Consider the following 62,762-nt stretch of genomic DNA (forward strand, 5'->3'; position numbering starts at 1 on the left):
GTTGACTTCTTTTGCTTCACCAGTAATGGATGTTCCTCCAACCATCATTATCTCTCACTTTCCCCTACCTTTTCCATCTCCTGTTTGGTGGTGAACACCACAGACCACCTTCCCCACCACGAGCCTCCTTCCTCCAGGCTCTCCTTACCCTTGCTGGTGACACCACAAGCAAACATTTCCCTCTGCTTTTCCTTTCCTTGCCTTAAGTGTAATCCAGCTGAAAGCACCTGAAGACAGAGCTGAGAGGCTCTTCCCACCTCTCCATGGAAAGAGCATCCTCCAGACCTCAGCAGCTCTCCAGGGAAGGAGAAAAGGTTGCAGTGGTTGTGAGCATTTAACAGCAAACAAAAGAAATACAGAGCAGGAACTTAGGCAGGAGTAGCAAAGCAAACCAGAAAATTCTAAATATTCAGGATTTTTATGAAAGAAGTGTCCAGACCCTCCTCCAGAGTGAAAACCTGTCTATCATTCCTGGGGCAGGGGTGTAAAAACATTCCTCAAAATGATCCCTTTTGCTGTTTTCTAGCTGTGATCACAACCTGCCTTTTGTGCCCTGCAGACTCGTCCATGAGCCAGATTTATCTTGAGGAGAAGTGGTAACTTCTCAAGAGAAATACAGAACAGAAAGATACAGACAAGGGAATCACTTGTTTCGAACCACCGTGCTGCTTCCACATACCTCAGTCCTCCCCTGAAGCCCATCAGAAGAAGAACCAGGAACCAGAGAATGCTGGAAATTGATGTTATTGAAACCCACAGTTTACTTGTTTCAAAATTAAAAATCATTTTATTATTTTGGGGCTTTGGGCAACCTGGTCTAGTGGAAGGTGTCCCTGCCCATGGCAGGGAGTTTGGAATGAGATCATCTTTAAGGTCCCTTCCAAACCAAACCATTTTAGGATTCTCTGCTTTGTGGTTCCCTGTAATACACTCAGCACAAGAAATCTTTACGTAACCCATCTGAATCATACCCTCAGCAAGAGCTGAAGTAACTCTTCTGAACACCAGTTACTCTCACATATTATGGGCAAAAAAGAAAGAAAAAGGAATGTTTCTCCAGGTTGGAGTATTTTTTTAATTGTCACATTGCAAAGATCTATTTCTGCAGCGGCCTGAAGTGCCCTTTTGCTTCTTCCCATTTTCACGACCATTTTAAGACTAAGTCAAAGTTCTTCAATGAAGAGCAGGAAAGGCCCAGATTACCTGGTGGCTGGTTAAGTTGTGACTCCATAAAAAGCTCTGACTGATTTTTATGGCTCCAAGCACCTCAATGCATCAGGTGTTTGTGTTATTGCAAGTAAATCACATGCAATAGAGATATGCTCAGAGTAGGACAAAGCTCTTAAGCACATGCAAACTCAGAGGGAAGGGAGGGGGTTTCAGCTTGGACTTGGTTTCACAGACTTGGTCTCATAATAAACCCAAAGTTCTGAACAAATATTGCTGTGTTTCTTCTCGTCCCTGTGTTATTTTTGCAGATGTGGCTTGGGTGGAGCCTGTTGGTGTTATGGCAAAGAATTGCAGGAGGAAAAGGTCATCTGTCAAAATGGGTTCAGAAATGGAAGTGTCTGTCACACTTGCTGGAGTTTTGGACATCCTTTCCTCTGCATGAGACCTTTCTACAGCCAAGTCCAGTTTGAGGAAATCCTGTAACTTCAGCCTCCTCACTCTCAGGTCTTCCCACTGCCTTCTCTTCCTTCTTCTCAGTCAACTCTGAAGGAGCTGAGATGGCCAGAGCTGATGAGGTGCCTTTGGAACATCCCTCCCATTGCCTGCACAGCTCTGACTTCGGGAGACCTTGGTTTGAAATATGAATCATGATCCAGCAGATATATAGGGCAACCACCTAAAGCAACTGTGAGTAGAAAGTGCCACATAACAGCAGTTTGAGACCTGAGCAGTCACTCAATGGTGCAAGTCCCTCGAGATCCACCAAAGTCAACTCTAGGTGGGTTTTCCTGCCAGGCTTGCATCATAAAGCATCATCCTTGCTGATAAAGTATCCAATGGGAGTATAAACCTTTTGGAGAGGGAAGTATGAGCCCCCATGCAGCTCTCCTGCCTTTCCAAGGGCAGGAAGGAGATGTCCTGCCACCAGTGACCATGTGAAGGAGGCTGCTTCCCATATTACAACATCCTGGCAGGAAGAGCCCAGAGATGCTCGTCGTGGACAGGCGGCTGTGCTGAAATGGGGCATTGAGCAATCAAACCAGTTGGAAACCCTGGTGTCTAGAAATAAAAAGTGACTGTTTGTTTTCTAACGCCTCGGTAGGGGCTGGTGGGGGCCCAGGCCAGGCAGCAGCAGGTTGGAGGAAGCAGCTGTAGCTGGTTGGTGTTGTATTCCTGAGCAGTTCAACTGTGAGCTGGGACCTGAGGCTGAGCTGTGGTTGTCTCTCTATGCAGAGCACTTGGTCTTTGGGCTGGGTGGAGATGCCTGAAGAGCTTTTTCTCTTTCTCCAGGTTGAATTGGGTTAAATATCAGGAGTTTCATCTGCACCAAAACTCGCCTTCCTTCTCCCCAGTCCAGCAAAGCTGTTCTCTGTGCAGATATTTCACCAGGAAACTCCTCACACTGTCTCAAGTGTGTACAGGGACACTAGTTGTCCTCATGGACACTGACTTCTCCTGAAGCCAAGCGCAGAGGTGCTTTTGGCATTTGGTGAGGGGCATGTCCTGGGAAACTACTGAAGCCTGTTCTGAACAAGACTGAGAATGCTGCAGAATATACTGAGGCTCATTTCTTCCAAGGAAAATGTTTCCCAATGGCACAACCACCTTCCAGTCATGACAAATCTCAGGAGTAAGGTTGACTTTGAACCCAAACAGCATTCCCAAGTCAGTGAGCAAAACATCAAGGTGGCTACAACATTTATAACATCCTTTGCCAAACCCAAAAATCAAAGTGTTCATCGTGGAGTAGATGCCTTTATGTTAGAAGACTTTAGAGAAGGGTCTTCCCAGATTATCTGCCCTTGATTCAACCATTCTCTGCTGGCTGAGAGGTGAACTGGATACACACATTGCTCCTTCCCAGAAACACTTGAGGAGAACAGAGTATCTCCTGCAAGTTAAGGTCAGTCTTCCTTCATGGAATTCAAGTTTCTCCCTCTTTCCCATGAGAAACATTCTGCTCCTGAAAGCAGGAGTTCAGTCTGGGCATCTCCCAGAAAATACCTTCCTATCCTGCTACACCCCTGAGGATCATTCAGTGGAGGGGATGCAGCCTGTGCCACAGATGTTGTGTGCATGGGGTACATCATTCCCAACATTTGGGAATGGGACCCTCAGCCAAAGGCTTGGAGCATTGTTGGGACTTGCCAGCAGATGAGCCATTGATAAAGAAAGGCCAACTCCAGGCACTGAGGTTTCACTTCAGGGAGGTGACAGAGAAGAGCCCAAATGAACAGAAACCAACGAAAGTATTTGAGTCACCGATCACCCAAAACCACTAAGACAGGGCACAGCTGCACCAGGAGCTCACCGGAGCTGCCCAGGCTGGGCACAGGGCAGGGATTGGTGCTGGGATGCAGCTGCTGCCTCTGGGTTAGGGCATTTCCAGACCCCACCAGCTTCCCAGAGGGATGATGGAGATGGCAGTGCCCTTCCTGCCCGGCCAAGGGGCTTGCAGGGAAAGTGAGAGATGTGCAGAAATTCCTGCTGGAATTTTACAAAGGCCACTGTGAGTCTGGGTCAGGGCACCCCTGTATGCAAGGAATGCTATTACCTCAAAACTTGGTCCAGTCTGCTGGAGTATCAGCCTCAGAGGCTTCCCTCATGGTGGATTTCAGGATGGGGAGATCCAGCTTGGGCGAGGCATTAAGCCCAAGCCCAACACTGCTGCAAGTCCTACCTGAGAACTGAGAAAAAGAGACTCCTGCCCACAGTCGTGTGCATTATCCTTCTTTCATCCCACACAATGCTATCCACTATTTCTTTCCCAGTCCTTCCATACCCACCAGGTATCTCCTCATGGAAGCTGTTTGGGATGAGAGCCCTGCTGCTGGTTTAAGGCCCCAAGCTGAGCTCTGGGCTCTGAGACATGATGACAATACTAAAATAACCAGTGCACCAAAAGGTACCTCCACTCCCCGCGGCTCTTCCGTGGTCTTGGGGTGGAAATTGAAAGAGCCCTGAATATGAAGCAGGTGGCTCCAGGCAAGCACAAGATGGTGGTTTCTGAGGAAGGACTTGGCCCAGCACATCTGGGGAAACCACGAGTGGTGTTTATGGTGTCCCAGCCTCCAGCCCATCATGTGTTTCACAAGTGGGCACGTGTTGTTCCAGCGCAGACCGCAGTGGGTGCCCTGCTCCCACCTCCCCCTGCCAGGCACCTCAACCACAGGGAGGTGAGTGTTTCTCATGTTCCACCAAGAGCTGGATCAGGATTAAACCCCACAGAGGACACCGTGATGGCTCTCAGGAGGAGCAGAGAAAGGCTGGAATGAGTGTTGATGTTGCACCCACAGGGTGCCATCCCCACCTCTGTAACCAAGCATCCCATTAAGAGCTTACCAGGGTTGGGGGTTCCATCACATTTAACATCCTGGCACATCCTCAAAAATCTTGGTCTTCAGCTATCTCTGCTCACAAGCATCAAATCCAGGTTCTGTAATGCCTGCAAGAAATGTGCACCAGTGCATAGGCAGGACCATAAGCATTCCAGAAACATGGTCAGCCCACAGATGCAGGAACTCCCTTAATATTTGGTCACAAAGTTCAAGCTGGTTCTCCCATCTCGGGGCACTTTTTGGATGCTGTAATTTATGTGTTCTTTGCTGTGCCCCTACAGCTCTTTGGAACAGAGGCTGTAACTGCTCACCCTGGAGGGATGCAGAAGGGTCAGCTTCAAGTCCTACAAGAAGCTGAACACCTGATTTTTTTTAGGGAGGCTTTCCTGGGAAGGCTGAGTTGCTCACCCCAAAACGACTGCAGACTGAAGGGTCTCCTGGTTGATGTGAGTTGTGGTCAACTCGCTCCAGGTCAGGGTCCTCACACCCTGACTGTGCCCTGACCACACACTCATACTTGGGAAGGGCTCTGTCATTTACAGAGAAAAGCAGAACTGTAGAAAAGGGCTGATCTGCTGTGATACCCAAGTAGAGAGGCCAGTTTTGCATCCACCTCCTAAGGCATTCCCTCTACAACTGCCTGCACCCTGGTACCTTGGGTACCAGCATCACCCCATAAAGACCATTTCATCTCTACCTGCATCCCTTGGCAGAGCCATCCCAGACCACACAGAACAGTCTGCTGTGGGGGAGGAGCTGGAGTTCACCTTTGTCCTTCAGAGGCAAGGGGACAGTTCAAATATGATCCTCACCCTTCCAGAGCCTCTTGAGATGTTGCCCCAAACACAGGCTTGAAGTCCAGGCAGGTGAGGTGCCGATGCTCAGCTGCCCCTGCTGCAACACTGACCTTATTTGACAAAGGCAGAGCTCCCTTTCACCACTGATGGTTCCCAAACAGCACCCACACCCCCTAGATCAGGCCCCATGAGAAATCTGGATGGAGAAGTGTTCTAGTTTCCACTGAGGTAATTTTCTTCTTCGTAGCAATGAGCAATTGTATTGTGCATCACTTGTTTCTCTTGTCTTTTATTCCTCTTTCCTTTTTATTACTATTTTAAGTATGTGTACCCTTTTTTTTTTAAAATTAGAATCACAGAATGGTTTGGGTTGGAAGGAACCTTAAAGCTCATCTCATTCCACACCCTGCAATGGGCAGAGATATCTTCCACCAGACCAGGTTGCTCCAAGCCCCATCCAACCTGGCCTTGGACATCTGCAGGGATGGGGCAGCCACAGCTTCTCTGGGCAACCTGTGTCAGGGCCTCACCACCCTCACAGGGAAGAATTCCCTTATGAATTAAAGAATTTCTTCCTAAAATTGTTACCATGTTCTTATCTCAAGGCACCAGGTTTACCTTTTCTTTCCAGTCTTCCTCCCTCCTGAAGGGGTAAGAGCAGGGGCTGCCCACAAGATGGCAGAGGGGAAACACCCCCATCTGCCACAGAAGGAAAAGAACCTTTGAGCAGAACCATAAATAACTGCCCCCATCCCATCATCTGGGAGCATCACAGTCCAGGGCTAAGAACACCCCAGGTCAGTGAACAGGGACATACCTTCACCCACCCTGGAATGAAGGATCTACAAGTGATATTTCTTTCCTTCCCTCTATTGCATTACAGCATTTTGACTCATTTCTTTCCTGTCTGGAGATGAATCCAGGAAATTATGGAGCAGAAGGAAGCTGACAGAAGCTTAACACAGACCACACCACAGCTAAGACCAAATTAGGAGCAAATCAGAACTACCAGACTCTCCCCACCAGCTTTGAGACCCCACTCATTGTACCCAAAAACCACTTTGCAAGAGAAATACAAAATATAGCACTTTAATTGCAGGAAGATAAAAAAAAAATTACAAAACAATTAACAAACCTCAGGCATAAAATAAATAGGCAGCTTGGTGGCATGCACACATGTGCAGGCCTGGCTTGCAAGGCACCAGCCCCATGGCCCAGCAGGTCCCCCACAGAGCAAGTTAAGAAGGATTTACACATGGATGACGCTGCCTGGTCATGCTTGGGAGAGCCCAACACGTGTGTTTGGGAGGGTGAAGCCAAACTATTCACACTACGCTGTGATCTTTAAAATTAAAGACTTTATATATATATATATTTATATAAACTCTGTCTCTGGTTAGGAAAAAATTAAGATTCCTAAGTTCTTATATTAAACATTTACATATAGAATCTCTGCATCAGTTTCCAAATTTCAATACGCTTTGGTATCAAAGATAAACCTCATAGCAAAAATAAACTTCATAGCAAAAATAAAGAGGAATTTTAGAAGTTCTCAGAGATCACAGACAGATCACAGACTATTCTGAGCTGGAAGGGACCCACAAGGATCATCCAGTTCAACTCTTAAGTCAGTGGCCCACACAGGGGATTGAACCCATGACCTTGGCATTATTACAACCAAGTTCTAACCACCTGAGCTCATCTCAGGTTCTCCTTTTAAGGCACACCCTGTCTTCCATCAGCAGGACACTTTGGGGGAGGAAAGCTGATTTCTGGATAGAATTTCCTAAATTTGGGCATTTTAAGGCTTTTCCAAGAGTCATTTCCTATCAAACTGCTAGTCCCAGCAAGGGCTGAGTTGCAGATTGTGGGGGCAGGTCATTATAGCTGTTGATATTTGGTTCTGCTTGACTGGCCATCAACAAAGGCAACACAAACAAAGCTAGCACTGACCTTCCTGCACAGCTTGGTTGCTCCTTCCTCACCCAACCATGAGTGAGTGAGGACTACAAAAGTCCTGGGACTAAAAGAGTCATTTTTATCATAAGTTGTTTGCAGGATGGACACTGAGCATCCCACCTACTTGCTTGTGGCAATTTTTACTACCAGATTTACACAGACTCTTGGACTGGAAACAGCAAAGAACAAAACCCATCTTTTCCAAAAAGGGATTTTAGGCACTCATGGGATGAGTTTGGGTCTAGATCAACCCAAACCACCATGCTCTGACTGCAGGGGAGGAGGCTCAGACAGCAATCTGTTGGTTTTCTCGGAAGAGCGGCCGCTGGTGCGTCGTGCAGATGTCCTGGAACATCCTGTACACCTGGTCATGCTGGGACTCATCAGCTATGGGCAGCATGGGGCTGCTGCTGCAGGTCTTCCCTGCCTCCTCCACCATCTGCTTGACACACAACTGCTCCACCTGTGCAAGAAGAAAAGTCATGGAATAAGCTGAGAAATAAAGGAGCAGTTCCAGGAGCTCATTCCAGCAGATATTGAGGTGCAAGGACAGGCTGGGGGGTGTCCCAGCACTTGCAGTGATCCTCTGGTGCAGACACCCAAGACAAGAGGTGACCAGGTCAGAAAGTTGTGCAGAAAGGCACAGGACCAGACTCTGAACATGTAAAGCCCCACACTCCAGGACCTCAGACTTGGTGGGATACAACAACACCCTCCCTGTGCCCTCTGTGTCATGTCCCTGCTGCTGCAGCCTGGTTGACCCAAGAGGTTCCAGAAAACCCCTGCCCCAAGGCTTTGGGATCCCAGAATTGCTATAGCTTCTCCAGGGAGAAGTTTCTGACCAGAGCCACGAGGAGTGAACCCCTCATCCCATCCCCTCCCTCACCCTCCTGAAGATTTCCCAACTCCACTGCTGCCAACCACAGTCATTCACCACATCTGTTGTTGGTCTAAATCAACCAGTCTAGGGATTTACTTCCCTATTCCCACAGGAAAGGGCAGAGGTCCCAGTGCTGAGGCTGGAACAGGAGAGAGCAAACAGATTTCCTAGTGGTTTACAAAAGCTTTTGCCACTTGGGAGCTTGATCTGCAAACAAGATCTACCCAGATCAAGGAATCTGACAAGGAATCTGACAAGGAATCTGACAAGGAATCTGACAAGGAATCTGACAAGGAATCTGACAAGGAATCTGACAAGGAATCTGACAAGGAATCTGACAAGGAATCTGACAAGGAATCTGACAAGGAATCTGACAAGGAATCTGACAAGGAATCTGACAAGGAATCTGACAAGGAATCTGACAAGGAACAGCCCAGTTGGATAAGAAGCTGACACTCACACCACACCTGCCACGCCACCAATTCAGGCACCCAAATTCCCTGTGACTCTGGGATTGGAAGATAGAGCCAAAATTCCCCCCTTGGTCTGGACCATGTTACCCCAGTTTTGCCCAACCCTTCATACCTGGACAAGGATGAGCTTACACCTCAGTGGCACAGCATCTGGGAACTCCTCTCCAAAGCACAAGATGACTCTGCTGTCTGGGAAGCGGCCCTGGTTGTTGTAGTATTGCTGCAGCTCTGCAAGGAGAGGGGAACACTTGGAAGCTGCCAGCCTGTGTCACACAGCTCTGGGATCCAGCACCCTGTGCCTTGAAAGGAAGCTGTGGGCTCAATGCCTCCAACTGGGAGGACCCAAACACCAGGTTATTCCTTCCTCAAGCTGGTAGCATCACCTGCTCATCCAGAGCACTTGGGAATCCATCAGTGATGGACAGTGATGACTTCAAAGTGCTCCAAGATAAAAAGGCCCTACCCTTTCAACCCTACCATATAATCCCAAGGGGGTCCAACACTGGGTACAGGCTCCAGAAATTCCTTATGCACTGCCCCAAGGCTTTGGAATCCCAGAGTTGCTTCATCTCCTCCAGGGAGAAGCTTCTGGCCAGAGCCATTGGGACCACCCCTGCCTATCCCATCCCCTCCTTCACCCTCCCTGAATGTTTCCCAGCCTCCCTACTGTCCACCACATCTACTGGCTGATCAGCCTAAATCAACCAGTCCAGGGATTTATTTCCCATAGGAAAGGGCAGAGGTCCTAATGCCAAGAAGCAAGAAGAGAAGGCTCCTACAAACCTCTGAAGAACAAGTTGGTGTCAAATATCTTCACCACCTCATCCCGCTCCAGTTTGTTGGGCCTGTCCTTGTAGACCATCATGTTCCCGCTCCAGAAGACCCTGCCCTGGCACAGCCTCTTGATGAAGATGCCCTGCTTGTTGCTGTGCAGCAGGACACCCCTCTCCAGGTGCCCAAAGAGCTTCCTGGTGATCTGCTTCTGGCGGTCATTCTGGATGGCATCAGCCGAGGGGAACCGGACGTGCTCCAGGGCATCTGGGGCATAGAGCTTCTCCCCATGGCCAGAGGGCTGGCCCAGAGAGATCCTGCAGCCCTCAGAGCACGAGGTGGTAACGTGGCCCACCAGCCTCCCACTGTAGTAGAAGCTGATCACCATCTGGGAGTAACCTGGAAGGTGACGACATGGACATCTCAGCAGGAGAAGACAAATCATGCCTGCTCTTCACTGCAATGCCCAAACCCTGCAAGGGCAGCAAAGCCTCCTGGGAGTGTCTCCCTCGATGGAGGGACATCTCCCCCAGCATTTTAGACTGGTAGAGTGATGGTCAGTAAGTGAGAGCTCCCAGTATTACAGAATCATTGGGGTTGGAAGGGACCTCTGGAGATCCTCCAAGTCCACCTCCCTGTGCCAAAGGTCACCTGGAGCAGGTGACCTGGAACACGTCCAGGTGGTTTTGGAATGTCTCCAGAAAGGGAGATTCCACACCCTCCTAGGGCAGCTGTTCCAGTGCTCTGCCACCCTCAATGGACAGAAGTTCTTCCTCATGTTGAGGAGGAACTTGTTTAGCTTATGGCCATAAAATATATGGAACCCCTTCCTCCTGCCTTTGCTCCACACTCCCTGGGCTGTGGGCAGATCTCCCCATGCCAAAGGCATGGCTGATGCCACCATCCCAGCACAGCACCCATGCCAGGGCCACAGAACACCAGGCAGGATGTGATCCCTGCTCAGCATCAAAAGCTCATGGATAATCAGGAGGGTGCAACACCTCCTAACTCTGGAGTAAAGCCTCCCTCAAGGCAAGGAGCAGAGTCAGAGCCACCTTCTGCCACCACACACAGAGGATGAACCCCAGAGAGGTCTCCAGTGCCCAGGTGAGGTGCCTTACCTGAATGATACTGTTCATAGCTAGAGTATCCATTCATCAGGGGCAACGCTGTGGGCAGAGAAAGCCAAGCTGAGCCTACACACATATCTCCCAAACCCCAACCCCCTTGTTCCCCTCCACCAGCCCCCTGGTTTTCTGCCCCAGGCTCTCCAGCTCCCACACAGGAGATGCCAGCAAAAACTCCCAGGTGGATTTCATAATCAGTACTTTAAATATTCTTACTAAGAAAGACAAATTACAGCTGCATCACTGCACAGGGAGATTTTTCCTGCCCAGGAGGAATCTCAGTCCCAAACACTCGGACACACTGTCACCTACTTACCAGGGTTGGGCTGCTGCACCCACCAGTCGGGTATTGGGGGGTTTCTGCAGGTCTCCTGAGGGGGTGAGGGGCTCCTCTTGATGATCCCCAGGTATTCATCCACACAGGAGGGCTGTGGGGGACCAGACACTGAGATCAGAGCAGGTTTGATGCCTTGGGTAGAGCTGCCCTCCAGAGAGGGACTTGCAGCACTCAGAAAGGGTCCAAATGGCAATGCCAACAGGATGCCAAGGAATTCTTTGGGTTGGAAAGATGAAGTTTGACATTCCTCAAGTTGTACACTTGAGTAACACCCTTAAGAGCTACTGAGCAGAAGCAGCTGGATGTGACATGGCCAAGAAAGGGAACAGAGCTATGGCATGGACTCCATCCCTCCGTGAAGGTCTCACCCACCCAGATGCACATGAAAAGCAGGAGCATCATCACAGCCATGTCCTGGTGCTGTCTCACATGGATGAGCTGCAAAATCCAGTACTGCTGATCCCCAAAGCTTCGCAGATGGAATTTTTGGAAGGCCCATGAGTCCCCTCCAGCCAAGGTGACCTGCAGCCACGGTGAGGACTTACCTCTTTGATGAGGTCATCAATTGCAGAGGAGCTGCAGTCCATCTCTGAGACATCATTCAGGCTGCTCCCATTGGCAACACCTGCTTTGCCTGGAAGGAGAGGCCAGGATGTAGTGAGGACACACACACCTCACCTCAACAATGGGTTTTAAAAACCTTTCACCCCCAGGAAAGTTATGAAACCAAGAACCACAGCACGGCAAAGCCACACAACACCACACTGGAGAGGGTCACAGCCCATTCAAGAGCTGCTTTTTGAGACCAAAAGGGAAAAAAAAAATCAATTTACAACCCATTGTCCCACTGCAGAACAAGCAGCAACAAAGCAAAGCAAAATTCTGGCCAGTCAGAGACAGAGCTGGAGCAGAGGAGAGGTTTGGGGTTTTGCTTTGTTTTGTTTTTTTTTCTGAGCACCCCAGAGACTGGGGCTGCTGCTGCTGCTTCTCCTTTTCTCCACCAGCCACCCCAGTGCAGTCATGCTGGTGGTGGGAACCTGCAGTGCCATTTGCATAGAAGCAGCACAGCCCTCTGTGTGAACAGGCTGGAGGAGACAGAGATGCTAAAGGCAGATTTCCTGACAGCTAGAAATTACTTCTTGAAGGTTTTCAACTTAAATAAAAAAGGAAAAGGCAAACACACACACCTAACCACAAATAGAGATATACTTAGTGTGACCTGGGCCACACCAGACATTGCAGCAGCTTTGCAAAATTACTGCTCCTCCATCACTGCTGGCAAGAGAAGGGATTTATTGCAGCTCTCCACCATCCACTGAGGGCAGGCAGTGGGAGGACAAGGAGTTCATGCACCTCCCTCAAGCAGGGAAGGATGTGGAATTCACCCCTACAACACCCTGAGGGGATGGAAGTTTACATGATGCTGTAGTTGTCCCCTATTTCCTAAGCAGCTGTTTAGGGGGTTAGAAAAACAACCCTGTCCTTCCTCCTCCCCTTCTGGCCACCAGAGTGACATGGGGACATCTGCAAAGCAGGACAAGCAGAGACACAGCACAAGAGCAGGGCCTGGACAGGGAGCTCTGCTCAGACGCAGGTCAGTGCACAAGTCCATGGTTACAGATGGACCCACAACAGGGATCAGTCCTTCACTGGGGCACTCACACTTCTGTTCCTCCTCTGGCACGATCCTGTAGACCTTGTAGGGCTCGGAGATGTCCAACTGGGACCTGTCTGTCACCTCCTCAAAGTCAGGGCTCTTGTTCAAAGCGCAGCGGAGCCGCGTCTTCCACGTGGCAGGCTCTGCTTTGTCACCTTCCTTGAACTTGCCCTTGAAAACAGCCCAGGCCTGAAGCAAAGGACAAAATCAGATGAGAAAATCCTCCACATGAGCTCTACAAACCCCCTCAACCCCAGGGAGGAAGGAGCTGGGGCTGAAGAGAACACTTTGCATCTTGCTCTGCCCCTTGCACCCTCTCAACCATCCCACGGGGATTTGCTGTTTCACTCCTAGACTGCAGACAGATGCACAGCCACCACACCTGGGAGGGTTATTTGGGTGCAAAGCAGCACCACCTGCCCCAGGGAGGCAGAAAAGTCTTTTAAAACTCAGATTTAAAAAAAAAAGCAGAGGTCAAGATCATAATATGTGGCTTCATCTCTGCCCCAACAGGTGCTGGGGATGCAAAGAATCACTGCTGAGACAGTTGTTCCTGATGTCCCAGTAATACCTCAAATAAAAATCAAAATAAACCTCATTTTTCATCTGACTAATAAGTGAAAACTAGTTTATGTAAAATCAGAACATAATCTGTGGTTTTGGTAGGAGAATATATTTTACCCTTGAAGGGAGATTGCAAAATAGGTATTCTTTAAAATATACCTATTTATTCCTTTTATAGCTATTTCTGCATTTTCAGATGATTAATTCAATGCCATCCTCATAACTCAGTGCTCCCAAACCAGCTGCTAACCAGCTGTCACTGCCCTGAAAATAAACTCCCTCATCAGTACAGATATTTGGAAGTGAGGGTACAGGGAAGGGAATTCCTGGGGAAGACCTGACCTTTTTGTTTCAGTATGGAATTTTCCTTTTTTTCCCCCTAAACTGGAAATCCCCCCTTCCCTCTTGCAAAGTCTTTTTAGGGTTGTTTTTCTCTATAAATCCAGTCTTCTATCAAGAGAACTTGACAAGATGTTTATAGCAGGTCAAAAGGAACTCATTGAGCTCCTTCTCATGTCAAACCTGGATTCAAATATGATGAAAACAAACCTAGTGAACCTCTATGAACTGATTTGTGGTCTAAAAAAGCAGCTCTGGATGAGGTTGTGAGCCTCTCCAAGGTGCTGTTATACAACTGTGCTTCTTGGTACTAAAACTGGTACCAACATTTGACAGAAAAGAATAAACACTCCCAAAGGAGCCTGGGAGACCAATTGCAGGTGAAGCATCTCCTGCAAGGGTTAGAGATGCAAAACTCAGACTCATCGTGGACATGTCCCACCAGCAGGACTCACTGAGGGGACGAAAGAGCATCACAGACACCAAGATCCATCAAGAAAAGGCATCAAATATCTGCCCCTACCTTGAAAATTGAAGCATCCACCTCCTGGTTGTAGTCCTGCTTCCCGGCGTGCTTCCATGGGATGCGGAACATGGTCTTGTCCTCGTTCTCCCAGATGAGCCCGGGGTACATCTCGCTGTCGATCTGCTCGATCAGCCACTGCCGGAGCCGCCGGCCACCGTTCCGGTCACACATCCTGCACGGGGAGAGAGGGCCAAGCCCCATTAGGACCAGCTGGGCACAGGGACTGGGTTGGTTTGCCCCATACACAGCTGGCAGTGGCACTGCCTGCAGAGACAAGAAGCTTCTGGTGTCTCCAAAAGTCCCATATGCCAAAGTCTTCCCACGGCAGAGGGTTGGGATGAGATAATCTTTAAGGGCCCTTCCAACTCAAACCATTCTGGGATTCCATCATTCTACAATTCTATGACTAAAATACCACCCCCTCCTTTTTTCACAATGACAAAAATCAAGGTCATTTCCTCTGAACTACTACAAATCCTTCCTCCAGCTCTATCAAATTCTGCTCACAGAACCAGCTGACTCAGTGCTCTGCTTACTCCTGGTTTGCCCTGGCAGCAGATGGATGGGGTTAAAGCACCTGAGCAAGGGACACCAGACAGGCCATGCCAGGGCAGACACCCATTAATGATGTGAGTGCTGGAGGTGACCCTGGTCTTGGTCTTGGCACAAGGATTTGCCCTAGAGGAGAAGCAGCCCCTCTCATCAGGCACTGCCTATCTGGGGAGCAGGTGCTGGTTCCAGGCAGCACCCCAAGTCACCAGAGGGATGGGGAACACACAACCAACCCCTGGAACAGAGGATCAGTGCCAGGATGGAGCAGGGTGAGGTCAAACCACCTTTGCTGGAGGCCGCAAGTCATTTTTAGCCAAAATTGCTAAGTGCTTTCACAGAGGACACATGAGAAAGTTCTTCCACCCAGCTGGAAGCAAAGTTCCAAGCTCAACCCTCCCAGCATCCTTTGTCACTTCCATGGCATGGTCTGCAGGACCTGGTGGACGGGCAGAAGTGACCACCAGCCCCAGGATCAGCTCTCAGGGCATTTTGGGCTCACAGTGCTCCTACAAATTTTACAGGGCTGCCTCTCCCTCATTTGTTTGTTATTTACTGCCCCACTGGAAGATTCTGGGGAGAGAATAAGGCTGTTCCCTGCATAGCCCAAGACTCAGTGGTCCCTACTTTGCCACAAGCTCCCACCAGCTCAGTGCCACCAACTTCCGTCCCTTCTCCACTGCCCCACTGCTGCCCAGAGGGACACAGCGACGTCCTTGGCCATTCACGGCACAGATTCTGTTTAAGGATAGCGAGAACCAACACCACCAGCCAAAACACCATCGAGAGCACAACCCTGGATCTCCCAAAGGACATGCCACAACAGCTCCTGCACAAAACCTGTCATTCTAAGAGCCTCAAGTCTTGCTGAAATGGAACTCTTCTAAGTTACCACATTTCTAGAAAAGCTTCTTCCCACTGCCACATGCCGGAGCTCCATCTCCGCTCCCCTAAAGGCTCAACAAGCCCTCCACGCTGCCACCAGCCGACATAGGACACGGTCTAAGAGCTTCGCCCACCTCCCCATGCCGGGAGGGACCGGCCGCCAGCAAACCGTGCGGGCAGAGGCAGCCCCATAGCTCCAACCCGCCCATCCCTGGGACAGCGCGGGGGCAGCAACTCCCGCGATCCGCAGGGCACCGGGAGCACCGGGCTGCGATCGAGCCACATCCCCACGGTCCCGCAGAGCCCCTGCCCTTCCCCGGAACCCGGAGGCAGTCGGGGTAAGGGGCCGGAGTCGGTGTCTGTGTCGGGGTCGGTACCTGCGCGTTCCCGGTCCCGTCCCGCGCTCCCGGTGCCGCACCCGCGGCGCGCGCCGCTCCCGCGCTATATCCCTGCCGGGGGGGCGGACCCCGGCACTGACCACGCCCCCTCCCCGCTCCCGCCAATAGGCGAGCGCTCCCGGGTCCCGCCCGATCCAATGGGGAGCCGCCCCGAGGGGCGCGCGCGTCCCGCGCCGGTTTCGCCGAAGCGCGCGCCTTTCCGCGAAACCGGCTGACCGCGGGGGGGCGGGGCTTGTTAGGAAGTGGGCGGAGCTTGGGTGACCTGTCCAGGTGCCGGGTCCGTCCCGGGTCCGTGCCGGATGCCCCCCGGTCCGGTCCGTCCCCGCCGCTGACTCGTGTCCCGTCCGCCCGCAGCACCCGGCTGAGCTCAGCCTCGCCGGGGTCGGTCCCTCGCCGCTCCCAGACCAGCCTTACCTGTCCCGGATTAATCCACCCCCAATTTCAAATCAGTTTCCCCAGTCCCAGATCAGTATCCCCAGTACCAGACCGGTCCGTGCCCAGTCGCAAATCAGTCCGTCCCCAGTCTCAGACCAATATCCCCATTCTCATATCAGTCCATCCTCCCCCAGATCAGAACATCTCCAGATCAGCCCTCTCCCCTATTCCAGGCCAGTCTCTCCCATCCCAGATCAATCCAGTTCCATGCCAGTCTTCCCAGTCCCAGACCAGCCTCTCCACTCACAAATCAGTTTCTCCAGTCCCAGATTTGTCCCTCCCCAGCTGAAGACCAATCTCTCCCATCCCAGATCGGTCCACCCCCACTTTTAGCTCAGTCCAGTCCCAAATCGTTCAATTCCCAGTCCCAAATCGTTCCATTCCCAGTCCTAGATCATTCCATCCCCAGTACTTGATCAGTCTCCCCAGTCCCTGACTGGTCATATCCCGGATTCCAACCAGTATTCCCAGTCCCAGACCAGTCCATTCCCAGTCCTAGATAAATTCATTCTCAGCCCCAGATCTGTCCCTCTCCAGTCTCAGCCCAGTCTCCCCAGTCCCAGATTGGTCCCTCCTCAGCCCCAGACTAAACTCCCCATTCCCAGATTGGTCCATCTCCCCATCCCAGGTCAGTCATTTGATTCCAGTTCAGTCCATCCCCAGGCAGATCTCCGTTCCCTCCTGGATCAGCCCATGGTCCTGGATCAGTCCCTCTCTCCCTGTCCTGGCTGTTCCCACTGTTCCCACACCAGACTCAGTGCCCCAGCCATGCCCAGCACGCCCAGCCCCGTTTGACCATGTCCAGCTGGAACCACTGGCCAGAGCAGGACTTAAAGGACCATCTGTGGCCTGACTTCAGAAGGGAGTTTTTTGGGATTACCAGATTACACACAAATTTCTTGGAAGAAAACCACAATTAGTCCCATGTGGGTAATACAGAGAAATGGGAAATGTATGGAGCTGCACAGATGGTTTAATAAAAATAAAGACCTAAGGTGCACAACCTTTCCTGTAATTTCTAATAAAGAATGGCTGTAATAGCCCTTATTTTTAAAGACCTGACTGATCCTCATCAGATCCCTCCCCATGAGATTTGGGGAGAGCCAAAAACATCTTTTGCAATCAGATGTGGTTAGGAGGATTAATTCTCTTTTTTAACCAAAAAACAAGGTTTGCAGGGCATTTGTATCACTGTCCCCCACAACACTGATCCGGCCTCCAACATGCCAGATGGAGATACCCCTTCAAAAAACTGCTTATTTTGTAGAAGTTCTGGCAAATTCAGGATATTTTAAGAAGTCAGAATACAATCAAACCTCTCCATTCCCTCTGAAGACCTGGAGACTCACTGCAGTGGTGACCCCATCACTTCCAGCTTCATTTTGGCTCTGCCACTTCATAGGCAGCCTGGAAAGGCAAAGTCTAAATTCCTTGGGGTGAGGATAAAATATTAACCCCCTCAGGATGGGCTTTCAGGCACTTAGATTGGGCTGGAAGGGACAAAGATGCCCCACAGCCCTGCCCACAGCTGGCAAGGGAAGCTGTGGATGCCCAGGGTGGGCAGCAGGGCTGGGAATTTCTGGTGAGTTATTTCCCTCTGTGTGAACAGTACCCTGGAAAGCTCATTCACACTTCAGTGGAGTGATTTTCCCCATGCCAGAGGCTGCTGGGAAAGCTGATGTGGCACAGGAGAGCTGAGCAGTCAAGTGTGAAGTGCTCTTTGCAACGCTGAAAGGAATGGAAAATCAGCCTGGTTTTTACCTGCTCCAGGGCTTGCATTCCAGCTCCCAGAAATCCTAAAGCCATCACAGGTCCCACTGATGTAGGGCAGAGTGGACAAATATTTGTATTCACCTGGGTCACTCCACAGATTTTGGAGAAATTTGGTTTAGGAGATGCTGTTTAGGGATGGTTGTTGCTGTGACGCCAAGTAGGGGGAATCTGCAGTTTGCAGGGGGCATCCCTTGGGATTCCCCAAATTGGGGAGGTTTTTCCAGGTTTTGCTTTGGTGCTGCAGTTCCTTGGGGAATGTTTGAATCCAGGAATGAGCAGCTGTGGGTCAGGAAGGACACGACCACCCAGGCTGGAGCAGGGACAGGACAGGCAGCACTCCATGGAGCTTATCACACCTACTGCAAACCTAATTGCTGTTATCACCCATCTCCAATGACTTCCTATTAATACCAGAAACCCACTTTCTTCTCTTTTTTCTTCCTATGTGCAAGTTCCATTTTTCTGCTTCCTGAAATGATGACAGAGGCTTTAAATCCAGTATCGATCCAGTTTCCTCAACCTCCCTTCAGTCCATTACATCAACAGCATTGATCTCATTAATTGCCTTCCCATACAGGGAGAGCTGCAGGAACAAACCATGGCATTACTTCCATGTGAAATAACAGCCACAGGGACCTTTTTCTCCACTGAAAAAGATGGGGAAAGCCTCCATATTTTCTTTTCCCAAAATTCTACACATAATGACTAAACACTGATCTCTAAAACTTTTAATTTTGCTGGTGGTTCTCATCAAGAAAATAGAAAACAGGCAGAGTCATGTCAGTCCATCTCTCTATTCCCACTGGGAATAGGACAAATCAAGTCCAGCCATCCTCGTGGTTTTAATCATTCTTCTCTTTATTAGGAGTTGGGCGAGTCACCTCTGGTGCTGTTACACTTTGAGTAACCAGAAATCTTCATTAAGAGAATTCCTAGAAATATTTGTAATGCCTTTTTTCTCAGAAGAAATTTCAGAACAAATATTTTTGAAGAGCCAAACAAGGTATTTATAGTAAAAGGACAAAGTGGAAGGGTTGAAGGTTTCAACATGAAAGGGCTGAATCGATGGGATGAGACGCCCCCTTGCAGGGCAGATGGGGGAGTCCTGCCAAAAAACCCTCTGGAAATGAACAGCATGAGTTTGGGATGAAAAACAGGACGTGGTCCTGGTCTTTGGATATTAAAAATGCTGTAGGAGAGGGACAGCATTAAACTGGTCCATCATTTGACTGAGTTCAACCAAGCAATTGGCTTCTTTGGCAAACAGGGACATTCAGGTCAGGCTCAGGAAAACCCAAAACCTCTCTGGCTCCAGGGATGGAGGCAGTGGGACAGGCAGCCTCCAGCACTGCTGGATTTACCCCTTACCTGGGGGTGGATTAAGAAAAATGCCACACAGACATTTGCCAAGGACAGGTTGGGCCAGGGAAATTCAAACACACTGAGGGGCATCTGCAGCCCCAGGAGCCTCCAGCCCCTCTCCCCATCCCACCACGTGCCAGCCAAGGCTCAGCAGCATCCCCACGCCCAGGATTCATTCCTCCCTCCCTGGACAGGCTGCCTGAGCTCCAGTGCCACTGCAAAGGACAAGGTGACCCCTCTCCATCTCATCCCACCTTGGCTTTCCAAGGTCTGCATCACCATTCCCATGCCCTGCCAGGGGAGCATCCAAGTATTGTGATGTCAGAGAGACTGACAGGGCTGGCTGCTGCTCTGAGGATGGCAAAGTGGCCATAATCCATTGGGAATGGAGGAACAGGACAGAGCACAAAGTAACTGGCTTGCCCAGGGGAACACACAGAGCTGGCAGCCAAGAGGGGGCTCTGCAAGTCCTGTCCCTCCAGCTCCCACCCTGGAGCCAACGGCAGCTGGCAGCTTTCTGCCCTAGACATAAACCCCTGGAGGTGCCTGGCAGAGGGAAGTGAGTTTTCCAAGCCCCAAGGCCAAGGCCTGCCCAAGAGCAGCCAGCTGCTTATCTGTTCATCCATCTGCTGCCACCGGTGCCACCTGCCTGGCAGGGAGGTGAGTAGGTGGGAGGTGGAGAGCGGAGCCAGGAGCAATCCCTGCTCCCCAGCTGCTGCTCCTTCTGCCCCTGCTGCTGCTGGCCCAGCAAGCGCTGCAGCTCCTCCTGGTCCTGGAATGGGTTCTTGCCATAGTCACGGCGGATCCAGGCTCGATACTGTCAGGAAAAAGCCAAAACAGGTTGCCAGGGTCGTCGGGGGCTGAAACACCCCCAAGATGGGAGCAGAACTGCAACAGCTCCAGTGGAAAGGAGAGAGAGCCAAGCAATGCCCGTTGCACCCCACTCCCCCAGACAAGGCTGGGGGATCCCCAGCCACATCCAGCATGCAGGAAGTCCCAGTTTCACAGGAGATCACAGATACAACAGCTCCCCATATCTGAGTGCTCCCTGCACCCCCAGCCTGGCACAGACTGGCCCAGAGAGCTGGCAGCATCCTCAGCTTCCCACACTGGCTGCAGCCAGGAAAGCAGCTTTATTTACTTCTCCTTGCCAAAAAGCTGCTGCTGTTCCTCATGTGCCTGAATTCCTGTAAGGAAAGCTTCCCCACACTTTCTCCCACAGGGACAAGGTGGACTCACTGCCACGACCAGCACAGCCAAGTTGGCTCTTGCAAGGTGAGGCAGGTTTGTTGTCAGAGCATCTTCCTCAGCACCAGGAGCTTGAATGGTACCCTCTCCTCCCCCTTCCTCACTGCAGCCAAACTGCAGGAGAATCCTGGTGGCCAGGGGCCAGCTGGCAGCAGGCTGAGGTCTGGAGGTGGTTGAGGAGCAGGAGATGGTCCCTTGAAATGCTTCCCATTACTGCTGAGTGAGAAACAGCCAGACACTCCCAGGCAGCAGCACTGAGGAGCATGGACAGGAATGGGCAGCTCTGCCAGGACCTGCCATGCCAGCTGTCCAGTGCTCACAGGGAACGGGCAGGGCTTTGCCATCTCCCTGAGTAGCTGGGAACCAGCTGCTCCAGCAAGGACTTACTGGGGTGAGTGGTAGGAGCACGCCCAGCAACACCAAACACCTTAAGAAAAGGATGGAGGGCACCTGTAGGTGTGGAGAGGGACTGAGCATCAGAGCCCTGGCATGGAGCAGCATCAGAGCCCTGACATGGGGTGTAGCCAGGGAAACCAGAGGGAGAGGGAAGCAGCCCCCATGGGCTGCCCAGTCTCAGCACCCCCAGGGCAAGGTGCCCTTGCTGTGGCTCTGGGAGCCACTAAGCTCCCAGCAAAGGTCTGGGATGCAGGACAGCAGGACTGACAGCTCAGCCCCAGGGCTGGATGAATCACAAGAGAAAAAAGTCTGAGACTGACCTTAGTGGCATCCCCCTCCCCTGCAGCCAGGGAAAGTCAGCTTGGGCACAGGGGATTTCCACTGGGAATGTCTAGATTTCCCAAATCCACTCCCTCAGACAGTGGGACTTACCACAGCTGCCACACACTTGGCACCTGCAAGCAGGACCCCAAGAGCCAGACCTGTATTCCATGCTAGAAAACAACCCTTGGGAAGTGAGTCCCAAAGGATTTTGGGCAAGCAACGATGCCAGCTGCTCATGGGGGAAACATCCCTCCCATTCAAACCATCCAGAGGGATGAAGCTCCACAGCAAGACCAGCCTGGCCACAGAGGCTCAGCACCCCTCAAGGCTCAGAGCTGACTCCCACCATCCAGTGAGGAGGGAAGGAGGGGGTGGGAGGCTGAGGGAAGCACCCTCTGCTGCTGCTGCTGCTGCTGCTCCCACGCGCTTCCTTTTAAAGCCAGAGCAAGAAGTGGTTACAGCCCGTTTCCTCCAGCACTGACCACTAACCCACTGCCCTCCTCCTTCTCTCTCCCAGGGCCAGGAGCACCCAACCCATCTGGGGTGGCACTAGAGGGGGAAAGGCAGCCTGACCACAGTGTGCCAGCACCACGGGGCAGCAGGTTCATCATCGGAATGTCCATCTCTGACTCCTCTCATACCCACACTCTCTTCCCTATGCACACTGACTTCCTTTTCTAACCTTACCCCTCAGCCTGCTGCTGCTCTTGGTCCCTTCCTTCCTTCTTTATCTATCTGGCCCAGATAAGCAGCATTTGCCAGCTTGAAACCACAGCTGCACGCTCGAGGCATTCTTACTGCGGTGAGGAGCGGGCTGGACAGTCCCAGGGAGCATCTTCCCCATTCCTGCCTCCCAGGGTCCCATCCAAGGTGCCTGCAGTGAAGGAAACCAAGGCACCAAGGGATGCTTGCCCACAGCCCCTCTTCCTCACAGGTTTTAACCACCGAGGAATGAGGCTTTTCCCCCTGAGCAGCCTGGCCAGCCCTTATCCAGGTCTGCTCTGATACACTGTGTTTCCAAACTGCTGCTTGCTGGGGTGACAGCTGAGCTAAATGGGAAAACTGAATCCCCTCAGGCTCAGGTCATGATACCCTTGGTCCTGCATCCCACCAATGCACATGGAAAACCACTCCAAAGCCACCAGCGAGAACAAGGTGTGATCTCCCACAGCCAAGGTAAGTAAGGCAGCTGCTGCTTGGCATGAAGCATGGCACAGGACCCAGGTGGCATCAGGTCCCAGGGGACATGTGAATGCCTTCAGCACCCACCACCCCGAGGGACCCACGACCACCCTCCTTGGCTGACCTGCCTGCAAATCCCTTTCTCTGGCAAAGGGGTGAGCTGGGAGCAAAGCACTGCCAGTCAGGCTGGAGCATCCAACCAGCTGTTCTCTTTCTGCAAATGCAGCTGCGGGTGAGTAATGCCGGAGCACTCCCGGCTCCGCCACCCAGCCTTGTCCCCTCCCGGGTGTCCCAGCAGTCCGCCCACGAGGGCCATTCCCTCCCCGCTGCTGTTCCCGCGGGGAACACACGGGGTTTCAAGGAAAAGGCAGCTCTTTCTAAATCCCACGGCTCAGGAAAACACATCCAAGCGTCCCCACCCTTGGCTCTGCCTTGGGTGTTTCAGGGAAATGCTGCTTGCAAAGCCAACTTGTAGGTGATGGAAAAGCAACTTCTAAGGAAAAGGAAGGAAACCCTGGTCCCTGTTGAGCCCAGTCTGGATTTGGAGGAGCAGGAGGAATAAGTCAAATGGAGAGAGGGCAGAACAGACCCCTCATCATGGTCTATACTGGGAGGTGGCCAGAACATGGGAAGGGCTGGGGAGGGCTGGCCCGGTCAGGGGAAGCCCCGCAGGAAATCTCCAGCATCACGGGTGTTTTGTAATTCCTTAGTGCATTTTCCACCCTCCTCTGCAGGCATTTTTGCAAGCTGGTGATAACAGGGCAGAGCCACATCCCTCATGTGACAGTGCCCACAGTTCCCAGGGAAGGGAACTTGGTGTTGGGGAAGGGGCTGAACTTTGGGCCAGTGTCACATGTTGGCCCTGTCTCTCTCGTGGGAGGAGAGAAATCCCCTTGAAGGGCTCAGCAGGGCTGGAGGGACCACTATGTCCCCTCTATCTACCTTGTTCCACGGGGCCATTCCACAATGCTTATGTCTGCAATGGATGGATGAGGGGGCTTTGTCTCCAGCGATGGCACCAAGTTTCGGGGTGACATGGGCTGTGAGATGCCTTGTACACATCGAGTTAAGGGTCACTTTTTGCTTGCAAAGATTCATCTGTGTTCTGAGTGCAGTTTGGGACCCAATCCTTGGCTGCACACCCCGGGGCTAAGTGAAGGAGCAGGGTGCAGTGTGGGAGGCTGGAGGACAGCTGGAGAATTGTGCTTTGAAAGGTCTTTCCCCTTGCTTTTGAGGGCTGTCCAGTTCCAGAGTGTAGCTCTGATCTCTGCTCTCCCAGCTAAACGTGCCGCTCTCACTCCCAGCTGCCAGAATCCAGCTTGGCTCAGCTCCATCATCCCTCCCTTGCACAGGATGGGATCCCATCCAGCCAGAGCTTCCGCTCTCCTAAAACCTGCAGCTCCACGTCATTCTGAGGAAGAGATTTCTCCACCCACACTTGCTCCTGCCTGTCCCTGCCCCTAAAAGCAGAGGACTTGCTGTCAGAGGAAGCTGTGCCAGATCCAAGCATGCCCAGACATCTCGACACTGCTCACAAGAGCCTTCCTCCCTCTCCTCTCCCTCTTTCCGCCTCCAGCTCCTGCTGAACTGCATTCCCAGGAATCAGCCCAGCTTCTTCCTGAGGCTCTCAGGGAACAAGCTGCTCTCCCATCCCTCCCACTGTGTCCTAACTAAACTCTCGAGAAAATAGCTGTGGTTTTAAGGTTTTAAAGAGCTTTAAATGCACAGACATAGTATCTAAGCCCTTCTTTTTTTTTTTTTCATTTTCTCCTTTTTTTTTTGCATGCAAACCCCCAAATCCCCAGATAATAAATAACATCCCCAAACAGCTGGGGCAAAGAGCTGGCCATGCAGAGAGCTGCATGCAAAAGAGACCTGCCTGGCTGCAAACTCCTCCAGCATGTATCTAAGAGGATGTTGGGGTGGGACGTACCTCCTGCAACAAGGTGCGCTCGTATTCCTGCAGCTGGTGCTGGAAGCCGCAGTTGGGGCTGACGTAGGGTCTCACAGCCTTGGTGGCAGCCAGGCAGCTCTCCCAGCCAAGCTCTGTCACTGTCATCAGATAAGCCACGAGGATGGTGGTGCTGCGGGAGACCCCAGCCAGGCTGGCACGGCACAAGGGACCAGAGTTACTCCCACTGCAGGGGTTGGTGTGGGACACCCATGGGATGCAGCTTCCCTTGGGTACCTCATCTTGCTGGGGTGCTTGCAGGGTTCCCCGGGCATGGATTGAGCAGGGAGAAGGAGCTCTCTCCCTCCCTCCCCACCGCTGGTGGCTCCAAGCAGGTGGCTTCCCCTGTCTCACCTCTTTTGATGCTCCTGTTGTCAGCTCATGGACCACCCACCCTCGTGGGTCCAGAGAGACCTTTCCCTGTTGCTGTCCCATTGTCCCTTATCTTCTCCTCTCCTTTCTCCCCACTGCAAGTGATGTTTGACACCAAGGACACCTTTTTGGAGCCCATCCCCACCTCCCAGTGGACCAATGAGACATGAGGAGGTTCCTGCAGCTCTCACCAATGGACCAGGCAGCCTCCCCCACCGAGCCGGCATTCGTGGATGAACTTGATACACTCCTTAAAATGCTGCAGCCTGCAAGGAGAGAGGCAGGAGGTGAGGAGGGCAGGGATGTCCACCCCTGCAAGGCACCAGGACATCCTGGAAACCACACCTGTGTCTCTCCTAAGGTCTTCCACCACTCTGGGGCCACCCACATGGGGTGGGAGCAGAGATTCTTCCTCTACCAGGTGAAGGCAGAGGGGATGATCTTCATCTACTGGGAAGGAAATGATCTGAGAGACTTCCCAGGGAATTTCCTGCTTCTTGAGGAATCAGGGAAGGATGGCGATGCCATCCAAGCCAGCTCAGGGAGGAGCCCAGTGGAACATCCTGAAGGGAAAGGTGTCATCTTGTGCATAAGGGACATACAGTCTTCCATGTCAGCACTTATCCTGAGCCACCAGCTCACCCCTAATTCCCAAATGTAGGCAAATACACCTGCTTCCCTAAAAGAGAAAGATGGACAGATGCCAGCAGGGAAGAAAGCAGGGAGAAGGTGGTTCTGGAGGCATTTTGCCCACAGGAGGACATGGAGAAGTGCCCATGCCAGGGAGGTGGGGCTGCCAGCAACAACACAGGCATGTTCATGGATTACTTCCTGCATTCCCAAAAGGATAACATTCACCCCAGCAACAACACAGGCATGTTCATGGATTGCTGCCTGCATTCCCAAAAGGATAACATTCACCCCAGCAACAACACAGGCATGTTCATGGATTACTTCCTGCATTCCCAAAAGGATAACATTCACCCAAACCAGAGCATTTCACAGCACCACAGGACTCGGAGCCAAGGCTTCCTGACTGAGACCTGGAAAACTGGATAACTAACTCCACACATACTGATGGAATAGAGGTGGGTGTTCATGGGAGAGTTACACAAGCCCTGTAGAGACACATCCCTCTGTTCCTCACTGGATGGGATGCTGGAAGCTGCTGAACCTCCAAGATCCCACGCTCAGCCAGGTATTCTCCTTGGCACATACTTCCAGTAAACCCTGCCCATTCCCGCTCACCCTCACAGCCATGCTGGGCCCTGGGGCAGCCTTGAGGCAGAAAACCTAATTCTGGGTCACTTGTGCTGGTGGTGGCCTCCCTGCCCACACAGCTGTGGGATTTTCAGGAGGAGAAGAGGGTCCCCTTGGCAGCAGCACCTCTGCTCCAGCACTGGACTTCCTCTGCCTCCGCGTGACGGGGTGGGTGTGCGCCTGCACAGCCTTCCTGATTTCTCAGAAGCCAAAGCATGAGCTACTGCAGTTATTCCCACTGTGCCCCTTGCCAAGGGAGTTGGTTTCCCTGTGGGGAGAAGGCACAACCCTCCAAAATCTCCTCCATCCCTGCTAGCCCGTGGAATGGGATGCTGTTCACCCTGCCCTGGCAGCGCTGGGCGCAGCTCCTTCTAAGAAAGCAACAAGGATTCATTAATTCAGGAATAGCAGTGGGTTCTGCTGCCCAGGAAAATGAGGAGAGATTAGGGAGTCTCTGAAACTGTGGTCATACTGAAAATATTGAGCCTTTCAGCCCTTGAAGGAGATATCAGTCCATTGCTTCTCAAGGTCTTCATCCTCCCCCACCGCAGCACCATCTCTTTTGCCTTTTCATGCTTAAAGCTCATCCCATGGCATTTCATCTCATCCTACTTATCTTCAGAAGCAGACAGCATCCCCCAGAGCCTGGAGGTGCTGCCCACACAGCTCCAAGCTCTCCAGATCCCAGTCCTCTTCTTCAGAGCCTTGGTAGGACCAGCAGGGATGCCCCTTGCTGGCAAGGACATGATGCTCGTGGCCTCAGCCCGCTCCATGCAGGCACCATCCCTCTCCCAGCCCATCCCACAGGGAGGGCAGTGAGCACTTCACCCACCCCATCCTTCCTCATGCACCCCACGGGGTGTTTTTCCCCAGGCAGCCAGCCAGAGGAAAACTCTCCCTGTGCTTTTCCAGCCTCCAAGTGTGGGATTGGGCTCCTGAGCTCCTGAGTCACAAGCATCTCCTCTGCAGGACACAAGGTCAGGAGGATTGTGAAATCCAAGGCATAAACTGACATGCAGAAAATAGTCCCTTGAATAAATCTTCCTTCCGGCAGCCAGCCTTATCTTCTTTTTTTTTTCTCCTCTTTCCTTTTGTAGACATGCCAGAAATGCCAAGAAATGAGCAAAGAGAAAGAGAGTAACAACCAAAAAGCCCAGTTCTTGCTGAGACAGGGTTTTCTTGTAAAGGTTCTCTTTCCGCTCAGCAAGAGCATGAGCAAGCAGAATGCCACCCATGGGCACAGCTGCTCCCAAGGATGCTGGAAAAACCAGCACAACAACAGGGCTCAGTTTGGTCACTCTGCATCAAGTTTTGATGCTTTTTAGGGTTTCATTCGAGAGAAAAATCCCTTGGAGTTGCCCATTTGCTGGTTGAAATGGAGGATTTATGGGTGCTGGTCACCCAAAGCAGCAGCAGGATGGTGCCTCCCCTCAGCACCAGCATCCCACAAAATCCTGGAACATCCTCCACAAGCTTCATCTCAAAAATATCATTACAAGAGTTATAATTATCTGTGCTTTATGTGGTAAAAAATGTTATTTAAATAAATACTTTTTGTCTCTTTCCAAAGAAAATGTCTGGAAGACACAAATCATTGTCTTTCTAACACTCCAATTTTCAACCCTGCACAATAGAACTGTTCTGAAATTTGATGGAAAACTAAATTTACTGACTGCAAACACACAGAAAAACAGATATTTAGCCCTAAAATTCTATTTATCACCTCAGAATACACCCCAGCTTCTCTCAAGTTCAGGAGGGATAGGAAATTTCATAGCACCAATGGATTAAAGCTTCCTCCTGCAGAATATGGACTTTTACTGACTGACAACTTCCAACGCACAATCTGGGAGGCAAAAGGGTGGGAAAGGACTTACAGGTTTTGACTGGATGAATCCGAGGCTGAGATACACAGATAGGTCATGTCCTGCAATACAAAGATGGTCACAGTAGTAGAATTCCTCCAAGAAACACAAAACATTCCATTTCTCTCTTATTTCTCTCATCTCCCCTTCCCCAGCTCACCCTTAGGGGAGGGAAAAGCTGAAAATCACTTTTGGGTACCATCACCCAGCTCTGCTCCAATGGGTGGGCACATCCATCCCATCCCAGGCTGCTTCCCACATTTCAATCCAGAGGACAAGACAGGCTGTGGAGGGGGCACTACCAGAACAGAACCAGCCCTTTCCTGGGGCCCTGAGCCCCATCAGGAAGATGTGAGTGAACATGCACTGACACAGCCACTCTCATCAGTGAGTTATTTCCTCCCCATCCTTTTAATACACCATAAATCATCTGCCTCATGCTGGTCTAGGTCAGATCACTTTCCTCTCCTTAAAACATCACTTCCTCGATCCTCCCTGTTCTAAGCTAAAATTAGATCCTTTTCTTCTCAGGGTTGGGGGTTTTTCACCCTTTCTTAGAGAAATGGGTGGAAATCCTGCAGTGAGAGCACCAGGGATTGCCCATTTCCATCAGGTCTCTGCTGAAAGGTCCTCCCTGGTTGATGCAGCCCAATCCCATGGACGACACTCCAACCCAGGGTGAATCAGGAGGCTGGAAAAAGTGGATCCTTCAAGGAGGGAAGGCACAGAGTGGGATGGGCACAGAGATAATTCTGTGCTGAATTACACTGCGAGGATGAGCATGGTCAGGCTTTCCCATGCACCACCTTCCATCCCATCCATGGCTCCACGCCCTTCCTGGTGCCACCCCGACCTCCCCAAAGCGAGAAGAGCCCACACAATGGCAAAGCCACCATGTCAAGCAGTGAATAAACCAACCCAACCCCAATCCTCCCCAAACCCTGACCCACACACCAATCCCAGATTAACTGCCAGACTCCCGGCGGCTTCCCCTTCCCCACAGGGCTGGGTGTCCCCATCCCACCTCGGGGAGCTGGGCCACGCATGGGAACGGTGCTGGGGTTTGCGGTTCCCGGCCCGGGGCCGTGATTGACACGTTGCTCAACCCACCATGCCTTTCCGGTTCCCCTTTCCGCACCCCGAGCTCTGCTCCCTGTTGTAAGCGCTCCGTGTGGTTTGCTCCCCGTCTGGCCATGCCCCAGGCTCGGCAGCCCCAGCTGCTGCCCCTTCCCCAGCCGTTTCTCTGCAGCCTCCTCCTCCTTCCCTCTGGCTCTCCCCCCTGCACAGTTACTCAATGATGTCTCAGCAGGGAGAAGGCTCCTACTGGGGTTTTGCTGGGGCTCCCTCCCCATGGTGGCCCCAAAAGGATGAGGAGTCTTGCCAATCCCCTTTGCTTCATTCAGCATCCCAAGATTTGGGAGACAGCCTCAGCAACACACCCTCAGCACAAGATGTGGATGTGCTGGAGGGAGTCCAGAGGAGCCCACAGAGATGCTCCAAGTGCTGGAGCCCCTCAGCTCTGGAGCCAGGCTGGGACTGCTGAGGGTGTTCACCTGGAGAAGAGAAGGGTCCAGGGAGACCTGAGACCCCCTTCCAGTGCCTAAAGAGACCCCAAGAGAGCTAGAGAGGGACTTGGGGCAAGGGATGGAGGGACAGGCCAAGGGGAATGGCTTCCCACTGCCAGAGGGCAGGATTAGATGAGATACTGGGAAGAAATTCTTGCCTGCAAGGGTGGGCAGGCCCTGGCACAGATTGCCCAGAGAAGCTGTAGCTGCCCCATCCCTGGGAGTGTCCAAGGCCAGGTTGGACAGGGCTTGGAGCAACCTGGGATAGTGGGAGGTGTCCCTGCCTATGGCGCAGGATGGAACAAGATGATCTTTAAGGTCGCTTTCCACCCAAAGCATTCCATGATTCTGTGCTATGATGATTTACAGGATTTGCCCCCTCACCCCATGGCTGTGCCCACCCTGTTAACCAGCTCTGTCCCCACACCAGGTAACCAGCACCCCATGGTCATGCCCCTCACTGCTCCACATCCCTGTGAGCCAAAGCCCAGGGGGCTGCTCTCAGTTCATGGGTCCATCCAGGCGGGATTTGTGCATGACAGCCCTGCTTGGCACCTCTGGCATCGCCCCACGGGCAGCTCCCTCCTGCCTCAGTTTCCCCACGGGTAGCCCGAGGGACTGCAGCGCTCTGGGGTCAGCGAGAAAGGAGGGCTGGCAATGCCAGGTCCTGGGTCCCGGGGGATGCCCCGAGCTCCGCTGTGTCCCCCGCCCCGCCCGCCGGGGCTCCATCCACGGGGCACCGCCGCCCTCTCGTGGGGACCCCCCGGCAGCACCGGGCACCCTCCAGGCCCGGCCCCGCAGCGCTGCGGGTCCCACCTGCGCCCCAAAAACCACCAAGTGGTGCCTGTGACCCCAAAACACCCCGCTCCCCCCACCCCAAAGCCAGCGCTGAGTTCCTTTGGGTGCAAGTCATCATTGCACGGTCCAAATCCGTGCAAATCACTGCAAATCCAGCATTGCTTCTTCTCAGGCCAGGAGAAGACCATGGGTGTCCCATCTGCACCTTCTCAGCCCCTGCTCCTCCAGGGTGGTCCTCCAGCCCCCCAACCTGGACACCCACCTCTAGCACGGGCTTGGCACCGTTGTGGACAGAGAGGATGTGGGTCACCCCATTCTTCAGCAGGTTTTCATGGTCTTCAGAGTCTGGAAGCAGGAGCCACATGGGAATCACCTGCCCTCCTGGGAGATCTACCGGACCACACACCCAACAACAACCCACACCCAGCCCCTTGACCACCATTCCAGCCCTTCCTGCTGCCTCGCACCCCACATGGTGCAGGGAAGGAGACTGGGCACCTCCTTCCAAGCAAAATTCCCCTTGGAAGTGCTGAGTACTCAGCAGGCTCCTAAAGCCACTCCCAAAACCAGAAATTATACAGGTAACTTAGAAAAGGCTGTGGTGTCCTCACTACTGAAGAGGTTTCCAGCCATGCCAAGGGTTTCCTGGCACAGCTGGTGACTGCAGCTCCCCATGGACATCCCTTTCCCGGGCTAGAGTTGCTTTGGATCACTTGCAGTCGGGATGGGGATTTTGGGGGGTTTTGGATCTCTGGAAGATGCTGAGGAGCAGACACAGGGAGCCCCCAAGGAGAGGGAATCCTCCAGCCCTGCCAGTTACCCAGAGATCCCACAGCACCACAGAGATGGGGCAGGGAAAGGCACTTACCACGGATATTCCCGAGGTAAAGGCCTGTGACAACCTGGGAGGTGACAAAAAGGAGAAAAACTTCAGACAGCACCAGGTACAAGGTGCATCCAACGTGGTGGGAGCATCAAGCTGCACATGTGGTTCCAGCAGGATGAGGACACCTGGCATCAAACTCCCCAAGCCATGACAAACCAAGCACTTAACCCATGAACCATCTTCATTAACAACCAGGAAAGGCTGAGCCCACTCAAACCACCAGCCCAAACCTCTCCAGGAGTGCAGAGCTCAGGAAAACTCAGCACAGAAGCAGAAGGGGCTTGGATGTGGTCCTGCAGAGTTTCAAAGGTTGCATCTGCCAGCTGGGGATAGATGGGCACAGGCTATTTATTTTTCTGGCCAAGATGTTGCAGTAAAATACATCAAGAAGACATCAAGACTGCAAATTTGGTCTCCAACTTGCTGCTGTGGGGTTAAGAAGGAGAAAAAGGGGCAGTGCAGGGTATCCATGGGGTATAAGAAGCTGACAGAGGATTTTCCAGGGGCACAAAAAAGACAGAACTGATTATCAGCTGGACTTGCTGGTGCAGAAGATCCCTGGTTTGAGAAGTTTGGGGAAGGGTTTTCAACAGCACTGGGTCACCTCCAGACCAGCTCTAACATTCAGCTGAACCCCAGCCCGTTCCTGGGTGCAAACACCTCGATCCAGCACAACTTGTACAGCACCAGCTGCTACCTCTAGAAAGGGGACATCAAGCCTTGCTTATTATCAACTCCAAAGGGGGATCCTACAAAAGTGTCTGCACCAAAAGCCTCTGGCAGCAACAGCTCAGGACCCCCAAGAGGGTTTGGTGGCACTGGGAGGGCTGTAAAAGCCACTTTGTTTGTCAGGTTGCATCTGTAGGGGGTGAAACCCAGGTCTAAACCACACCAGAGTCATGCAGAGTTTGCCCTGATTTGATCTCTCTGTTGTTGTCCCAGAGTCTAATTTTAAACTGGAGAATGCACACAAGGAGCTATTTCAGGATACTGACAGTAATTGATCCCCTCTGCCAGCCCAGGAGGAACAGGCAGCAGTGAAACCCCATTTCCCACACTGCTGTCGGGCACAAACACATACAAGGAGTGGCAAGGAGGGGAATTTCCCTGCAGGGACCCCCCTGTCAGCCCTGAGGATGAAAATGCCGTGGCTTTACCTCCCAAGGGATGAGCATTTAATGCCAGCTGTCGCTTTCCTGACCCCTGCAGGCACTTTGCTCCTCACCTCCAACATAAACCTTGCATATAAATCACTGTTTGTTTTCTCAGTTCTCTTTCTTAAGTGCTTGGAATTTCAAAGGGGAATGAAAAAGGAAAATGTAAATATTTAGGGAGTTGTGGTGGCCTGGGAAGGGCACCCATGGGCTGCAGAAGAGGACGTGCTGGCAAGCATCCCACTGCCCACCTTTACCTTGCTCATTCCACTCCCCATGGGCTCTCTCTCCCCAGGATCAGGATTCAGGTGGTTTCTTGGTCTCCAAGGCTACCTGCAAATAAACATCCGAAAATCCCAGGCAGGGATGGTGAGATCTGACCCTCTCCAGCAGTGTATCCCTATGCCAAGAGCAGGAGGAAGGGGAGCACGTGCCAGGGGAGGAACATGCAGAGCCCTGGACATTCAGCTCACCTTCAGGCTGCTCCGGCAGGTCCTGCTGCTGCACTGGCAAAGGGAACAGAGCAGAGTGGCTGGTGCTGGGCAGGGGAGGGTGAAATAAGGATCCAGGGTCATGCTGAGGCTCAGGTTTCCCTCCCAGACTCCCCGGAGCTTCCACAGTCTTTTGGGAAGCAAAGTCCTGGGAGGAACACCTCCCTCACCCCAGCAATGCCGCTGTCCAGGCTTCCTTCTGGGATACTGCAGGTTGGCACAAGCCCTGCATTCAGTGAGATGTCTCTTCCATTCAGGCTGATCCCCCCCAGCCTCAGGGGAGAGCAGATTTCAGAGCAGGGCCTGGAAAACCAGAGCGTGGCACAAGCACCGTGCAGCTGATGGAACAGAGGATAAGCCCATCTCCCCTTCCCTCTGGGAATGGGGATGAGAGGAGTTGTAAAGCAATGCTGCAACTCCAGCATGTGCTTCAAAACATCCACATTCCAGGTAGGAACACCTGACAGTTCCATGTCCCCCTCCCAGATCTGTGCCTGCAAGAGGCAGGAGCTGAGGGAGAGCAGGGAAAAGCAAATCACAGGCACAGCAAATACCCCCCAGCCCTTTCCAGCCTAGGGGATGCTGTTACCCTCAGACCACCCTTCTCTGCACCCTGGAGACAAATATGTCACCTTTACAGATGCAGGAAGGGGAGCTCATTGCTTAATTCCAACTCATTAATCTCACCTTAAAAACCTTCCCCTAATTTGAGTGGAAGGAAAAGGCTGGCCAGGAAGTGGCTGAGACCCCAAACAGCTCCTAAACATGTTCATGGACTTCAAAACATGGTTTCCTGTCATCAGGAAAAGAGTAAACTGAAGGCAAAACTTGTTTTAGTCTTCAGAGAGGTGTTTTTAAACCAAAAACCTGCAGAATCCAGGGGACACCAGCTTAGCTGAAGGGAGAAATTTGGCAGCAGCTTTCTCAGCCCTGAAAACATCAAGCCAGAAACCAGACTTTTCTCAGACCACAGTGTTTAATAAAACCTCTGAGGTGCTCTCACCCCAACAAACACATCCAGAGACCAGTCACAGGCAACTCTCAAGTTAACCAGATGTTTATTAGCATTTCTGTAGGTGGAGGGTGTTCCAGTACACAAGCAACGAGGTCACGCACAGGCGATGGAATCATTTCATATTCAAGCAGAGCAGGTTCCACTGAGTTGCTTTATTTCTTCCATTCGTTCTTTTCATAATCCCACTGGGATGAGATGCCCTCCACAGGGTTAACCCTCATGTCCAACATCCTCTTGGTCTGCGCCGACACCCACTCCTCGGAGAAGGTGTGTGGGATGGGCCCGTACACTGCAGGGTGGGAGGGGAGGAATTACATCGTGATGCCAAATCAGCAAGTTGGGAACTGAGGGACAAGTGTCACTAAAAAGAGCTTTTTTTCCCCTGAAGTCATCCCACTGGAGCAGGTTGCCCAGAGAAGCTGTGGCAGCCCCATTCCTGGAAGTGTTCAAAGCCAGGCTGGACAGGGATTGGAGTAATCTGGGATAGTGGAAGGTGTCCCTGCCCATGGCAGGGGGTGGGTTGGGATGAGCTTTAAGGTCCCTTCCAACCCAAACCATTCCATGGTTCTCTGATCTGCTCAAACCTACGCTCCTTACATCCAGTTTCTGTTGCATCCAGCTCAGATCTCATTCCCACATGGATTCTCCAGCAGTTTCCTTCACCACTAAAGGCTCTTACCAAAGTAACAGCTTCCTGCTTTCCTTTTCTTGGGAGCCTCAAGGCAGGGAGCAGCTCATTTAACTGGTGCTCTGCCTCACAGCAGCTGGAGGCTCCCTCGAGGTCAGATCCTTAGCTGGGAAAGCAGCCAAACATGGCAGAAGCCCAAATGCTCACTACCAAGGCAGCTTTTCCAGCAGCAGAGGGGAAATTCTGGGATCAGGAGTTATCACCGCTCATTCCCCTCCATTTCCTCTCCTCCCAAGAATAGAATCACAGACTGGTCTGGGTTGGAAAGGGCCTTAAAACTCCTCCTGTGCCACTCCACTGCCTGTGGCAGTGTAATGGTTTGACCCATGGCTCCCTCAGTAACCACTGTATCCAAGGAAGTTACAAGTATTCCACACGGGTCTTCCACGTAGGAGGGGGGGAGTGGTTTGGTTTGGGGCTTCCCTTCCTTGGCTGAGGAGCTGGAGGGAGGTGGTTGAAATCTGGTCCCTCTGGTCCCTGGTGGTTCTCCTGTCCTGGGTGAGATTGTTTCATTCTTGTTCCCTTTCCTTGAGGTTTTTAATTGTGTTTGTTTTGATTCATTCGGTTTCTTTGGGTTGGGTTGGTGTCTTCCCTATTTTCCAGCTAATCAATCCCCTTTTCTCCCTTCCCCTCTCCCCTGGGGGGTGGGATCCTGTGTATTGTGTGTACAGTGTGGTTTGTAAATGTTAGTAAATATAATTTATTCTTTTTATTCACTTCAGTTTCTTTACAGTGCGTGTCTCTTCTGTTTTGTTTTTTTTTCCCTTTCCTTTGCTGGGAAGGTTCTGGGAGGGGAAAGGGGGGCCAGTCCAGGGTTGGCAACAGCTGGGCCAAACCTGCTACAGGCAGGGACACCTTCCACCATCCCAGGTGCTGTTTGTGCCCAGGCCAGGCTCCCCTTTCCTTTGCAGGGAAGGTTCTGGGGGGGGGGAAAGGGGGGCCAGTCCAGGGTTGGCAACAGCTGGGCCAAACCTGCTACAGGCAGGGACACCTCCCACCATATGGGAATTCTCTAAGGTCCCATCAGGCATCATGGATTGGTCCTGCTCTCCACTGAGGAGTTACTTACTGAAGTGCTTCTGCCAGATGAGGATGACTCCGGTGAGGCCGAGGAAGAACAACACTCCACCCAGGACAGTCTTCCACTCGTTTGTTCCTTTGTTCATCTCTGCGTAGGTCTCGTTGAATTTGATACGATAAACTGCCAAAAGAAGCACCAAATCATCTCTTTTAACTTCTCCTGTGACTTTCAGGTGGACAGAGAACTCCAGAGGGAGGTGACTGTGCCCTGAGGCTGCCCCAAAAAGGGTGGATGATAAATTAGGTTTGGAATTAGCTGCCCTCTCCCACACCAGGACTAACAAGTTGTGTTTCACCCTCCCCATACCACTGTCAAGTCTTCATTTTATACATTATCATAAAGTTGTAGAATAAACCTGAAAGGACAAATAATGGAGCTCTCCTTCCTCCTCCCCTTCAATTCCCAGTGTGATCACTGACCCCAAAGCTTCCTAGCACAAATAATTCCAACAGGAATGTTTCTATCTCAAAAGGTTTGTCAGCTCTGCCACTGAAGTCCACAGGATTTTAAAATCCAAAGCAACAAAAGATCTGGAGAGTGCTTAGAAACATCTGAGCAGCTCCTCAAAGGGGTTTAATCCTTTCACACCTGTTCAGAGACCAGGTTCCCACTTCCTGCCAGGGCAGCAGTTAGAAAAAATGAGGCAGTTTTATTTGCAAGTCGAAACACCACTTGCAGCTTTAATTAGCTGGAATTTGGTTAATGTTAAAGTCAGTGCTCATTAACATTCAAATCCATGTTTGTGTTTGGGGCTCTTTTCCCTCAGCTGGACTAAGAATGGTGTGTTGTAATGAGGAGAATTTTTCTGGCTTGTTGAAAGCAGAGTGGAATGAAGAAACAAGGACAATTATAATTTGGATTCTGGAAGAGGAAGGAGTTGATGGAAGTGACCTCAGGTACAGAACAGACACCACAGCAGGTGCATTTAATGTTGTGAAACAGCACAAAGATCTTGGGAACAGCAACCATGGCCACAGGGATGGAGCAACTCTGCTACAAGGCTGAGAGAACTGGGATTGTTCAGTCTGGACCTTACTGTGGCTTCCAGTGCCTGAAGGGAGCCCACAGAAAAGATGGAGAGACTATTTCCAAGGGCCTGGAGCGACAGGACAAGGGGGAGTGGCTCCCCCTGCCACTGCCTGACTCCATGATAACCAACATGCAGCAGATGAGACTGTGTTGCTGCTGCCTGTGAGGTCACTTAAAGCCCCCCAGACCTACGTTCCACTTTCTCATCGATGGACAGGGCGGTCCACGAGGCCTTTTCCTTCTCCTTCAGCGCCTTCTGCTGCGCCGAGAGGTCCCTCACAAAGGCCACCTCGGGCAGGGGGACATCACGACGGTCCACGTAGGCTGGGAGGGTGTAATCCTCTGCTTTCACAACGCCAGCTGAGGGGGGGAAGAGAAGAGACACCAGTCAAGCTCCTGCCCAAACATCCCTCACTGGTTCCAGCACAAAAAGCCAAGAGCACAGGCCACACCTTGAGTGTTGTGTTCAGTTCTGGGCCCCTCAGTTCAGAAAGGACATTGAGGGGCTGGAGCGGGGCCAGAGAAGAGCAACGAGGCTGGAGAAGGGAGTGGAGCACAAGTGCTGTGGGGAGAGGCTGAGGGAGCTGGGGGTGTTCAGCCTGGAGAAGAGGAGGCTCAGAGGTGACCTCAGCACTGTCTGGAACTGCCTGAAGGGAAGTTCTGGCCAGGTGGGGGTTGGTCTCTTCTCCCAGGCACTCAGCAATAGGACAAGGGGGCACGATGGGCTCAAGCTCTGCCAGGGGAAATTGAAGTTGGAGAGCAGGAAAAAATTCTTTGCAGAGAGAGTGCTCAGGGATTGGAATGGGCTGCCCAGAGAGGGGGTGGATTCCCCATCCCTGGAGGTTTTTCAGCTGAGCTTGGCCATGGCACTGAGTGCCATGATCTGGTAAAGGGACTGGAGTTGGACCAAGGGTTGGACTCGATGATCTTGGAGGGCTTTTCCAACCCAATCCATTCTATGATTCTGTGATTCTATGAAAGGTGAGGCCAGTTAAAGGAATCCAGAACCCGGGGAGGGGGAAAGATCTCCAGATGGAGCATTTCAAACAGGTGCTATTCAAGAATAGAATCACAGACTGGTTTGGGTTGGAAAGGGCCTTAAAACTCCTCCTGTGCCACTCCACTGCCTGTGGCAGTGTAATGGTTTGACCCATGGCTCCCTCAGTAACCACTATATCCAAGGAAGTTACAAGTATTCCACACGGGTCTTCCAGGTAGCAGGTGGGGAGTGGTTTGGTTTGGGCCTTCCCTTCCTTGGCTGAGGAGCTGGAGGGAGGTGGTTGAAATCTGGTCCCTCCGGTCCCTGGTGGTTCTCCTGTCCTGGGTGAGATTGTTTCATTCTTGTTCCCTTTCCTTGAGGTTTTTAATTGTGTTTGTTTGGATTCATTCGGTTTCTTTGGGTTGGGTTGGTGTCTTCCCTATTTTCCAGCTAATCAATCCCCTTTTCTCCCTTCCCCTCTCCCCTGGGGGGTGGGATCCTGTGTATTGTGTATACAGTGTGGTTTGTAAATGTTAGTAAATATAATTTATTCTTTTTATTCACTTCAGTTTCTTTACAGTGCCTGTCTCTTCTGTTTTGTTTTTTTTCCCTTTCCTTTGCTGGGAAGGTTCTGGGAGGGAAAAGGGGGGCCAGTCCAGGGTTGCCAACAGGGAGGCCAAACCTGCTACAGGCAGGGACACCTCCCACCATCCCAGGTGCTGTTTGTGCCCAGGCCAGGCTCCCCTTTCCTTTGCAGGGAAGGTTCTGGGGGGAGAAAGGGGGGCCAGTCCAGGGTTGGCAACAGGGAGGCCAAACCTGCTACAGGCAGGGACACCTCCCACCATCCCAGGTGCTGTTTGTGGGAAGGTTCTGGGAGGGGGAAAGGGGGGCCAGTCCAGGGTTGCCAACAGCTGGGCCAAACCTGCTACAGGCAGGGACACCTCCCACCACCCCAGGTGCTGTTTGTGCCCAGGCCAGGCTCCCCTTTCCTTTGCTGGGAAGGTTCTGGGAAGGGAAAGGGGGGCCAGTCCAGGGTTGGCAACAGTTGGGCCAAACCTGCTAGAGGCAGGGACACCTCCCACCACCCCAGGTGCTGTTTGTGCCCAGGCCAGGCTGTGCTGCCCTGCCCAGCCCCCGGGGCAGGGTCACCCACCGTGTCCATGTGCTCTCAGGCACAGGGAGGTGCAGATGGATCTCCTCCCGACGAGGCTGAAGGCTCTGGAGGCCAACATCCTGCAGCAAGAACAGCACCGGGTCAGGCAGGCACAGGGCAAGGCAACAAGGGGAAATAACAACATTTCCCACAGGTTTAGACAAAAAAAGATCCAGCCCAGAGGCCTCCAGCCCCTTCTCCAAAGGGCAGCACATCACTCTGTGCTTTTCAGGGATATTCCCCCACTCTAAGATGATCCTTTCCCTCCCTGCTGTTACCCAGAACCTCCTGCAGTAAAATCCAAAGGCATTCCCTTGTTTCAGGCATATTCCCACACAAAATTGGCCTGGATGAGCCCTTGTGATCCTGCTTTTCCCCCACAACCTCCTGCACTCAAAGCCAATCCTTCGTTTTCAGGGATATTCCCCCACCAAAATGATTTGGATCAGCCTTTCCATCCCTGCTTTCCCCTCCATCCTCCTGCACTCGAACCCAACGACATTCCCTTGCCCAAACCACCTTTCCAAGACGCTTTAATTCCAAAGCTCCCCTTCCTGGGCAGATTCCAGGAACCGCAAGCACATCCCACACTCGCTGCGGCAATCCCTGAGCAGGAAGCAATCCCGGCACACCCCCGGGCAGGGCGGGCACGGGATAACGGGGCCTGGTACCCACGCGGGGCTCCGATTCCTCCCTTGGCCCCATCTTATCCCCAAACCCCCAAAACCTCCAAATGGACCCGCTGCCCGCCCTGACCTTGCCCTCCTCACACACTGTCACCACACGCCTGCCGATATGTCGCGACACCGGCGATGTGACCCTGCACGGACACGCCCAGACTCTCTGCGGGGAACGGCCGCGGCGCTGCCCCCTCACACCGCCCACCCGCAGCCCCCACACGGCGCTGCCCCGCCTGCCCTCCCGCCGGCTCAGGGGCGGATGGGGATGGCAGAGGGATCCCTCACGCCCTCCCAAGCCCTTCCCGGTCCCCTCCCGGTCCGCCCCGGCCCGTCCCGGCCCCACGACCTGGCGACCGTCCTCTACGGCGGGCGGGACCGGAAGGAGCCGGGCCGGAAGTGCGGGGCAGGCCGGGAGCGCGGGCAGCGAGAGGCGGGGCCGGAGCGGCCGCGCGCGGGGCCTGACGGGATGCGGGCGGACCGTGCCTGGAGGTGCATCCCGGACTCCCAGAATCCCGGGATTACCGAGCCTGGAAAAGGCCCTCCAAGATCGTGAAATCCACCCTGTGCTCGCCCCCCAGCCCAGAGCTCTGAGTGCCACTGCCCGGCGCTCCTTGGGCACCTCCAGGGCTGGGCACTCCAAACCTCCCTGGGCAGCCCCTTCCAAGGCCTGAAACCCTTTCCATGGGGAAATTCCTCCTCATGTCCAACCTGAAGCTCCCCTGGGAATGTTCCCTCTGCTCCTGTCCCTGTTCCTGGAGCAGAGCCCGACCCGCCCCAGCTCCCCAATCCTGGCAGGGATTGCAGAGCCAGAAGGTCCCCCCTGAGCCTCCTTTTCTCCAGCTGAGCCCCCCCAGCTCCCTCAGCTCCCTCAGCCCCTTCCCAGCGCCATTCCCTGCCCTGGACACGCTCCAGCCCCTCAAGGTTTGTGCTGGAGGGGCCCAAACCAGACCCCAGAGCTCCAGGTGTGCCCTGGCAGTGCCAGGACAGGGACGGGCACGGCACAGCCGGAGCCGCCACCACCCACAGCTCCTTTTCCCAAAGTTTTCCCACCATTCTCCCCCTCACACGGGCAGATCGGTGGCATTCCCATCCCTGAGCGCATCCCATATCCCTGTGCCCATCCCATATCCCTGTGCCCATCCCCATCCCTGTGCCCATCCCCATCCCTGTGCCCATCCCCATCCCTGAGCCCATCCCACATCCCTGAGCCCATCCCACATCCCTGTGCCCATCCCTGTGCCCATCCCCATCCCTGAGCCCATCCCACATCCCTGAGCCCATCCCATATCCCTGTGCCCATCCCCATCCCTGTGTCCATCCCCATCCCTGAGCCCATCCCACATCCCTGAGCCCATCCCACATCCCTGTGCACATCCCTGTGCCCATCCCCATCCCTGAGCCCATCCCACATCCCTGAGCCCATCCCATATCCCTGTGCCCATCCCCATCCCTGTGTCCATCCCCATCCTTGTGGGCATCCCACATCCCTGTGCCCATCCCACATCCCTGTGCACATCCCTGTGCCCATCCCATATCCCTGTGCCCATCCCTGTGCCCATCCCTGTGCCCATCCCCATCCTTGTGCCCATCCCACATCCCTGTGCACATCCCTGTGCCCATCCCCATCCCTGAGCCCATCCCACATCCCTGAGCCCATCCCACATCCCTGTGCCCATCCCATATCCCTGAGCCCACCCCTGTGCCCATCCCTGTGCCCATCCCACATCCCTATGCCCATCCCTGTGCCCATCCCTGAGCCCATCCCATATCCCTGTGCCCATCCCTGTGCTCATCCCTGTGCCCATCCCTGTGCCCATCCCACATCCCTGTGCCCATCCCATATCCCTGTGCCCATCCCTGTGCCCATCTCACATCCCTGTGCCCATCCCACATCCCTGTGCCCATCCCCATCCCTGAGCCCATCCCTGTGCCCATCCCTGTTCCCATCCCACATCCCTGTGCCCATCCCCATCCCTGTGCCCATCCCACATCCCTGTGCCCATCCCCATCCCTGTGCCCATCCCCATCCCTGTGCCCATCCCTGTGCCCATCCCCATCCCTGTGCCCATCCCTGAGCCCATCCCACATCCCTGTGCCCATCCCACATCCCTGTGCCCATCCCTGTGCCCATCCCCATCCCTGAGCCCATCCCTGTGCCCATCCCTGTTCCCATCCCACATCCCTGTGCCCATCCCCATCCCTGTGCCCATCCCACATCCCTGTGCCCATCCCCATCCCTGTGCCCATCCCACATCCCTGTGCCCATCCCCATCCCTGTGCCCATCCCACATCCCTGTGCCCATCCCACATCCCTGTGCCCATCCCCATCCCTGTGCCCATCCCCATCCCTGTGCCCATCCCGCTCTCCCCCAACGCGCTGTCGTAAGAGGCGGCCGCGCTTGGCGGCGCTTTCCCGACACTGGGCGTCGCTTGGCGGCGGGCGCGGCGGGGCCGGTGCGGGGCCGGTGCCGGGACAGGGCCCGGTGCGGGGCCGGGACAGGGCCCGGTGTGGGTGCCCGTGCGGGGGCCGGGGCCGGGGCAGGGGCAGGGGCAGGGGCAGGGCAGGATGAAGCTCACCACCCAGGCCTACTGCAAGATGGTGCTGCACAGCGCCAAGTACCCGCACTGCGCCGTGAACGGGCTGCTGGTGGCGGAGCGCCCGCCGGCCCCGCGGCCTCCGCAGCCCGCGCTCTTCGTGGATTGTATCCCGCTCTTCCACGGCACGCTGGCGCTCGCCCCCATGCTGGAGGTGGCCCTGACCCTGGTGAGGTGTTTCCCGCACGGCTGGAGGGGTTTGGGTGGTGGGAAGCGCTGCCTCAATCCCGGCTGTCTGTGCTTGGAATGGCGTGTCCGGGCGGGGCGTCTCCACCTTGGGAGCGGTGTGGAAATCCTGGAGGGAGTCCGGAGGTGCCCAGGGAGATGCTCCGAGGGTGGAGCCCCTCTGGAGCCAGGCTGGGAGAGCTGGGGGGGCTCACCTGGAGAGGAGAAGGATCCAGGGAGACCTGAGAGCCCCTTCCAGAGCCTGAAGGGGCTCCAGGAGAGCCGGAGAGGGACTTGGGACAAGGGATGGAGGGACAGGACACAGGGAATGGCTTCCCACTGCCAGAGGGTGGGTTAGGTGGGATATTGGGAAGGAATTCTTCCCTGTGAGGGTGATGAGGGGCTGGGATGGAATTCCCAGAGAAGCTGTGGCTGCCCCATCCCTGGGAGTGTCCAAGGCCAGGCTGGATGGGGCTTGGAGCAGCCTGGGACAGTGGGAGGTGTCCCTGCCCAAGGCAGGGGGGGAAACTCGATCATCTTTAACATCCAACCCAACCCACTCCACGATTCTGTGATTGTGAGCAGGAGCAAATCCACCCCTTCTTAATGTCTGTAAAACTCATTCCTGATTCCCCTAATTTGGCTTTAATGTTCCACTCACTTTGTACTTTTATTCATCCAAAAGAGATTTATTTGTGAATAAATCCAGTTATTTGTAACCAAATTCCAGTTCTTTGTAACCAAATTCCAGTTATTTGTAATTAAATTCAAGTTATTTCCTACTAAATTCCAGTTCTTTGTAACCAAATTCCAGTTCTTTGTAACCAAATTCCAGTTGTTTGTAACCAAATTCCAGTTCTTTGTAACTAAATTCCAGTTTTTGTAACCAAATCCCAGTTATTTGTAATTAAATTCAAGTTATTTCCTACTGAATTCCAGTTATTTGTAACCAAATTTCAGTTTTTGTAACCAAATTCCATTTTTTGTAACCAAATTCCAGTTATTTGTAACCAAATTCCAGTTATTTGTAACTAAATTCCAATTTATTTGTAACCAAATTCCAGTTATTTGTAATTAAATTCAAGTTATTTCCTACTAAATTCCAGTTATTTGTAACCAAATTTCAGTTTTTGTAACCAAATTCCATTTTTTGTAACCAAATTCCAGTTCTTTGTAACCAAAATCCTTTTTTGTAACCAAATTTCAGGTTTTTGTAACCAAATTCCAGTTATTTGTAATTAAATTCAAGTTATTTCCTACTAAATTCCAGTTCTTTGTAACCAAATTCCAGTTGTTTGTAACTAAATTCCAATTTATTTGTAACCAAATTCCAGTTATTTGTAATTAAATTCAAGTTATTTCCTACTGAATTCCAGTTATTTGTAACCAAATTCCAGATTTTTTTACCAAATTCCAGTTTTTGTAACCAAATTCCAGTTATTTGTAATTAAATTCAAGTTATTTCCTACTAAATTCCAGTTCTTTGTAACCAAATTTGAGTCTTTTTTAACCAAATTCCAGGTTTTTTGTAACCAACTCCAGTTCTTTATAACCCAATTCTTCCAGCAGGGTTTGTGGCAGTGCATTTTTTGTACTTTTTTGGCCTTCAGAGGGTTTTTCCAGTGTAGATCTTTGCTGCAGGATCAGATTATCAGGAAATAAATCCTGTTTCTTGTGACATCTGGAAGATCTTGCCAGTTCTACAGTTCTCAGTTTCTAAACTGAGCTTGGCTGTGGCACTGAGTGCCCTGATCTGGTAAAGGGACTGGAGTTGGACCAAGGGTTGGACTTGATGATCTTGGAGGTCTTTTCCAACCTAATCCATTCTATAATTCTATGGATGTGGCACTGAGGGAGAATCCAACATGTCTTGATCCAACCCTACTGGGATCACCAGCCCAGGGCACTCCGTGCCCTGGGCTGGTGATCCCAGTGGGGTTGGATCAAGGGTTGGACTTGATGATCTCAGAGGTCTCTTCCAACCCAACTGAGAAGAGCAACGAGGCTGGAGAAGGGACTGGAGCACAAGTGCTGTGGGGAGAGGCTGAGGGAGCTGGGGGTGTTTAGTCTGGAGAAGAGGAGGCTCAGAGGTGACCTCAGCACTGTCTGGAACTGCCTGAAGGGAAGTTCTGGCCAGGTGGGGGTTGGTCTCTTCTCCCAGGCACTCAGCAATAGGACAAGGGGGCACGATGGGCTCAAGCTCTGCCAGGGGAAATTGAAGTTGGAGAGCAGAAGGAAATTCTTTGCAGAGAGAGTGCTCAGGGATTGGAATGGGCTGCCCAGAGAGGGGGTGGATTCCCCATCCCTGGAGGTTTTTCAGCTGAGCTTGGCCGTGGCACTGAGTGCCATGATCTGGTAAAGGGACTGGAGTTGGCCCAAGGGTTGGACTTGATGATCTCAGAGGTCTCTTCCAAGCCAACTGATTCTATGATTCTACGTAGGAGGCTGGAAATCAGGAGCAGAGCCCTTGGTCACATCCAGTAGAGTGCTGAGGGATTGGATTAGCCTTCATTAACGAGGCTCTTGGCTCTGCTCTGCTGGCACTGCCAATTCTCTCCTCTCCCTGCCCAGACCCAGTCCTGAGAGGGGGCCTGGGGTTTGGGCTCAAGCTCTGCCAGGGGAAATTGAAGTTGGAGAGCAGGAAAAAATTCTTTGCAGAGAGAGTGCTCAGGGATTGGAATGGGCTGCCCAGAGAGGGGGTGGATTCCCCATCCCTGGAGGTTTTTCAGCTGAGCTTGGCCGTGGCACTGAGTGCCATGATCTGGTAAAGGGACTGGAGTTGGACCAAGGGTTGGACTTGATGATCTGGGGGGTCTTTTCCAACCCAATCCATTCTATGATTCTGTGATTTTATGGATGTGTCACTGAGTGAGAATCCACCACATCTTGATCCAACCCAACTGTGATCACCAGCCCAGGGCACTCTGTGCCCTGGGCTGGTGATCACAGTAGGGTTGGATCAAGGGTTGGACTTGCTGATCTTGGAGGTCTTTTCCAACCCAATCCATTCTATGATTCTATGAATAAATCAGTGAGATCAGTGTGGTTAAACTCACTCTTTGTATCAAACCACCTCTTGTTTCTGAGGGATTTCACAGCTTTGACAGGATTTCATGGGATCTGCTCCTCTTCTAGTTCAATTATTGGTGATTCTTGGTCAAACCTGTGGCCTAGTCATACATGGGAGGGTTTTTTAGAACCAGCCCCACGAGTTTCACCTCCTTTTCTCTGCTCTGAGTCATCCCAGAATGTTAAATGGGAGCAATAATGTCCAGATTTTATTGGAAATAGAGGATTCACCTGCACTGGGTTTGTCTCCTAAAACTTGCAGGCAGTACAAGGAATCAACAAAACCCACCCACCCACCCAACCAAACATGAAGCTGTTCCAGAGGAGGGTCAGGCTGGATCACAGGAAAAGGTTCTTCCCCAGCACTGAACAGGCTCCCCAGGGAATTGTCACTTCCCAAAGCTTCCAGAGCTCGAGGAATGTTTGGACAATGCTCTCAGGCACATGGTGGGATTTTTGGGGTGTCCTGTGCAAGGCCAGGAGTTGGATTTGATCCCTGAGGATCCCGCCCAGCTCAGGATCTTCCGTGACTCCATCAGGGCTGGAGGTTTGGAGCTCCAGAGCCTTGTGTTTAATTTGCACTTTGACACCTTGAAATCCCTTCCAAAAGCAGAGTCATTAAGAAAAAGTGAATTAAGTTTCACATGGGGGGGTTTGTGCCTTTGAATGTCTCAGCTGATTGATGTGGTTTTGTAACCACACCTCAAAATAAAAAAACCCAAAACAGAAACCAAGGAGCACTTCCCTGTCTCCAGCACTTCCCTCTCTCCAGCACTTCCCTTTCTCCAGCACTTCCCTTTCTCCAGCATTTCCCTCTCTCCAGCACTTCCCTTTCTCCAGCACTTCCCTCTCTCCAGCACTTCCCTCTCTCCAGCACTTCCCTCTCTCCAGCACTTCCCTCTCTCCAGCACTTCCCTTTCTCCAGCACTTCCCTCTCTCCCGCTGCCTGGAACAGCACTCAGGTGGCAGCAGGTCCTTCTCCTCCTCCTCCTCTTCTTCCTCCTCTTCTTCCTCCTCCTCTTCTTCCTCCTCCTCTTCCTCTTCCTCCTCCTCCTCCTCTTCCTCCTCCTCCTCTTCTTCCTCCTCCTCCTCCTCTTCCTCCTCCTCTTCCTCCTCCTCCTCCTCTTCCTCCTCCTCCTCCTCTTCCTCCTTCTCCTCCTCCTTCTCCTCCTCCTCCTCTTCCTCCTCCTCCTCCTCCTCCTCCTCTTCCTCCTTCTCCTCCTCCTCCTCCTCCTCTTCCTCCTCCTCCTTCTCTTCCTCCTCCTTCTTCTCTTCCTCCTCCTCCTCTTCCCAGGGCTCTTCCAACCCCCAGGCACCTGCAGCAAAGCAGAGCAGAGGCCCCTTTGGATAATTCCAGGGTGAGAAGCTCCATATGGAAGTGAGATCCTGTTTGTCCCTCATCACTTGCCCAAGACTAAAAATCCCAGGAGCTGCTGATGCTGAGGAGACCTGTGGTGACAGAGAGAGTTTGGAAATTGCAGCTGGAAGCAGCTTTCATTCCCAAAAGTTTCCCCCCCTCCCCTTTTTTTTTTTTAATAAAGAAGCAGTTTTTAATTCCCAATTAGAGAACTGAGAACTTAAAATCATTCTCTCATTTCTTTTTTGGTACAGGACAAAAATGGATGAGAAACCAAGTTTTTTAATTTTTAAATTGACGGAATTTTTTTTAAATATTATTATTATTATTAATTTTAGTGTCTGGCTTCAGGCTCTAATGCCAAGCTTTCAAGCCACTAACAATTAAAACCAGAATCTCAAGCCCTCAAAATGGGTTTGTAATTGAAACAGCAGTTGGCCCTCAGCTCTAGCAGGGGGTTTTTTTATCACTTAAATCCTTGTCATCCCTTGGATTATTCACATGGCTGCTTTGTGTGTTTGTTTATACAGTCTAATACTATAATTATTGCTGAAAATGAGATTGATTTGACTTCCAGGATGCCACAGGTCAGCAGCAGATGTAATTTTGGGCTCCATTTTAATAGAGCTGTGGAGGGTTTTTTGAGGCCAAGCTCTCCAGGGACTGCAAAGGAAAATTCGAGCTGCTCCCTCCACTTCTGTCTTTCAGGGCTCTCTGTTCTGCTGACTTGAGATCCTCAATTCTGAGGAGAAACATCATGTCATATATAGAGATATTTTCAAAGCAAGGCAGACTCAGCAGGAGGAATTCAGGTCCAGTTTAAAGCAGGAAGAACAGAATTGAAACTCACTTGAAAAGAAACCAACAACAAAACTGCTTCAACTTTTGTGCTTCTGTTAATCAAAAGTCATGTCAGTTGTATGCAAAAAAAATACATGTGTTTAAGCATCTGCATGAAGTTGTTAAATTGGGAAGAACTCTCAAAGAAAAACAATTTTATGTCAAAAGTGTTTTTATGGCAGAGAGTTTGAAAAAAATGGGAAATGGGATAAATTTCTGCCTCCCATTTACTTTTGACCTCGAGCTTTATTTCCTAATGAAGGCCAAAAATACTTGCATTTTAACCCAGAAATGTTACATTAGAAATAAATTCCACAACCTCTTTCTGAGATGCCAGGGAAGTCTCACTCCATGCTGGGAGCATCCTCTGAAGTCTCTGTGTCAGGTGAACACTGACAGAAAATCACCCCAACCACCAGTGGGTGAGCCCCAAATCCTCTCCCAGGCCGTGTTCAATAGTCCTGTCCCTCGAATTTAGGCCAGGCTTTGACTGAGATCACTTCTTGCTCTCTTGCTCCACTTGGTTAATGTTTTCCACCATTCTCCAAATGCTCCATTGGGTTCCTCTGTTCCAGTTAAATCAAACTGTGTGTGAGCACTCACGTAAAGAGACATAAATATGTAGATATTTAAAGATGCAGCAATGCTTCACTGCTGGTTTATCTGCAGGACAGACCTGGGATTTCCTTCATTCTGGGGGGGTTTTTCCCTGTTTTTTCCTGGGTTTAATTGCTCCCATTGCTTTTCCAGATTGACTCCTGGTGCAAGGAGAACAGCTACGTGATCGCTGGCTATTACCAGGCGAACGAACGCGTGAAAGATGCCAGGTGTGTTGGTGCAATAGCTCCTTCTGTTTGCTCTTTTAGGCTGTACTTTGGACTCTGCCAGCAGAAATCAGCCCCAGAAATCAGGCGTGTTGAGATTAACTTTGACAACTGTCATCTGCTCCCACATTGTCTCGCTGGTGCTGGGGGATGTGGCCTTTGTTCAGGTGCAGCAACTCCAGGCTCTCCAGCATCCCTCCTCTTCAGTGGGGACTATAAAAGGCCAGGCTTTGAACGACTGCCAGCCACTTTGATTGCAGTTGTCAGGGAAATAGCCAAAATTTGCAGCGTATTTGCTTGTGCAGTACAGATCTTGTAAACTCCCAGTGTCTTATGGAAAGTCAGAAGTGACCTAATTCTTTCTGAACTGCTTAATTATCTCTGAGTTTTACTGAAGCTGTTTGTTATGTGGAAAGGGGCGCACTTGAAGTGGAAGATGATGTCAGTGATAGCTCTTATTTATCGCCTATTTTCCCCGGGTTTAGTCATTTTTTACCCTGCTGACTGACTCAGATTACTCAATGAGCAGTAAGGGATCTTCCTGTGGAGCCACAAGTTGGTTTTAGATCTGTGTATCAATGTTTTCCCCTCTGTTAGACAAACACATTATTGTGACTAATGAGAGTACATCATCCTTGCATTTAAAATAAATAAGAACTGCTTCTTTAAAGTATTATGCCACATTCCCTGGAAGTGCCCAAGGCCAGATTGGATGGGGCTTGGAGCAACCTGGTCCAGTGGAAGGTGTCCCTACCCCTGGCAGGGGGTGGGACTGGATCATCTTTAAGGTCTTTTCCAACCCAAACCATTTCATGAGTCTCTGATTCCAGTTATTTGTTGGTGTATATTCAGACTCAAATATGTTTTTTAAGTAACACTTGTGACTTCTAAGGTATCTAATAGGGATAAAGGCATTATTTGTCCTTACCAGGGAAATAAATCTACTGGAGATATTTTTAAGGAGAAGATACAGTTTGTTCTGTTTGAGGTTTGAAAGAGTATCATAGGCTTGATGTGTTTTTTTTTAAACTGCCACTTAATTCCTGAAGATAACTGGCACCACATGGAGATTGTCATCTTGGAAACATGCTGAAGGTTTTAAAAGATCTTTTTAAAAGGTTATCTGATTTTGGTAGAGCAGCTGGACAGCGAGTGAGTTCCAGTGCAGACTGGGGAGAAAATTCTTTTTTAAATGCCAGCCCAGGCAGAGCTGGCTGCAGTGTTTGGTCTGGTGGGAGAAGGTAGGAGGCCACAAACCTCTGATTCCACACCATCAGTGGACATTTTGCCATTCCAAACCCGTTTCCTGAGCACAGCTGAGTTATAGACCACAAGCTGCAGAGCAGAGCTGGGGGTTTCTTGGCCTCCTTCTATCAGCTGTGGCATCAGCTCTCTATCTGGTTCCTGTTTGTTAGCACGCTGTGACACTCTCACATCTCTCTCAGCCTGTTTCCTGCTGGTTTCAGCTGGGCTGTCATGGCTCACATAACTCAGTTCCTTTTCCTTTGTGCTGCAGCCCAAACCAGGTTGCGGAGAAAGTGGCCTCGAGGATTGCCGAGGGCTTCACGGACACGGCGCTCATCATGGTAAACAGCTTCCTTCCCCCTCACCCTCTCCTTGCTGTGTCCTGACCATGGTGTTGGACCAGCCATGGCAATGCTGTTCTCTGGGTCCTTTAATAAGTAAGTAATTCTCTCTTCCCCTCCAAACGCTCTGGGGAACAGACGCAGTGACCTGTAGCCAGTGCAGTTCAAAGTCTGCAGAGAGGCTGTGGTGAGCTCTCTGCCACCTCAAAGGATCTGCAGGCCTGCTCTGCATATTCAAGCAGCACATTCATGGCTTCAACCCTCCCCATTTCTGCAACATGAATTGTCTTTGATGTCACAAACAGGGCTTTGCCTCCCTGATGCAGTGACAAAGCATGTTGGCAGCTTAAATCTGGCTGTCTGAAGGCAGAACAGTGGATTAGTGTTAGGTGCCCTCTGTGAAAACTGACTGTGGTTTTTATTTCATCTCTTGGGGTGCTGAGGAGCAGACTGAGGTGGGTTTTGTGTCTCACACCAGGTTGACAACACCAAGTTCACGATGGAGTGTGTGGAGCCTGCCATCCATGTGTATGAGCTGCACGAGAACAAGTGGAGGTGCAAGGACCCACACATGTGAGTAAACTCAAGAGTTTGGTGGCCTTTGGGTACTGAGGAAAAACAGGTTGTCTGAGCAATGGCAAAACTTTGTGGCTGAGTGACACTGTGGGTGTAGCTGGCAGTGATTTTAAAGCTGAGAGGAAAGAGCTTGTTCCTGCAGCCAGGCCATGATAACTCCACCCTGGCTTAACTTCCAGGAGGAAGTGATGGAGATGTCCTTTGTGATTCCTATTTACTCCTGGTTGTTTTACATCCTAGTGATTTTTGTGAAGACTGGACTGAAGCCCAGAGAATCGCTGCCTCTCTCTTGGACAGCAAGTCCTACGAGACACTCGTGGACTTTGACAATCACCTGGATGATATTCGGAACGACTGGACAAACCCGGAGATCAACAAAGCTGTCCTGCACCTGTGTTAGAGGGGCTCCTACTGACTAATCCCTGGGCATTCCCACTGTGTACTGAAGAGAGAAAAATGCTATTTTTGAATGTAAATAGAATAATATTCAGTACCTTGTGTGGAAAGCTGACTGATTAAAGAGGAGGGGCACGTCTCGTGGCACAGTGATGTGCCCATAAGCCTTTGTATCTTTCTGGTGAGATTCCTTGGAAGAGCTGCCAGCTGTCAGTTCCAGCTGCCCTCGTGGACACCATCCCACTTGTAGTGAATGTTGCTATTCCTTCGAAACCAGAACTGCTTCTGCTTGGCCCCACTCTCAAAAGTTTTGACTAAGCTTTTCTAATCTTTAGAGAGGTTACTTTTTAATGATTTATGGAAATACCTTTCAAAAAAAAAATCAATCCTGTCCTCAGATGAGAGATTTTTAAGGGCAAAGACACATTGTAAGGTGAACGGTTTCTTCTGGCCTGGTTTGGGATTGTAATTCTGTTGGCACAGTAAAATGCAAACTGCTGAGGATGTCCCATGCTCATGTGTCACCTGTTCTGCAGTGCTTTAGCATGACACAGCTACAGAGAGTGTTTTAAAGCAGTATTCCCAAATAACATGGTGATTCCTGCTCTCCTTGGGCTTGACAACCACAGTTACAGCTTGAATATGTTAAACCCAAAGTAAATGATTTATAAAAACCACTGGAAGCACACTGATGAGTTTGAATCTACAGTGTGAGTCTGCAAGAGTGAAATACCTTAGCAATTTTTTTGCATTTTGGGGGGTTTTATCAGCAGGTTTCATTTTCCCCTGGTTCATGTGGTGTCCCATTTCAGTAAGTCCAAAGTGTATCCCTCTGATTTGAAGGTAAGCAATCTGAGTACATGGAACCAAGGAGCCTGGGTACAGTCTAGTTCAGCTTCTGCCTTGTCTTCCTCATTAATATTTATTTCCAAGAAGGAGTTAACTGGACAATGAAGCTTTGTATCAGACTAGAACAGCTCTTTGTAAGTCCTGTTCCCTCACTCCTCTTGGTGGTTAAACAATAACCTCAACCTGCAACAATTCCTCTGCGTTTCCTTCTTTTCCTACCCAAAAATGTGTTTACAAGGAAGATCCAAATGTCCACAAAATGATCCACCTCTCTCCAAGCTCCTGTTTTATCCTTAATGTCGGAATCACAGGATGGTTTGGATTGGAAGGGACCTTAAAGGTCATATTCCACCCCCTGCCATGGGCAGGGACACCTTCCACTAGACCAGGTTGCTGCAAGCCCTGTCCAACCTGGTCTTATTTAAAAAAAAAAAAACCAAACGAGAATGGGATTTTCCAAACCTCTTGATCTGCCTCTGCTTCTGGTTCAATAAGCACAAGTTTTTCTCTTGGTCTTGGGGTAAGACTAAAATCCTGTTTGCAGCAGGAAATAGAATTGGGATGCCTCCAGTTGGATCCTGCCGTGGAGGTCCCATCAGGTCAGATTCCACTGAGCCAGGAGGTGAGGCTGGAGGTCCAGGGAGGAGAGGGAGGTTTGATTTATCTCCCTGCTCTGCACTAGAGAGGTGTGATTACAAAAGAATTTGGCACATAGTCAATAACCTTTCCTAAGTGTGAGTCAGGCTTGCAGGAGAGGAAAATATTTTCACTTGTTGAATGAAAACATCTATTTAGCTCACAAACAGCACGAGCAACACGTTCCAGTGGCTGTTCCACTGCACATCTATAGGAACAGATACCCTGGGAGCAGACTCTGCAAGGCCCAGGCTGCAGGAAGGGACTGTTGTTGTACTTTGTACAAACACCTCCTGCAATCCAAGAGGCAGATGTTATCTTAACAAAATTCCTTGTGTGGAGTTGTCAGTAGGAGCTGGTGTGTCTCCTGAGCCACAGGAAATGTATTTCTTGTTCTTTGTAACAGGATACCACAATCAAGCTTTGATCATACATATGCTAATTCAGGCTAATCTTCCCATCCTCCCTTCTCATCCCCCTAAGACAAGGCAAACTGTGTCTCCACATTCCCTGTGACTAACCACTGGGACACGCTGCTGGAAGGGAAGCAGCTCTTACTGCTTTGTCTTCCCCTTTGTTTAATATTCTGTTTGCTCTCAAATGAGGATCTCGGAGTGTTTTGCCACCAGCAGAAGCCTGGGCTGGAGGACAAGCACTGCGGTGCAGGTCTGATCTCACCTGGCCTATTTGCATTGAAGGCTGGACAAAAGGCAGCAATTCCATAAATCCAGGCAGCCACCGTGGCTCTTGTGAAAGAATGAGGAAGCTGCAGGGCTCAGGGAAGGCTGTGTTCCCCTTTCCTGCTGATGTGCCAGGAACAAATGCTGGGTTTCTGGCTGTCTGATCAGTTGGATTCATCGCAGGAATTCGAGGTAATTCCTTTTAAAACTTCAGGGGGAAGGTACCTTGGGGAAGGCACCTCTGTTGCTGGAGCCCTCATGATAGCTGGGAGGATAGAACTGGGAGTGGGTGTCCTACTCTTTCTATGGTTTGTTAGCAAGTAATGACATGTAGGATTAATTTTTACCCCCTATTCACCAAAATCTGGAAGCTTGGCCTTTGCCTGCTCAGGCATTTAACTCTCAAGTCTTTACCTCATCCATGTGACCTGAAGCACTTAGAGAATCACAGAACAGTTTGGTTTGGAAGGGATCTTAAAGCTCATCTGATCCCACCCCCTGCCATGGGCAGGAACACCTCCCACTAGACCAGGCTGCTCCAAGCCTTGTCCAACCTGGCCTGGGACACTTCCAGGGATGGGGCAGCCACAGCTTCTCTGCCCAACCTGTGCCAGGGCCTGCCCACCCTCAGGGAAGAGTTTCTTCCCAACATCCCATCTAACCCTACCCTCTGGCAGTGGGAAGCCATTCCACATTGTCCTGTCACTCCAGGCCCTTGTCCAAAGTCCCTCTCCAACTCTCTTGGGGCCCCTTGAGGCACTGGAAGGGGCTCCAAGGTCTCCCTTTTCTTCTCCAGGCTGAGAACCCCCAGCTCTCTCAGCCTGTGAGATTCTTTGTTCCTACTCTCACTTCAGTATTTCAAAACAGTGACAAACAGCCCCCCAAGCAGATGGGTGACAGAAGCCATGGGGGATCATCTGGTTGTGGGGTGCTCACAAGTTGTTCTCAGGTGCCAGTTTCCCTCCTGAGCTCGTCACTCTGTGTGTATATGAGGTTTTCTCTCCATCCAGCAAGTGAAGCAGTTTGCCAGTGGCATTTTCCCCCTTCCCATCTGCCACTAGAGCTGCTCATGGGATGCTCCTTCCCTGTGGCAGCGTGAAAGCAAGTAAAGACCTACCACATAACCAGCTTCAGCTCATTGGAGCTGACCTGGGCACAGGGAGAAGCTCGGAGGGGCCACAAGCCCTTCATGTGGCACAGCTGGAGCCCAGAGCAGACAGATGTGCAGAGCTCACCCCAAGAATTCTTGGGCAAGCAACAGAGCTGCGAGGAGAGGTGACAGTGACAGATGCAGGAAGCAGTCCCGGGTCTCTCTGCTCGCTGGCTCGAGGCCTAATCACTGCACTCTGCGACCGGGAAAGCGTCTGGAGACGCCTTGTGGAGGGCACTGATCGGAGAGCGCGGGATGCTAATGGAGGAGGCTCTTAGTGGGGTGGGCTTGCGGTTGAGTGCAGCTTGGAAAATGGCCTCGAGGGGAAATGTGCTCAATTTGTGAGCTGTGCTTCTCATTTGGGCTTAATTCAGCTTCTGGAGCGGAGCTGGGAGCGAGCTGGTCTGTATTGGGCTGGTCCAGGCAGGGCAGGCTGCTGCCGTCCCATCCTGCCCGGGCTCTGCTGCTCCCAGCTGGAGTTAAACACCTCAACACCTCACCCTCCTGCACCACAAACCCCTCCTGGCTCTCCCCACCACCCCAAACCAGCCCTCCCTCACTGGCAGCGATTTCTCTGTGCCCAAGTATCCGCTGAGGACTCTATCGATTTATTTTTATTTTTTTCCACTGTCGCTTTTAGACCACATTTTTCACCCAGCCTTCTCATCCGAGAGTCCACCCCAGCTGCAGCCCTTCCTTTGGTTTCCAGCCATCGCCCTGTGAAAGGCGGCGGAGGCGGATTTGGAGAGGATGGAGGCGGGGGGCTGGCGGGGGTCCCGTGGGGACAGCGTGGCCAGCTTGGCCCTTCGCACTCTGCCGGAGCTGTGATGAGGGAAGCAGGGACTTCTGCTCTTAGAAAATACCTGGTAGGTGGGCTGGGGGCAGTGGGTGACTCCGTGAGTGGTTCCAGGCAGCGCCGCTCCGGCTGCAGCGTGGCAGCGCTTTGGCTGCGTGCGGGCAGGAGCTGTGCCAGGCATGTCCCGCTCTGCGCAGTGCCAGCCCACCGAAGCCCCGGGAAACGATGCAGCCCTTCCTAGAAATGAGCCCTGGAGCTTAAAAGATGGACCTAATTGAAAAAATGTATCGAGGTTGTAGCAGGGGATAAAAGGGAAAGCTGGGCCGAGATTAACCTGGAGCTCGGCGAGCTGGAAAGTGCGACAGCCGTGGCCAGGTCCCTAAGCCAGTTCCCGGCCGTGGCCTCCCTGCTGAATCCATGCAGTGCTTTGTCCTGGATGCAGGAGAGTCCAGCACGCTCTGGTTTTGTGCGGCAGGTACGTGCCTGTTTTCCCCTTTGCTTCCAACCCCTCGCCACAGCAGCTCCTGCCTCGCTGGTGCCACATCCTGGTGGATTTCCCTCTGGGGTGATTTCTGCCTGCACAGGTCGTGCTGATTGCTGGGTCTGCTGGTCCTGCCAAGAGCCCGTGCTTGGGGAATGCTGGAGCTGCTCCAGTTTCCCCGGAGTCTGCATCCTCAGCTGCTTCCTCGTGACATCCTCCTCCCTTCCCATGCCTGGCATCCCCTCCGGGTACCGCTTGCCAGCCCTGGATGACTGTGGGGCTCCAGGAGGGAGTTTCTTTTTCCCCTCTCAGCATTTACTGCCTTGTTGCCACTTCCAGCTCCAGCGAGTCCCATGCATCCAGTGGCCCTGCCATCCATTTCTGGGGCAATCCCTGAGCCAGGCTGGGACCAGCCCTTTTGTCTGCTTGGGCCAGAAGTGATGGGGGCAGAAGTGGGGCCAGGTGGCCTCATAGCTCTGTCAGCACAGAGCCAGGGTGACGTGTCACCTGCGTTAGCAGACCCTGGGACTCCATGACCCAGAAAGCTCCTTCCTCCCCCTCCCTCCCAGCTGGTGTTTGCAGGAGCAGCTCCTTGAAGGGAGCCTGCAGAGCTTTTCTTGTGGCCAGTGCTTGCAAACCACAGCCCCTTCCTTGTGGTTCCTCTGGCGCCTGGGAAGTGTCAGCTTGCTCTGCCCTTCTCCTGAAGGGAAGTTCAGACGCTGCCCTCCATTCCTTACCCCACCATCAGTGCTCCAGCTCCCTCCATCCTCCCCTGCACCAGGGCAGGATGGAGCTGGTGGGTTGGGGAATACTGAGCCTGGGGAGAGGAGCAGCCCAGCTGCCAAAGGGCCACGGTCAGGACTGGAAACCAGTCAGGGACCACACCAGAGGACAGCCTGGGGTGGTTGCCTGGGCTGGAGGGACAAGTGTTCCCCCAGTGAGTGAAGGTGGCTCCAAACTCACCCACCAAGGGAGCTGTATGAGCCCTTCCTCTTCCTACCCCTGGCTGGCTGGCTCTTGGTGGAGTTTGCCCAGTTGCCCTGACGTGATGCTCAGCAAGTCACAGCTTACAGTCCCAGCTCTGTGATAGCAATCAGGAATTCCTGGGAGGGATGTGTATCAGAAGCAAGGCTGTGTGAGGGTCTCACAGGGCCCCTGGAAAGAGGGAACTGGGCTCACTGGGCTGCTGCTGTGCTTGGCATTCAGATCTCCCTAACACTGATCATCCGGCAGTGACCAGGACTCCTCACCAGAGAGGTTCCAGGCTGTGCCCAGCCACCTCGAGGTGGTCAACCCCCACCTTTTGAACCTGACCAAGGGTGTCTTTGTTTCCCAGTCGTGGGGAGGACAGCAAGGAGTGTTTGAGCTGTGTTTGTGCCTATCAGGTGTCACCACAGCAGCTGGAGTGGTGCTGCACCCGCAGAGCAAACCACAGGTATTTTAGCAGCCCTGTGTTTATGCTTCCCTTCCCTGCTGCAGCAAACCATCCCCTTCTGTCAGCGTTTGAGCAACAACTGCTGCTCCAGGCCAGGCTGATTCCAGCCCTCGTGGGTTTGGGCCTGTTTGTTCTCACCCAGCAGCAGCAGCAAACAGGTAGTTTTGGAGAGAGGCATCAAAATAGCTAAATGTGGAGGAGGGATTTCAGCTGCTCAGACTGGATTTGTGCTGCCACTTAGGGGTCCCTGGATCACATCTACCAGGCTGTGGCTCAGACCTTGGACTTCTCAGCTGAACAGGCAAAAAAATCCCAGATGAACCAGTTAATTTGCCTGTTTTCTCTGCAAAACCAGAGCTCTGGGTTGCCAACATCCCTTCCCTGGTCTCTGTGCTCAGGATCAGTGCCTGCAGCCTTTCCCCTGTGCCATCCTTCCAGCTCCTGAGCTTGGAGCTTTGCAATAACTCACTTATTTGACAAATCAGAGGAGTCAGGTTGGGAAGGAAATCAGCCCTTTCCATACTTGTGATTTTCATCGGACATGGCAGGACCAAACCAGCAGAAAGTGGAGCAAAACCACCCGTTTCCCCTCGATGCCCATCCCAGCCAGGCTTGGTCTCGTGGTGGGGCTCTGATCTCGCCGGAGACCTCCCAGGCTCCTGGGATGCTTTCCCTCCGATCCCTGAGTGAACTTCAAAGCTTCCCTTCCCTTGCCTGCCTCCTGCAGCCGCGGGGTGTTTAATGTGCGGCCGGCGTTCCCTGCACGCCGGCGCCCTGGATTTGAACCGCTGCTTTTCAGCTCTGTCTGAAAAGGAGCCGGCGCGGGGCCTCTCCTTTTAATTGCGGAGGAGGTGAACATGGAAAAGCCTCAGGCTGCTGCTAAAGCAGGCGAAGGCGGCTGCTCCAGAGGCAGAGCCTTCTCCCAGGCATCCTCCCAGCGGGGAGGTACCCGACCCGGAGCTCTCATCCTGGGCACGGTGAGAAACCCGCTGCCTGGTGCTGTCCCCACTTCCAGGCTGGTTTTTGGGCTGGCAGGTCAGATGGGAAGGGGAAAAGATCCTTTCTGGGAGCTGACGATGCTCCCAGAGGCTGATGTCTCCAGATTTCAGGACCTCAAGGGTGGCGATGTGTCCTGCCAGAGCTGGGTGTGGACCTTCACACCAAACTGGCACTTGCCTTTCCAGGCACTCGGTAGCCACTCCGGCTGCTTGTAGGGATGTTCAGTGCCCGGGGGCTTCAAGCGAGGGCACTCCTTCCTCTCTCTCGGCACCGGACTGGATTGTGCAGCGGGGTGAGAGTAAAGCAGCATTTCCTCATCACCCATGGGCTTTGCTGGGCTTGGATGGGGCTGGAGTGGGGGATGGATGGGAGGAGCCGGCACTCCGCTAACCTGATTAACCAGGTTAGAAACCAACCTTGCAAAACCCCAAAGGCGGCTCTCGCTGCAGCCTCCTCCCGCCCTCCCGGGGGCACGGCTGGTCCTGACTGGGAATCCCCCTCCCAACCTCCTGCATCCAAGAGCAGCCAGGGAAGGCGGGATGCGATGGTGGGCATCATGCCTGTGGCTCCCGGGACAAGGTAAGTTCCATCCCCTCGGAGCACCGCGGCAGGTTCGGTCCCATTCCCCCTTCCCGGTCATCCCTGGCCTCACACACCGGCTGAGCATCCCCCTCCTCCTGGGCAGTTCATCCTTCCAGTGACGCCTGTGATGAGTGTCTGGGGGTTTTTGGAGCGTAAACTCGTCAGGATGCAAATATTCCTTGGCCTGGTACTAGCACACAGGAACAAATTTGAAGCCTCAGCAGCAAACACCAGGAATCCTGCTGGAATTCTGGCAAGGGGGGATTTCTGTGCCCAAACCACAAGTGGTGCTGGAGTTTGGCCACAGGGATAAGAGCCAGCAGTGGTGGGGAGGGGGCTACTGTGTCCTGCAAGGGTTGGGCCACTGGGATCTGATCTCATGGGATCAAATCCTAGAGGAGATCCCACCCTGTGCCATGAGGCTGGGTGTCCCCAGAATGACCCTCCTCAGACCCTGAGTGCTGTGAGCAACCAGTAGGTGCCAAAACCCACAGGACTTGCCCCAAAACAGATTCTTGATATTTGGGCAGCCTCCAGGATAGCTGCAAAGTGGGAGTCACAGGGAGCACACCATTCCCTGCCCATGGACCACTCCATTCCCTGCACCCTGTCTCAGCTCAGGGTGCACTTGGGGAGCTGATAAAAATGCAGAATTAAAACCTTTTCACTTCCCCTTGTCAGCTGCTGCTGACCCACCTCAGGGCTCTTGGAAAGGAAAAGTAAAGCCATGCTGAAGGTCAGGCAGGGAGAGTAGAGGCTTTGTTTGGCTCTCTGCAGGACCCAGAGTTTGGAAGAGCCAAAATGAGTCACTGACCCTCATCCCAATAAGCTTTTCCCAGCAGCTGTGGGCACAAGGGATGCAGATTTCCCAGTAAAGGCATTTTTTCCTAGAATAATTTTCAGCATCTTGAAAAAGTGATGTCCCACAATGGGAATCATCTACCCAAAAGCTCTTGGGGCATCAGGGATGCTCAAGAGGAGCAGGAAGATGTGCATTCCCTCAGTGCATCCTGGCAGCTGCTCTGGTTCAGCCCAAGGGACACAGCCCCAGGAGCATCCCTCTATTTCCTGAGCATGGGCTCAGGGTTTTCTCTGCAAGAACCAGAGAAATAACATCCTGATTCCACCTGCTCACGACCTCCTCGCCTCTAAATATTTGCATCACCAACCTCAGGAGCGGAGAAGCTGAGATAGGACCCCCTACCCGGCAACAGGCTCCCTCTGCACCCTCCCCAAAAGTTCTTACTGAAACTCCTCGGACGAGATGGAGTCTCTAAAGCGCCGTGACATCACTCGTGGTTTTTGCGACCGAGCAGCCGCACTTCCTGTTGTGCCCGGGCTCCTATAGATACGGGCAAGCACAGATAGATGTGAGCTCTTCACCAGCAGCTGAGTTCCCTCTCCTTCCTCCTTCCCAGCATCAACCCTCAACCCTCTCTTCTGTTTTCCAGTGCCAGCAGTGAGGACTGGCAGCAGAGCTGGAGAGCTGGATCCCACTGAGAGGATGAAAACATGGGGCTCAAGTTATCCTGCCTGAAAGGTAAGTTTGGGGAGGAATGTTGGGGTGTCTCCTGCTCTGTGAAGGCACCTGGGAGGTGGTTGTACATGGAGGAGCTTTAGGTGTGGGTGGAATTGGTGGAGTTTGGGATGTTGGTGGTATTTTTACTGTCCCACAGGTGACCTGTTGCACCTGCATCCCCCTGGGGTTGATTTTCCCAGCCCTATCAAAATATAAAAGTCCAGTCCTGTGCTTGCCTTGCATCCTTTGCTCTGGAGAATCCATGGATTAATAGCATCCCTCAAGAAGTCAGGTGGGGTTTCCTTGGAGGTGGGAAAGGTCCAGCATGGATAGGCCACTCAGGAGTGTATGGATGAGATTTCTGGGGTCAGGCTGGAGGCCTGGGGTCCCAGTTCCCAACCTCCAGGCTGACCCTGAGCATCCTTCACTGCTCTACTCTCGCCAGTAATACTCCAACCCAGAAGCTTTCCTCCCAACTTTAATTTTCTTAATGGATTTAGGCTGGGAATGGCGTCATGGATGTCTGCACAGGGGGAAAGAGGGAGCTTTTAATGCTCCTGGCCTGGCAGGGTGAAGGCTGGATATTGCATCTCCCATTAGCTCTGCATCCCAGTGGCTCATATTAATCATCCTTGGGGTCATTAGGGATGGGAGTTAATGAGTATCCCTCTTGAAGATGCAGGGCTGCCTCTTCCCTGGTTTTTCCCAAGCCCAAATTCTGTGAGATACTCGTTGTGAGGGGCATGGAGTTGGATGCATCGCCCAAAAATGAGCTCTATGCCCTCCCTGCATCAGGGATGCTGCAGGTGTGAGGTCTGGGGGATTTGGAGGTCCCACAAAATCCCCAGCACAACATGAGGTGACTGAAAAGGGGAAGCAAGCAGAGAGGGAATCCCCAAACCCAGGACAGAGCCCCAAAATATCCCCCCACACCTCCAGACCCCTCCAACAACTTGGAGCCTACAATAAAAGAAAAGACCTTCCTGCTTTTCCAGTTCCCTTATGTAAGGCATGGCTTTATCCTTAATTAAAAAGAGATTAAAAATATCACTGTCTGTCCCCCTCGGGCATTTTCCTGCTTGGGAAGAGCTGAAACCTCCCTGGATGCTGCCTGTGCCACACGGGGCTTTTCTCCTGATTAAAAAAGCAGATTAAAGTGATCTGCTCCCTGGAGGAGGGGTGGGAAGGCAATCGGAAGGGGGGTCCACCTCCATGAAACCCCAAAATCCAGGTGGGAAGGAGGTACAAGGTATAGGCAGCTGTGGATTCTCTAATGGCTCATAATGGTTGACACAGAGGAGTGTGGGGAGGTGGGAGATGCTGCAGCCCTGCTCCTGATCTTCTCCTTCTGCCCTCCCTTTATCCCCCCAAATTCCACAGGCTTGAAGACGTGTGTGAGCAGCGGCAGCGACCAGACCCCATCGGCATCCTCGGGAGAGAAGCACCTGCACGTGCCCTCCATCATCGTCACGCCGCCCACACCCACGGGGACTGTCCTGTCCCGCGAGGGGCGGAGGTCAGGGGGGCCTTATCCGTGCAGCCAGTGCTGAGTGGGGACAGCAGGGACACTGTCCCAGTGGGATGTGTCCCCGCTCCACTGGGATGGAGCCACAGCCTCCAGGATGCCACTCAGCCGGATCCAGCACCCCAGGAGCCCCACAGGGACACACAGGACACCCACGTGGGTGGGTTTGGACACCAGTGACTGGTTTTTCTCCCTTTTCCTAACAGCGCTGGGGAGGGGGTGCCACCGCGTGGATCCCCCTGGTGAATAAAACCCCTGGGGCTCCACACCCCCCAGTTTGGCACCAGTTTGGCTGCGGGTGGGCTGTCCCCCAAAATCACTCTGTCACCAAGACCTTGAAGATGCCTTCATGCTGGTGGGTGGCCAAAAGCGGGGCCCCCACCTCTGCACCCAGACTGAAGTATCCAGTCGTGAAGAGAACCAAGAAAATGAACTTGGCATCACCCGCATCCTGCCGGATTGGCCGCATCCCGGGAGGGAGCCGGGGGCGACGCTTCCCGGGGAGCGGCAGCACCCGGAGCCGGCGGGAGAGGCGGGAGTGTGAAAGCAGATGGAAATTTAATTTTTTAATGACAGCAGCAGATGGCAAAAGACACGCGAGGGGAGGCACAGCGTGGGGGGGATGCTCACGGAGCGCCCAGCGGGGCTGCGGCGCGTGCCGGCGGCACCACGGGGGCTGTGCCACCCTCCTCGTGCCACCCTTGGCAGGGGGTGATCTGGGGGTCCTCAAGGCTTGGCTCTCACCACAGCCTAGGGGCAATCCTGGGGAAATGCTCACCCCAAGATTCAGGGTTGCTCCACGGGTGGTCCCAGAGCTGAGCCCTAGTGGGTTTGGGAGGGGGACTGGGGAGAGGTGGATTTGTCTGGGGGGGCTGTTTCCGTGGGGATCTGCAAATGGGGTGTAGCCTCCCCAAATTATCCAGAAGTTGCTTGGCTGGGCTGGGTGTGGGAGAGTGGATGGATGGATGGATGGATGGATGGATGGATGGATGGATGGATGGATGCATAGATGGATGCATAGATGGATGCATAGATGGATGGATGGAGGGATGGATGGGTGGATGCATGGGTGGGTGGGTGAGTGGATGGATGGATGGATGATGTGGTACATGGACAGATAGCAAGAGAACTGATTGCTGCTATAAGGAATGGATGAGTGGATAGATGGATGGATAGGTAGGTGGATAGATGGAGGTGTGGATGAATGGATGAAGGCATGGAGTGATGAAGGGGTGGAAAGATGGA

At 52.4% G+C, this 62,762-nt stretch overlaps 4 protein-coding genes across 4 annotated transcripts; 1 reads left to right on the plus strand and 3 right to left on the minus strand.

Moving 5' to 3' along the window:
• Positions 1–6,378: 6,378 nt before the first annotated feature.
• Positions 6,379–15,826, minus strand: IRF8 (interferon regulatory factor 8). The gene is made up of 9 exons (XM_071567782.1): positions 15,750–15,826; positions 13,936–14,110; positions 12,515–12,698; positions 11,398–11,486; positions 10,832–10,943; positions 10,510–10,557; positions 9,401–9,787; positions 8,730–8,845; positions 6,379–7,727 (listed from the first exon to the last, which is right to left on the minus strand). The coding sequence occupies exons 2-9, from the start codon at positions 14,107–14,109 to the stop codon at positions 7,551–7,553; spliced, it is 1,287 nt and encodes a 428-aa protein (XP_071423883.1). The 5' UTR covers position 14,110; positions 15,750–15,826; the 3' UTR covers positions 6,379–7,550.
• Positions 15,827–18,857: 3,031 nt separating this feature from the next.
• LOC139677606 (dual specificity protein phosphatase 22-A-like) lies at positions 18,858–32,619 on the minus strand. The gene is made up of 7 exons (XM_071567728.1): positions 32,599–32,619; positions 31,170–31,203; positions 30,564–30,646; positions 27,951–28,000; positions 25,005–25,079; positions 24,424–24,595; positions 18,858–20,157 (listed from the first exon to the last, which is right to left on the minus strand). The coding sequence occupies exons 1-7, from the start codon at positions 32,617–32,619 to the stop codon at positions 19,951–19,953; spliced, it is 642 nt and encodes a 213-aa protein (XP_071423829.1). The 3' UTR covers positions 18,858–19,950.
• Positions 32,620–33,873: 1,254 nt separating this feature from the next.
• On the minus strand, positions 33,874–39,904 carry COX4I1 (cytochrome c oxidase subunit 4I1). The gene is made up of 5 exons (XM_071567729.1): positions 39,804–39,904; positions 38,778–38,857; positions 36,838–37,005; positions 35,605–35,736; positions 33,874–34,136 (listed from the first exon to the last, which is right to left on the minus strand). The coding sequence occupies exons 2-5, from the start codon at positions 38,854–38,856 to the stop codon at positions 34,000–34,002; spliced, it is 516 nt and encodes a 171-aa protein (XP_071423830.1). The 5' UTR covers position 38,857; positions 39,804–39,904; the 3' UTR covers positions 33,874–33,999.
• Positions 39,905–41,879: 1,975 nt separating this feature from the next.
• EMC8 (ER membrane protein complex subunit 8) lies at positions 41,880–51,369 on the plus strand. The gene is made up of 5 exons (XM_071567796.1): positions 41,880–42,221; positions 48,234–48,310; positions 49,824–49,893; positions 50,372–50,466; positions 50,710–51,369. The coding sequence occupies exons 1-5, from the start codon at positions 42,024–42,026 to the stop codon at positions 50,867–50,869; spliced, it is 600 nt and encodes a 199-aa protein (XP_071423897.1). The 5' UTR covers positions 41,880–42,023; the 3' UTR covers positions 50,870–51,369.
• The last annotated feature ends 11,393 nt before the right edge of the window (positions 51,370–62,762 follow it).

Source organism: Pithys albifrons, chromosome 12 (assembly GCF_047495875.1).
Source record: "Pithys albifrons albifrons isolate INPA30051 chromosome 12, PitAlb_v1, whole genome shotgun sequence".
NCBI lineage: Eukaryota > Metazoa > Chordata > Aves > Passeriformes > Thamnophilidae > Pithys > Pithys albifrons.

Bases quoted from the DNA above. Each gene is read 5' to 3' on its own strand.
- EMC8 (XM_071567796.1), top strand. From the start codon at position 42,024: ATGAAGCTCACCACCCAGGCCTACTGCAAGATGGTGCTGCACAGCGCC. The intron at 42,222-48,233 runs GTGAGGTGTTTC...TTGCTTTTCCAG, and splicing joins TGGAGGTGGCCCTGACCCTG to ATTGACTCCTGGTGCAAGGA. The intron at 48,311-49,823 runs GTGTGTTGGTGC...TTTGTGCTGCAG, and splicing joins GAACGCGTGAAAGATGCCAG to CCCAAACCAGGTTGCGGAGA.
- IRF8 (XM_071567782.1), bottom strand. From the start codon at position 14,109: ATGTGTGACCGGAACGGTGGCCGGCGGCTCCGGCAGTGGCTGATCGAG. The intron at 11,487-12,514 runs GTGAGTGCCCCA...CTCTCCTTCCAG, and splicing joins GCCAGAGGAGGAACAGAAGT to GCAAAGCAGGTGTTGCCAAT. The intron at 10,944-11,397 runs GTAAGTCCTCAC...GGTCCCCCACAG, and splicing joins TTGATGACCTCATCAAAGAG to CCCTCCTGTGTGGATGAATA.
- LOC139677606 (XM_071567728.1), bottom strand. From the start codon at position 32,619: ATGGGGAGTGGAATGAGCAAG. The intron at 31,204-32,598 runs GTAAAGGTGGGC...GTCACCTCCCAG, and splicing joins TGGGGAGTGGAATGAGCAAG to GTTGTCACAGGCCTTTACCT. The intron at 24,596-25,004 runs GTGAGAGCTGCA...GTGCCGTGCCAG, and splicing joins GGAGGCTGCCTGGTCCATTG to CCTGGCTGGGGTCTCCCGCA.
- COX4I1 (XM_071567729.1), bottom strand. From the start codon at position 38,856: ATGTTGGCCTCCAGAGCCTTCAGCCTCGTCGGGAGGAGATCCATCTGC. The intron at 37,006-38,777 runs GTGGGTGACCCT...TCCCCCCCTCAG, and splicing joins CCTGAGAGCACATGGACACG to CTGGCGTTGTGAAAGCAGAG. The intron at 35,737-36,837 runs GTAGGTCTGGGG...TTCTTTTGGCAG, and splicing joins CATCGATGAGAAAGTGGAAC to TTTATCGTATCAAATTCAAC.